General features: G+C 45.7%; 3 protein-coding genes and 1 pseudogene across 3 annotated transcripts; 2 read left to right on the top strand and 2 right to left on the bottom strand.

The window, feature by feature from the left end:
* The first annotated feature begins 24538 nt into the window (after positions 1 to 24538).
* LOC123148259 (PHAF1 protein At3g51130) lies at positions 24539 to 29705 on the top strand. Its single transcript, XM_044567645.1, has 14 exons — positions 24539 to 24842; positions 25060 to 25142; positions 25229 to 25303; positions 25650 to 25717; positions 25886 to 25991; positions 26099 to 26159; positions 26241 to 26410; positions 27356 to 27418; positions 27499 to 27546; positions 28311 to 28424; positions 28533 to 28632; positions 28705 to 28778; positions 29276 to 29380; positions 29500 to 29705. The coding sequence occupies exons 1-14, from the start codon at positions 24677 to 24679 to the stop codon at positions 29545 to 29547; spliced, it is 1281 nt and encodes a 426-aa protein (XP_044423580.1). The 5' UTR covers positions 24539 to 24676; the 3' UTR covers positions 29548 to 29705.
* Positions 29706 to 30146: 441 nt separating this feature from the next.
* On the top strand, positions 30147 to 33727 carry LOC123148261 (uncharacterized). The gene is made up of 5 exons (XM_044567646.1): positions 30147 to 30492; positions 31783 to 31952; positions 32429 to 32507; positions 33067 to 33121; positions 33211 to 33727. Exons 1-5 carry the CDS (start codon positions 30294 to 30296, stop codon positions 33329 to 33331), a joined length of 624 nt encoding a protein of 207 aa, XP_044423581.1. The 5' UTR covers positions 30147 to 30293; the 3' UTR covers positions 33332 to 33727.
* Positions 33728 to 33889: 162 nt separating this feature from the next.
* LOC123148260 (alpha-amylase type A isozyme-like) lies at positions 33890 to 36512 on the bottom strand (annotated as a pseudogene).
* A 22353-nt stretch (positions 36513 to 58865) lies between these two features.
* On the bottom strand, positions 58866 to 60850 carry LOC123148258 (alpha-amylase type A isozyme). Its single transcript, XM_044567644.1, has 4 exons — positions 60624 to 60850; positions 60406 to 60538; positions 59443 to 60257; positions 58866 to 59352 (listed from the first exon to the last, which is right to left on the bottom strand). The coding sequence occupies exons 1-4, from the start codon at positions 60708 to 60710 to the stop codon at positions 59074 to 59076; spliced, it is 1314 nt and encodes a 437-aa protein (XP_044423579.1). The 5' UTR covers positions 60711 to 60850; the 3' UTR covers positions 58866 to 59073.
* Between the last annotated feature and the right edge of the window lie 10924 nt (positions 60851 to 71774).

Raw genomic sequence — 71774 nt, 5'->3', positions numbered from 1 at the left:
ACTAGTAGAAAAGGGTCAAATGTGAAGCACATTAGTGCCGGTTTGAATTTGAGCCGGCACTAATGTGTCCATTAGTGCCGGTTCCAACGGCTAGGCGGGCGGACATCATTAGTACCGGTTCGTGGGCAACCTTTAGTACCGGTTCACGCCACGAACCGGTACTAATGAGGTTGTGTCAGGCTGTGGTTAGGCTGGGGCCCCCATGAACACCTTTAGTACCGATTCATGGCATGAACCGGTACTAGAGTTTCTTAGTAAGCTGATTCTTAGTCCCACCTCGCCAAGAGAGAGGCAGTAGGAGCGGTTTATAAGCCGTGACTGCACAGACGATGAAGGAGAGGCACAATGCTCAACTGCATGTTGCTTAGCTTCAAGCCTTTCGGAATAGCATAGATTGCACGGAGCTATGTGCAGTGCAGTCTACACTATTCCGAAAGGCTTGAAGCTAATTAACCAGCATTGCACCTCTTTTTTATTTTTAATAACTTATTTGAAATCCCGACTTCTTGTGTTCAGTATGCAGCATTCAAAGTGACATCGTCAATTTCCAACACGTTCTGACATCTTTTGATATTTTTCAGTCATTTACCGATTTGTTTAGAGAGCTAAATGACCGTGAAATTGAAAATCACTACAAAATGAACTCTGAAAATGTTGAAACTTGGCATGGTATCATCATTTCACCCGCATAGCATGTGCGAAAGAGTAGAGAGGGTCACGGCAAAAACAGGACGCACTTCGTGTACAAACTGGACAATCTCTTTCGGAGTATCAGGGTTTCGGACGAGAACTCATCTGTTACACAGGAACTTCAATGTTTTTTAAACTTATTTGAACTCCAGACTTTTTTGCATTCAGTATGTAGCATTCAAAGCGACATCATCAATTTCCAACACGTTCTGACATCATTTGCCGTTTTTCAGTCATTTACCGATTTGTTTAGAGAGCTAAATGACCGTGAAATTGAAAATCACCACAAATTGAACTCTGAAAATGTTGAAACTTGGCATGGTATCATCATTTCACCCGCATAGCATGTGCAAAAGAGTAGAGAGGGTCACGACAAAAACTGGACGCACTTCGTGTACAAACTGGACAATCTCTTTTGGAGTATCGGGGTTTCAGACGAGAACTCGTCTATTACACGGGCACTTCAATGTTTTTTAAACTTATTTGAACTCCAGAATTTTTTGCGTTCAGTATGCCGCATTCAAAGTGACGTCATCAATTTCCAACATGTTCTGGCATCATTTGATGTTTTTCAGTCATTTATCGATTTGTTTAGAGAGCTAAATGACCATGAAATTGAAAATCACTACAAAATGAACTCTAAAAATGTTGAAACTTGGCATGGTACCATCATTTCACTCGCATAGCATGTGCGAAAGAGTAGAGAGGGTCATGGCAAAAACTGGACGCACTTTGTGTATAAAGTGGACAATCTCTTTCGGAGTATCAGGGTTTCGGACGAGAACTCATCTGTTACACAGACACTTCAATGTTTTTTAAACTTATTTGAACTCCAGACATTTTTGCATTCAGCATGCAGCATTCAAAGCAACATCATCAATTTCCAACACGTTCTGACATCATTTGCTGTTTTTCAGTCATTTACCGATTTGTTTAGAGAGCTAAATGACCGTGAAATTGAAAATCACTACAAATTGAACTCTGGAAATGTTGAAACTTGGCATGGTATCATCATTTCACCCGCATAGCATGTGCGAAAGAGTACAGAGGGTCACGGCACAAACTGGATGCACTTCGTGTACAAACTGGACAATCGCTTTTGGAGTATCAGGGTTTCGGACGAGAACTCATCTGTTACACGGGCACTTCAATGTTTTTTAAACTTATTTGAACTCCAGACTTTTTTGCGTTCAGTATGCAGCATTCAAAGTGACTTCATCAATTTCCAACATGTTCTGACATCATTTGATGTTTTTCAGTCATTTACCGATTTGTTTAGAGAGCTAAATGACCGTGAAATTGAAAATCACTACAAAATGAACTCTGAAAATGTTGAAACTTGGCATGGTACCATCATTTCACTCGCATAGCATGTGCGAAAGAGTACAGAGGGTCACGGCAAAAACTGGACGCACTTCGTGTACAAGCTGGACAATCTCTTTCGGAGTATCAGGGTTTCGGACAAGAAATCATTTGTTACATGGGCACTTCAATGTTTTTTAAACTTATTTGAACTCCAGACTTTTTTGCGTTCAGTATGCAGCAAAAATTGGACGCACTTCGTGTACAAGCTGGACAATCTCTTTCGGAGTATCAGGGTTTCGGACAAGAACTCATTTGTTACATGGGCACTTCAATGTTTTTTAAACTTATTTGAACTCCAGACTTTTTTGCGTTCAGTATGCAGCATTCAAAGCGATGTCATCAATTTCCAACACGTTTTGACATCATTTGATGTTTTTTAGTCATTTACCGATTTGTTTAGAGAGCTAAATGACCGTGAAATTAAAAATCACTACAAAATAAACTCTGAAAATGTTGAAACTTGGCATGGTATCATCATTTCACCCGCCGCTCGTAGGCCGCCGCCCAACGCTCGTACACACACACATACACACACAAACACACATATTTTTTTACTTATTTTCTGTTTTCTGTTGTTTAGATTAATGTTAGATGAATTACGTAGATAAGAATGTTAATTAATGTCAGATGAATTAGATAGAAAAGTTGTTAAATATTAATTTCAATTGTTAGATGAATTAGCTAAATATTAATTAGGTATATATATGAGATTTGAACTAGTTGAATTAATATAACTAGTTTATTTTTAGTAAGAAAATTAATAGAACTAGTTTATTTTTAGTAAGAAAATTTAGGTATATAAGATTATTTGAACTAGTTGGATTAATATAACTAGTTTATTTTTAGTAAATGCTTAGCTGAACTAGTTCAATTAATAGTACTAGTTTATTTTTAGTAAGAAAATTTAGGTATATGAGATTTGATAATCTAATTAAAATATTGCTATATATAGCTAATTTATATATTTTAGTAAGAAAATTAATAGAACTAGTTTATTTTTAGTAAATTCTTAGTTGAATTAGTTGAATTAATAGAACTAGTTTATTTTTGGTAAGAAAATTTAGGTATATGAGATTTGATAATCTAATCAAAATATTACTATATAGAACTACCTACTTTATTATATAGAGATTTGATAATCTAATTAACATTTTACTATATAGAACTAGCTACCTTATTTTTAGTAAGAAAATTAATAGAACTAGTTTAGTTGAATTAGTTGAATTAATTAGTTGAACTAGTTAGTTGAATTAGTTGAATTAGTTGAGCTACTTTATTAAGGTATATTTTTTGTAAGTGTTTAGTTGAATTAGTTGAATTAATAGAACTAATAAGTGTTTAATGTTTCACCTATGAACATAGAAATGTCTTCTGACGACGAACACGATTTCATTATGTGCGAATACTGCGAAGACCAGCGCGGCCTGTGCGGCAGAAATTTTCTAGTTGATGATAGGCGCTTCAGCATCAAGCTGGATGAGAACTTCGAAGTGGATACAGTAAGTCACAACGACAAGTCTTTTTTCATAATTAAGCATGACTTATGCTTCATTTTCTTCAACTTTTAATTTTAATTTTTCACTATTCTACTAGTGTATCCCCTGTCATGCAAGAATTTTTGTCTTGGATAAGATAGGTTTCAGTCCTAACAAAACTATGGAGGTAAAAAAAGTTTACTTGAAGACCAAGCATGGTTATATCTTCAACGTCAAATTATACAATGCAGACACATACACCTATTTTAAATGCAAAACTTGGCAAGCACTATGCAAGGCTTATGCATTTGAGCCTGATATGGTTATCACCTTTGATATTCGTTCGGAAGATGATATTGAAGGTAATAGAGACATCTGGGTCGATGTGCAGACGCCTCCAGTTCTACCATTATGTGAGTTTCTCAACCATATTTATGTCTTCGATATTGTTTATTCAAAAATAGTTGACAAGTAATTTTTATTGACAGCTTATTTCCAATCAAGCAAACATGTCCGACGCTTGGTAGACAGGACCGTCCACTGTCCCGGGGCTGAACTAAACTGCGAGGAGACAAGTCATTATGTTTCATGGCTTGAGGATCTTGATGCTGTCAAGGCAAAAAAAAATCCTGCACTTAGAAATGTTAGTACTCAAAACGTGCGACCAATAGTGTTTGTAATGAACTACGGTCACATATATTTAGGAAAGATGGTAAGATTTCTACTATTTCTCCTCAGTGCATCTTTTGCATACATTATTTTTTGAAGTTAAACTTCATTGCTAAGTATGTTACTATACGATGTTCTTCAACAGGGACTCCCGATGAATGTTGTGCCTGATTGGATCGAGACTAAAGGTACCATGAATATTGTTAGCTTACGGCCAAGATATCCTACAATGCACTTCAGTGCATTCAGGATTTCTAATAGCGAGGAATGCTTAATAGTAAAAGACTGGAGCAAAATTGTGAATGATCGCAGAGAAGTACTAGGGGCAGCAATCAGAAGCGCAACCCACGATTAGGAGACAGGTTCATCTGCATGCTCCAATATGATGAATCAGGAAAGCTATACATGTTCTATGCTATTTTACCTGAGAGAGAGCAGCAGGAGTGATTAGCTAGTTCATGCTCTTAGTACTTGTCCTCTCATGTCCGTGTTCTTCGTCCTGAATTTAATCTCAAAGAGTGATTTGCTTTTGTGGTGTATGAACGCTTATAATATCATTACCATGTTGAACTCGATGATATCTTTGCTTTCGGTACAAGTGAATGTTTCTTCTTTAAGCTAGTGTTGGTGGTGATTAGATAGCGGTAATGACTATATGATGATTAAATAGTGGTAATGAGACGACTATGATGATTTTTAGCTAGCTAGTATATACTATTTGTTGGTGATGATATATATGATGCAAGAGTTTTTATATTAATATGATGATGATGATGATGATGAGTTATTATATCATTTATGAAAGAAACCGCAGATTAGTTTCAACTGGATGGATCCTAGCTAAGTGATCAAGTATATGCCATATCCATATTACCTCGATCACTTAATTAGGTGATCAAGTATAATATGGATATGGCATATACTTGATCACTTAGCTAGGATCCACATGCATCTAGTCGAAACTAATCTGTGGTACTTCCACCTAATGATTTAACAACTCATTATAATGTAAAACAATCACTAAATTAAATTGAAAACACAAAATTAAAGTAAAAATAAAACCAAAACACCCCCAAACATTTAGTACCGGTTGGTGTTACCAACCGGTACTAATGTCCTACGCGCACCCGGGCCTGGCTCGTGTCACGTGGTGGCACTTTAGCGCCGGTTCGTGATGAACCGGTACTAAAGGGGGGGGGGACCTTTAGTCCCCACTCTTTAGTGCCGGATGTGGAACCGGCACTAAAGTCCCTTACGAACCGGCACTAAAGCCCGATTTTGCACTAGTGTTATGACTAATGTTGAGTCCATGGATTATACGCACTCTCACCCTTCCACCATTGCTAGCCTCTCTAATACCGCACACTTTTCGTCGGTATCATATACCCACCATATGCCTTCCTCAAAACAGCCACCATACCTACCTATTATGGCATTTCCATAGCCATTCTGAGATATATTGTCATGCAACTTACCACCGTTCCGTTTACTATGACACGCTCCATCATTGTCATATTGCTTTGCATGATCATGTAGTTGACATTGTATTTGTGGCAAAGCCACCGTTCATAATTCTTTCATACATGTCACTCTTGATTCATTGCATATCCCGGTATACCGTCAGAGGCATTCACATAGAGTCATATTTTTTTCTAAGTATTGACTTGTAATTGTTGAGCTGTAAGTAAATAAAAGTGTGATGATCATCATTTTTAGAGCATTGTCCCAAGTGATGAAAGGATGATGGAGACTATGATTCCCCCACAAGTCGGGATGAGACTCCAGACTAAATAAAAAAGGAGAGGCCATAAAAAAAGAGAAAATGCCAAAAAAGAAGGGACCATGCTACTATCCTTTTACCACACTTGTGCTTCAAAGTAGCACCATGATCTTCATGATAGAGAGTCTCCTATGATATCACTTTCATATACTAGTGGGAATTTTTCATTATAGAACTTGTCTTGTATATTCCAATGATGGGTTTCCTCAAAATGCCCTAGGTCTTAGTGAGCAAGTGAGTTGGATGCACACCCACTTAGTTCCTTTTGTTGAGCTTTCATATACTTATAACTCTAGTGCATCCGTTGCATGGAAATCCCTACTCACTCACATTGATATCTATTAATGGGCATCTCCATAGCCCGTTGATACGCCTAGTTGATGTGAGACTATCTTTCCTTTTTGTCTTCTCCACAACCACCATTCTATTCCACATATAGTGTTATGTCCATGGCTCACGCTCATGTACTGCGTGAAGATTGAAAAAGTTTGAGAACACCAAAAGTATGAAACAATTGCTTGGCTTGCCATCGGGGTTGTGCATGATTTAAATACTTTGTGTGGTGAAGATAGAGCATAGCCAGACTATATGATTTTGTAGGGATAACTTTCTTTGGCCATGTTATTTTGAGAAGACATAATTGCTTAGTTAGTATGCTTGAAGTATTATTATTTTTATATCAATATTAAACTTTTGTCTTGAATCTTTTGGATCTGAATATTTTTTTGAGGAATTAGACAGTGGGAGAGGCTCCCACTGTGTTTGTATTACTCAAAAGAAGGATACAATGTACAAGGAGGATTTACATGGTGCCTGACCTCCACTTGTGGAGGTTGGGGCCGCTACATTTTTATGGATATGCAGTCAAGGGGGTTCTAAGCTATTTACAAAGGAGAGAATAAAGTCTCTCACATCTTCTCTGGTTCTATGATGGAGCAGGCTAAAATCATGTTTGAAACGTTCAAGCCAAGAGAGAATAGTTGGGGTGATACTTCTGAAATGTTTGTTATTCCTCTCTTTCCAAATGCTCCAAGCCGCGTGAAGGAAGACATCCATGAACATGGGATTGTTCCAATCATGAGCTGCCATGCTGATCCACCGAAGCCTTGAACCAGTTTGCTGCCAAGTTATCCCTAGAATGGACCAACAATGTTGGCTAAAAGGGCATTGGAAGATCATGTGTTCGACAGTCTCTTCAATTCGCTGGTCACAAAGAAGGCAGTTGTAATTGTCTCCAATGTTGTAGTGTCTCCTCTTGAGCATGTTACGTGTGTTTAAGCGGTCTGAGAGAAGAAGCCACCCAAACACCTTAATTTTCACCGTTGACCTGGCTGCCCAGAGCCAATTGTATGATTGATGTGCATGCACCTCTCTAAAGTAGAACTTGTAATATCTGATTGCCTTAAATTCCACTGAACCCCAACAATATGTCCAGTTATCGTGGGGGTCGGGTCAGTAATGTTGCCAACATGCCTCACCTTTTGCTATAGATCACGGACTTCTTGCATTGCTTGAACTGAGAGTGGGAGGTGAAATGTTTCATGCAGCGACGTGAATCCCAGGAAATCTTTGACCAAAATATCTTCATTTATTGCGAAGGAAAAGGCGCACTGGTATGTTTCTTCGAGAGTGGCGTCAAGCCACAGGTCTTTCCACATGAGCACTATGGCTCCATCATGCACAATTGCTTTTGAAATACCTCTATAGATCGGGGTGAGCTTGAGAACATCTCGCCACCAGAATGATCCGCATGGTTCCATGGCATGGGGGATTTTGTTTGTGTAGTATGTGGACCATACGAGCTCCGCCCAAGGCACACCGTGTCTGTTGTAGAATTTATGTAGGTATTTGAGAAGGAGGGCATCGCTTTGTATGCGTAGGTTTATTATGCCAAGACCCCCACACTGTTTTGGTCGACACACCATGCTCCATGCCGCAAGCGAGTTGCATTTGTCCCCATGTTCAGTCTTTTTTGTCCAGAGGCACTTCCTTCGCAATTTGTCAAGCAGCTCAAGTATCTTTGGTGGCAGTCTGAGAGTGCATAGAGCAAAGATAACTAGGGATGTGATCATGGTATTGAGTAGTGATAGCCTGGCTCCATATGACATCAAGGCCAGGGTGCTTGTCATCCGTCGTTCCATTGTGCAAACAAGCGGCATTAAATCTTGGACTAAGGGCTTGGTTGTCCCGAGAGGTAGCCCTAGGTAACTGAAAGGCATGGAACCTACTTTGCATCCAAAGATATTGGAGAGCTCATTGTAGCAGTCGGCCTCACAGTTGATTCGGATCTGAATATTCATACCACAATTAAGAGAATTACATTGGAATTATGCCAAGTAGCATTCCACATCAAAAAATCTGTTTTTATCATTTACCTACTCGAGGACGAGCAGGAATTAAGCTTGGGGATGCTTGATACGTCTCCAACGTATCTATAATTTTTTATTGTTCCATGCTATATTATATTCTGCTTTGGACATTATTGGGATTTATTATACACTTTTATATTATTTTGGGGACTAACCTATTAACTGGAGGCTCAGCCCAGAATTGTTGTTTTTTGCCTATTTCAGAGTTTCATAGAAAAAGAATATCAAACGGAGTCCAAACGGAATGAAACCTTCGGGAACGTGATTTTCGGAACGAACATGATCCAGAGGACTTGGACCCTATGTCAAGAAAGCTACCAGGAAGGCACGAGGTAGGGGGCGCGCCTACCCCCCCCCCCCCCCGGTGCGCCCTCCACCCTCATGGGGCCCATGTTTGTAACACCCTCGATGCGGCTATATCTCCCACGTGTCGAAGCACGACTTAGAGGCATAACCGCATTGAAAGCAATGTCGCAAGTGAGGTAATCTTCACACAAACCATTTAATACATAAGGGAAAGAGATACATAGTTGGCTTACAATCGCCACTTCACACAATACATGAATAAAGCATTACATCATCCAGATACAATCAAGGTCCAACTACGGAACCAAAATGAAAGAAGACTACCCCAAATGCTACACACATCCCCGATCGTCCCAACTGGGCTCCACTACTGATCGACTGAAACGAAACAACACAATGGAGAAGATCTTCATCGAGCTCCTCCTTGAGCTCGGTTGCGTCACCTGCACGGTATCATCGGCACCTGCAAGCTGGTTTAGGAAGTATCTGTGAGTCACGGGGACTCAGCAATCTCACACCCTCGTGATCAAGACTATTTAAGCTTATAGGTAAGGTAAAAGGTATGAGGTGGAGCTGCAGCAAGCGACTAACATATTTGGTGGCTAACATACGCAAATGAGAGCGAGAAGAGAAGGCAAAAGCACGGACGAGAATCTATGATCAAGAAGTGATCCTGGAACAACCTACGTCAAACATTACTCCAACACCGTGTTCACTTCTCGGACTCCGCCGAGAAGAGACCATCACGGTTATGCACGCGGTTGGTGCATTTTAATTAAGTTCAACTTTAGGTTTTCTACAACCGGACATTAACAAATTCCCATCTGCCCATAACCGCGAGCACGGCTTTCGAAAGTTCAATCCCTGCAGGGGTGTCCCAACTTAGCCCATCACAAGCTCTCACGGTCAATGAAGGATATTCCTTCTCCCAAGACAATCCGATCAGACTCGGCATCCCGGTTACAAGACATCCTCGACAATGGTAAAACAAGTCTAGCAACACCGCCCGAATGTGCCGACAAATCCCGATAGGAGCTGCACATATCTCATTCTCAGGGCACACTCAGATGAGACATCCTACGAGTAAAATCAACCCTCAAGTTGCCCCGAGGTGGCCCCGCAGTCTACTCGGTCGGACCAACACTCAGAGGAGCACTGGCCCAGGGGGTTTAAATAAAGATGACCCTTGAGTCTGCAGAACCCAAGGGAAAGAAAAGGCTAGGTGGCGAATGGTAAAACCAATGTTGGGCATTGCTGGAGGAGTTTTATTCAAGGTGAACTGTCAAGGGGTTCCCATTATAACCCAACCGTGTAAGGAACGCAAAATCCGGGAACATAACACCGATATGATGGAAACTAGGGCGGCAAGAGTGGAACAAAACACCAGGCATAAGGCCGAGCCTTCCATCCTTTACCAAGTGTATATATGCATTAATTAAATAAGAGATATTGTGATATCCCAACAAAAAACATGTTTCAACGAGGAACAAACTCCATCTTCACCTGCAACTAGCAACGCTATAAGAGGGGCTGAGCAAAGCAGTAACATAGCCAAACAACGGTTTGCTAGGACAAGGTGGGTTAGAGGCTTGGTTTAGCAACATGGGAGGCATGATATAGCAAGTGGTAGGTATCGTAGAATAGGCATAGCAAAAGAGCGAGCAACTAGCAAGCAAAGATAGAAGTGATTTCGAGGGTATGGTCATCTTGCCTGAAATCCCACAAGGAAGAAGAACGAGTCCATGAAGAAGACAAACGGACATAGTCGAACGGATCCTCACAAACGCAACGTTATCGGAACTAACCCGAAGAAGCAACACCGAAAAGAAGCAAACAACATAGTAAACAACCACCACATACACATGGACTCATCAATATGCATGTCCGGTTAAATATGCATGGCATGGCAAGGGGCACAAAGAAAACTACAAGTTAAGTGGAGCTCAATATGCAACGAGTTGCATATTGACGGAACACCACATCAATTATTTAGTTCTCTCTCATTTAGGTACTCAACAATATTAAATGTTGGTTAACATGGCAAGAGGTGAAGCATAACAAAACTATACCATCTAACAATTTAAATGAGGTCGGATATAACCAACCACAAATCCGGTAAATCCCCATATGCATTTAACAATTTGGTGCAACAACAATTTTAAACATTTTAAATGTTGTTATCATGATGCGAATGACATGTGCAAGTTTTATGCAGGTTTTAAGAAAATGTTAACAAGAGCATATCATGAAACATTTGTTACCGTGGCGGAAACGGAAAAGGGGTGCCATGGCAACGATAACGATAGCGGTGCCACGGCAACGTTCCGGTTCCGGTAACTCGATTGAGAAACCGATGCAAAGGAGAAGTGTGCGGATGCATGCAAAAGATGGTGGGGCACTCCCGGATACCGGGTGTCCCATGAGTCGATGATGGTGACAAGGCAAAAGAGGGGCAACGTGCACTGACAATTCGAGCATGGAGCAAGCACGAGCATCTCATACATCACACATGCATTCGTTCACGGCCGGTCGTCTCGGGGTTATACCTTCGAAGCGTGCGTTATCGGAGGGGTTCGAGTTTGATGCGGTGTAGGGGAAGTAGACGTTCTCGGGACGTTCGTAGTGGAAGTAGTCATTCTCGCATTCTCTAGGGTCGACGGTAGAGGTTCTCGTGATCTCGACGACGGTAGAGGTTCTCGCGATCTCGACGACGGTAGTGGTACATGTTCGTTTTTGGAGAGGTACTTGACGAATCCAAGGTTTCCGGGGGCAACGGTAGTGGAACTTGGCGAATCCGAGTTCTTCGGAGGTCGTCATCAAACTTGGCCAAATACACGATGTGGGTAGACGTTTACTCGACGGCCTTCGGCAACGATAGTTGTTGTACAAGTTTTTGTAGAAGTTCGGGGTCATCGTGGAGGTGCTTGGCGCAACGTAGGTCTCTGGGGTCATCGGGTACATGTTCATGAAGTAGTCGTACACGTCGACGGTAGTTGTACACATGACGTTGCGGTACTTGTCGGTTCGGTCTTGACGGAGTAGATGTACACGTTGTCGGGGTACTTGTCGCATCACTGGGCATATATGTACATGTTCGGAGTGGAACTTGGCATATCCATGTACGCGTTTTGCAATCCCATATCCAGGGTCGTCAAGTAGTCGTTCGGGCGTCGTGGAGGAACGTGACGTTCACGGGGTCCCGGTCTTGACCATGGAGAGGGGAGGCTGTGGTGGGTGCACTGGGCCTGCGTGTGCAAAGGTCAACGGAGCTGGGCCTTGCTGGCGGAACGCTGTGAGGGGGACGCCTCATGGACCACCAAAAGAAGCAGGGGAGGTCGCTGCGGTCAACGGGTACGGTGACTCCTCACTGGACTTGGCGCAGACGCGGACGAGGGCTTGAGGCGGCTGGCTCCGGGATGCAGGGCATGGAGGGAGGTGTTGATCCGGCCACTGGACGACGTCTCCGGTGAGAACCGAGTCGAGGCAGGGGGTCGGCGGCCATGAGTTGGTCTCCTGTTACAGAGAACACGAGAGATGAGAGGTGGAGGAGGGAAAGAGAAGGAGAAAGAGGCGCGGGGGAAGAGGCCTTGGAGGTCGAGGTCGGCGGGAACGGCGTGCAGGCTGATCCAGGCGGAGGCACGCGGGATCCCGCCGGCGGCGTGGCCTGAGACGACGGCGCCATGGGGATTGGTCCCCTGGACGCATCCTGCAACGCTGGAAGAAGCAACAACGGGGTTCGCGAAGAGGCGAGGTGGAGGAGGAGCTGGCGGCGCTTGGCGGCGGTGGAGCTCCAAGGCGGCGGCGTCTGCGATGGAGGGCTTGACGGGAGGAGGAAAGGGATCGGGAGAGAGAGAGATCGAGGAGAGATCGTACTCGGGGCTTCTCCCTGGCGGCGGTGGATGAGGACGAGAGGGAGAGGGTGAGTGGGATCGGGCAGAGAGAGGGTTAGGTTTAGGTGGGAGTTCAGTTGGGCCGGCTAGGTCAGGCCACAGTTGGACCCAAGCATGCTACGGGGATGGATGGGCCTTGCTGGACTTCCCCCCTCCATATTTTTATTACTCAAAAGAAGAAAGAAAAAAAAACACAGGAGATAAAAGAAATGAACAGAGGAGTAGCAAAGGAGTTTGGAAGGGAGAAAAATCTTTCCAGACTCACAAAAATGTGAATGATGACAATAAAATGGTAAGAGGATTTTTGGAGAAAAAGGTTCGCACATGTTGAAATTAATTCACCATGTTTGAATTTTGAAGCCCATTCGAAAAGACTCAAAATGGGCTGAGATTTTAGAGGAGCCTCGATAAAAGAGATGAGAAAAATACTGGCAAGGTTTGAAGGTCAAACTCGAAGATGAAAATACAAGGAAAATACCATTCACGTGTGTTATGGTTGATTCCATAAGGATGGAATATTTATTATAGCTCCCTAATAATATTGGGAGGATATATGTTATAAAGAGAAAAACACCATGTGCATTTCCCTCGATTTAAATGGATCGAAGATCCATACAAACTATTTATAAAGTTATAAGATTAATGATATGATGGCATGATGACATGATGCCATGCACATGATGAAATGATGAATGCAAAGAACCAAACAAGTCACACGACGGAACCCGGAAACCCTGGAAGGCATCTGAAGCTCCGATCTTGGGGTGTCACAACGTTGATCCACCGACGTACTTCTTCCTCCTATATATACCTACGTACCCCCAAACTACCAGATACGGAGCCAAAAACCTAATTCCACCGCCGCAACCTTCTATACCCGTGAGATCCCATCTTGGGGCCTTTTCCGAAGCTCCGCCGGAGGGGGCATCGATCACGGAGGGCTTATACATCAACACCATAGCCTCTCCGATGATGTGTGAGTAGTTTACCTCAGACCTTCGGGTCCATAGTTATTATCTAGATGGCTTCTTCTCGCTTTTTGGATCTCAATACAAAGTTCTCCACGATTCTCGTGGAGATCTATTGGATGTAATCTTCTTTTGCGGTGTGTTTGTTGAGATCGATGAATTGTGGGTTTATGATCAAGTTTATCTATGAACAATATTTGAATCTTCTCTGAATTCTTTTATATATGATTGGTTATCTTTGCAAGTCTCTTCGAATTATCAGTTTGGTTTGGCCTACTAGATTGATATTTCTTGCAATGGGAGAAGTGCTTAGTTTTGGGTTCAATCTTGCGGTGTCCTTTCCCAGTGACAGTAGGGGCAGCAAGGCACGAATTGTATTGTTGCCATCGAGGATAACAAGGTGGGGTTTATATCATATTGCATGAGTTTATCCCTCTACATCATGTCATCTTACTTAAAGCGTTACTCTGTTCCTTTGAACTTAATACTCTAGATGCATGCTGGATAGCGGTCGATGTGTGGAGTAATAGTAGTAGATGCAGGCAGGAGTCGGTCTACTTGTCTCGGACGTGATGCCTATATACATGATCATACCTAGATATTCTCATAACTATGCTCAATTCTATCAATTGCTCAACAGTAATTTGTTTACCCACCGTAATACTTATGCTCTTGAGAGAAGCCACTAGTGAAACCTATGGCCCCCGGGTCTATTTTACATCATATTAATCTCCCGTCAACAAGCTATTTTTTGCGCCGTTTTTATTTTGCTTTATTTACTTTGCATCTTTATCATAAAAATACTAAAAATATTATCTTGTCATATCTATCAGATCTCACTTTCGTAAGTGACCGTGAAGAGATTGACAGCTCCTTTATTGTGTTGGTTGCGAGGATTTTATTTGTTTGTGTAGGTGCGAGGGACTCGTGCGTGGCCTCCTACTGGATTGATACCTTGGTTCTCAAAAACTGAGGAAAATACTTACGCTACTTTGCTGCACCAGCCTTTCCTCTTCAAGGGAAAACCAACGCAGTGCTCAAGAGGTAGCACGGGTCATTGGATCCAAAACCGGACCCGATAGCTTAACGGTGACCCGTTATGGTGGATGCCACGTGTCGGGCACCCTTAACGAAAGCACTTCCATGACGCACCATTTATCATCATGGAAGTGGACACTTCCGCGATGATAATTTTGGTAATGTCATGGAACACTTCTACGACAGCACATGTATGACTATCTTGATTTTGTCATAAAATTGGCATGTATGTACATGCATGATAGAAAATATGACCTACTGTGACAAACACGTATCATCACGGAAGTGTAATTTTTTGTAGTGAATGGCTAATACACATATTTCTACCGATCACCATGGTTGGCCGGTGGCAAAGCAGTTACAGCTGAAATGGACAGCATTCGTGCAATATTACATTAGGTGAAGACAAGGGTTTAAGTTTTTTTTTGTTGAAGCCTCAAGCCAACTAAGCAAAATTGACCATGTAGCATAATTCAGGTGTATTATAGTTTCTTCCCGGTAGGATTTTAAAATTATGGATAGGGAGGGACGGAGGGAGAAAGAGAGAGAGGGAGAGGGAGAGCCGGAGAGGGAGGGAGGGAGCGAGACCGAGGATGGAGATATGATTTGTTTTAGTCTGTTATTATTTCTTAATAAGAAATTTATGCAAACAGTCATCTATCATGGTAGCTTTCCATTCGTAAATAAGGCATACTAGAAGAACGTCTGTGCATTGCAACGGGGCCACATTAACTTTAAGAGTTCAATATCAATTATGTTAATATTACATTTAATATTCTCATACATATTAAGTGACATTGACGACTTTTTTACCATCAAATTCTTACACACATACCCTCTCCCTCACTCTTCCTCACTCTCTCTCTCCCCCTCTCCCTCTCTCTCTAACACACACATATCCATCTTATTGGGTACGGGACCATAATCCATCTATTTCACACGCACACGCGCTAGTGCATAACAATATGGATTATGTGTATTATATTTGCCACCACAACTGAGGGAATTAATTTCATGTAATCGGCCAGCCACAGCTCCATGACAAACAATACATCTAAATTCTTAGCATTATTTTTATGTAACATTGGCGAGAGGTAAACGACGGTGATTGTTTCCTTTGTTTGGAGATTGATTACCATCCGTGAGTTAAGCTGGGTACTAAAAAAGAATCTGATTGTGATACGTGAATTGATTGTTGCCTTGTATGTTTGGTTTTGGTATTTGAAGATTGATTACCATCTATTAGTTGGGTTACCAAAGAAGAAATCAATCACCATATGTAGAAAAAGGAACTACATTGCACATGCTTACACCTCATCTACTCGTGAGAATATATAGAATTGGAGCAAACAAAATAAGTGCAGACGAGAGATAAAACATCAATGAGGATCCCTAATGTATTGACTAATATGTTGTCCTCCAGCTTGAGAAGCACCTACAAGAAATTGGGAGATGGGAGGGAGGACGAAAAAAACCCAAGGGAGGTGGGATGAAAATAAACCCGGAACGGAGACTACCAACTGAGACATTAGGAGTAGAGATCATTTAGTTGATAAGAATAAATAAAAAACGGTGTTAAAAGGAGAAACAGATTAGAATACATTGAAAAACCAAAAGGACGATGTAAAAGGGGATTCGCCCTGCCCCCCGGGCCTTGCCACCGAACCGGCTCAGCGGTCCAGTCCCCGCGCGGTCGTCTTCTCCTGTTCCCCGAGTCGCGTCGCTACAGAGCCGGGCTCCCGCCCGACCACCTCGCTAGCATCGAAGAGGAATGGATAAGGGTGACGCCCTGCCTTCCCTGCCCCCATGGCCTCACTCCTCCTCGACGCCCCCTCCCAAATCCACTTCTCCTCCTTGCTCGCTTGATTCCGTTGATCTGGATGAAGTCAGACGCCACGGCCACCATGACCGACCCCGTCCACACGGGCACTGCCCTCCCTGCGGGCTAGGAGCTTGTCGAGGAGCTCCGAACGCCTTCGCTACTTTGTCTGCGCCGACGAGATCAAGTCCAGCACCCCCGCATCAACGTTGCTGCCGTCTTCCTCAACCTTGGGCCACCGCGACATTGCCGTTCGATCTGCGCCGCCCCGAGGTCCCATGTCTTCCCCTAGGGCGCCATTGACACCGCCATGATCTCCTCTTGCCTTTCCCCTGTTTCCCATCTCGTTTGCTCTCATTAAGTATTTCACCGTGGCTGAGAACCACCGTCCGCCATGGCCATTGCAGGGGTAGCCACCGAGCTCCCCGGATTGACCCCGTGGCACATGCCCGCTCCTATGCACGCCCATGCCCAAGCCTGCCGCTCTTCTTCCGCGCCCGCGGGGCCACTCCCTCTCCATGCCCATGCCCGTGCTACACCGCACCGATCGCGCCCGCCGCTGCCGTCACGCTCTCCGCAGCCACCGCACCACTGTGCCCCGCGCGACACACACCCTGGCCGCGGCCACACTCTCGTTGGCTGCGCTCGCCCCGTCTGCTACCGCCTATCCCTTCGCTCACCCCGCTGTCGCGCCCCTGCCTCGCGCCGCCTCCAGTCGTGGCCATCTTCTGCCGGCCGCCCCCTCAGCCACGCCGGCCGCATCTCTGCCCTCCACCGTTGGCCGCTCGCCTCGCCTGCTGCGTGCTGCTTCCTGCTGCTATGTGCTGCTCTACTGCTGGTACGCTGCTGCGCCATGCCCTCAACATCGCCCTGGACAAATGTGGCGGAGGGATTGTTAATGGAGTACGAGAAGGAGGTGGCAGAGAAGGTGTGGAGAGGCGGGAGGTCTGGGGTGGTGTCACCTGGCTGTGGTGGAGGTGTTTATGCGAGAAGGAGCTGGAGTGGAAGGAGAGGTCACATTTGGAAAGAATCGCAAAAAAAATCATAACCCGGAGATCTCATTCCAAAAAAAATGCTAATATCGATGGAGGGGTGATTTCCTTCAATAGGTGGAAAACATAGGAAATATTGGTTGTTATCAAGGAAAGGTAAAAATTTAGAAAAGTTAGGATTTTTGAACTGATTTCTATGCAAATGGGGTTTTATTGTTTGGTAACGTGATATCAGTACATGCCCCTTTGTGACGTGTCTCATTAGGAAAGTTTGCAAATGTTAAGAAACTATTTATTGGGAGGAAAGTTGTGACATGTCTGTTATTTGTTTCCTAAAACAAATTTCACTAATAAGATAAATCGATTGATTTAGATAAGTTAGGAAACTTAGATTAGAATGTATTATTTGTTTCCTAAAAATCTGTTATTTGTTTCATAAGACAAATTGAACCAATAAAAGGAATCATTGATTTGCATAATTTAAGAAAGTTAGATATGTGATTTGTTATATGTTAGGAAAGTTATGGTTGTAATAAAGAGTGGAGAGAAAAATAAACCGATGGACCAGGATGGGAGGGGGTGGTGGGAGGAGAGACGAAAAAACCCAGCGAAAATAAACCGCGGAGACTATTCACCAACTCGTCCATTAGGAGTAGAGAAAATACACAATCATCTCTCGCAGTACATGAGGACCATTTAACACTCAAAATGTATCTCCCCTCGTCTACCTCCTACTTTTATTAGCCACCTTTACTGCAAGCAAAGCACTATTGATTTCACAAATTTTTCAAAGTTTCAGTAAGGTTCCCAAGTGAAGGTAAGGCAATATGACTGACTATTGAATTGATGAAAACGAGAAGAGAACTATAAGACAACTAACAAAATAACAAAAATAAGTGGAAATTGAAAGATTAAATTATTGATCTTGAATATTCAACTGGCTGGTCCATAAAAAGAGAACAAAAGAATCAGTTGATTTGATTTTCTTGTACAAGTACAAGATTTCAAAAAGAGGGTTCAACCATGGTTGCTTGAACAAAGATGGGAGAAGGACGACTAGGAAGAAATATGTCAATTGTCGTCTTGCAAAAGGAAGGTGGATAAGAAAAGACACAATGATTGTGAGGATGAGTGACACTGTTTTTTGAATTATCTAATTGTTTGATAACAATATATTTTTATCCCTTGGCAACGCATGGGCATTCAACTAGTCTCATAAAAGATGAAGAGATTTTTTGTCGTAAACTGTTGACTGAAAAGTACATCTCTAAAAATGAAATTATCTCTAATTTAAAGCAATGAGCTATGGTACATAAGCTAATCCCTGCTCCCGTCTGCAAAGGGTCATTCTTTTAATTTATTGATGAGTCATCAGCTTCTCATTCAAGCACCAACATAGAGAGCGTTATTTTCATTCTCAGTTTAACATGCATTTGGTCTAATTAAAGTTGGATGTGAGCATGACTGGATGTTTTCTATGCTGAATTACAATGTATAGTCGTTGCTTGAACATCAAATGTGATCTGCATTTATGTTTATGGTCTCAGAAAAGGCTTGTGAGATACCATTTTATAATATTGTATCATGGTTATTTTGACAAAAATGTTGATATCTGATATATATAAGCAGAGAAATTCTTTGAAGTTTTGTGCACATAGTGGTTTGACGAATAATGCACACACTCATCAGACCGTTGTTTGTTTCCCTACGAAACAGAAGCATTAGTGCACCTATAAGTAGGTCTACGACCATTTGACGACTTTGGTCCATGTGAAGAATTTTCCCTGGGTTTTCTTTTCTTTGGTGGTGTCATGATGACATTCACCTAAAGATTTTGAAGAAGACTCTTGAGCACCTAGATTTTCTTCACTCGGGGACCATTCCTGCAGTTAGTACCAACAAAACCAGCATACTTCACCATTCTGATTTTTGAATAGCTTATAGTTGGAGTCAAATGACTCATCAGAAGAATGTGTATTATCACAATTGTAGCCAAATAGAGTGAATGGATCAACTATAGGTCCTTTTGCGGCAACCCATGTGGTTTTGGGATACTGCTCAGGTTTCCAATAAGATCCATCAGCATTCAACTTCCTCTCAAGAGCAATACCCTCTTTTCTAGGGTTCTTGTTCATAATTTGTTTCTTGAGCACATCACAAAGGGTTTGATGCCCTTTGAGGCTTTTGTACATGCCTGTGACGAACAATTTCTTCAGACCTGCATTTTTGTTAGTAACACTTGTGGTCTCCTCAGATGAGGGGATTGAAACCACAAAGACATTTGAAGATATAGTAGCAATTGAAGCATTTGAACATTCAGCTGGAGAATTTGCATTATCACATTCAAGACATTTTAAGAATGGAGCAACAAATTCTTCCTGAGCAGTGTTGATCTGTTGAGCGAGCAATGAATCGTTGTCTTTCTGAAGATCATCACGAGACACTCTCAGTTTCTCGAGTTCTCGCTTCCTTTGAAGAAATTCATAGGACAACTTCTTGTGTTGGGCTGAAGGGCCACATGACGACTTTCAAGTTCATCATATTTTGACTGAAGACGCTCAAGATTTTCAGTTAGAATTTTAGAACATTCCATTTCATCGTTCAATAGACCATCACTTTATCTAACAAATTGTGAATCCTTTCCATAGTAGTTTGTTGTTTTGTAACAATTTAGCTAATTTGGAGTAGCTAGGAGTCATGTTTTCATCAGATTCATCTTCACTTGAGAAAGATGAAGAATGATTGAGTACCTTGGTGCCCTTGGCCATGAGGCACAATGCAGAAGAAGATGAATCATGATTGATAGTCATCGTTTTGAGAGGCTCCTTGAACTCGAGGACCCAGGGATCCTAACAGGTGTGCTGCCCTTCATAGACGTTAGAGATCCTGTCCCAAATGAGCTTCACATTGCAAAGATGCATAATGCGTCTAAACTCATATCTGGATAGACTGGAGCAGATGACAACCCTTGTCCGTATATCCAGATGAGTGTACTTGTGAATATCATCAGCATTGACCACCTTGTAGAGGTCAGCCAATCTTATCTGAGTGATGGTCCACAACTCATTGTTCATGGATAGGAGACACTTCCGCATCATAGGCTTCCACTTCAGATAGTCTGTGCCATCGAAGATCGATGGGGCATGCAGCCGATACCTTGATCATACCTATGGTTGACATAACTAAAACTCCAGGTGGTTAAACCAAAATCATACATGACAAGGGAGTACCTTGCTCTGATAGCAATTGGAAGCGCAGGTTAACTCCCAAAGGGGGGGTGAATGGTAGATTTTTAGAAATTCGTCAAACTTGGAGGAATTTGATGAAGATTCGAGTGAAGAAATAGAAACACGGGGAGACTAATTCCTCACAGAAATGAAAAACATGCATACAGGATACCTATAAGTGAAGAACATGCAATCATACAGTCATACAAGCATGAGAAAGATGAACTGAAGAAATAGAAAACAACATGATGAAAGATTTCAGTTCAAGTTCTTCAAAGAGTAGATCACAAATTCTTCAGCAGCGGAATAACATAAAGTAAGGGTTGAGGAATTTGAAACTAGGTTGTCTTGGTGAAGACACAAGGATTTGGTAGACCAGTTCCAATTGTTGTATCAACTATACATCTGGTTGAGGCAGCTGAGTCGCAACTCTGAGGACACATAGTCCTCACCATATTCCTCTTGAGCTAAGGCCACGCAGACCTCGCCCAATCATTCGTGGTAAGTCTTCAAGGTAGACTTCCAAAACCTTCACAAACTTGTTCACCGACTCACTAGAGTGGCTCTTGGTGTGTTCAGAACTTGACGCCTAACCGTCTAGAAAAATGACAGTCTTAAAAGGTAACAGGCGTTGGATCACACAGATCAATCTCTTAAGTGATGCTCAAACACTTTGACTCTAGCTAGGTTTTTCCTAACTAGGATCCTCTCAAAGTCGTGAGTTGATGGGTTGCTCTCAAATGACAAGTGTCAAGTTCTCTCGAAGCATCGAACCAACATCAACAAGTGGTTGTAGGGGAGGCTATTTATAGCCAGAGGCAACCCGACATGAATTGTCATAAATGCCCTTCTTTGATCTGATCGTTGTTAGGATAAGGATCCACTCGACAGCTGGGCCGCGACGCAGCAACGATTGGAATTTGAAGTCTCAAATTCGTCGGGGCACTCAATTTTCTCACTTTTAGGCAGAAAGCACTGGCGAAATCTTAACTCCTCAGCATGACCAAATTCAGCAGTGACCAGATGAACTTCGTCACTGTCGCTAGCAAATTTGTCAGTTGTACTGGAGATTTCCAAAGGCTTCACTCGAAGCAGCTAGAGTAGTATAGGTTTGAGCATCACTTTGGAAATGTGAAATATGTTTCATCTAGACCCCATTTAACAGTACGATTTTTCCTATGACTCAATAAAGAAGAAAGAAACTACGAAAACAAAAGTTTTCAAGCTTCAAAGTCTTCACATCAATTTCTTTAAAGGGTCCGTACCAATTTCATCACCAAATTCTTCACTTGAAGAAATACATTTTAGGGGTCGTCTTCCATGTGTTAACCAAAATCTCCAGGGACTATAACTCCTATGTATACTCACAAACACGTTAGTCCCTCAACCTATTTACTTTCAATACACCAAAACCACTAAGGGGGCACTTGATGCACTTACAACTAGGTCACATGACATTGTGAAGAAGGCTGGCCGCCAAATGGCCCAGCTCGAGCGGTCTATGGTGTCGCCCTGTGCTCTCATGAAACTTGGCGCCTCACCCTCTTGTCCTGCCATGCCATCTCCATCCTCTACGTCATCGACGCCGTCCATGGCTATAACGACGTATTTAGCGCCATTGCCCTCCCCCACAATGTCGACCTAGGAGCCTAAAGGTATGTTTACATGCTTTAGAGTGAGAGACTGCGAAAGGGGTGAGAAAGGAAAGGATGAATCCATCAATTCGTGAGGACGTCTTAAGGAGAACGACGAACATGAATAGCACGTGGTCTAATGTGATGCATGCCTCTGTTACTACAAGATTTGTTTTCATGAAAAGTCAATGACCCCTGGGATAGTGTGGATATGAAGAACCAGAAGTTTCTTTTGCTTCATTCAGCGTGAAGGAGATAATGGGTTGGTTGAGTTGACAAATAACTGCCCAAGTAAGAGATGGTCTGGCTGACCATGAATTGTTGTTGGTGGATTGGTTGATGTTTGGAACTGAAAACTGACGCGGCATGCATGGTGGAACTGAAAGGTGATGTGGCATGCATGGTGACGTGGATAGTGTGCATGTAAAGAGAATTGCTAGTAATGGGGATCAACTTTTTAAGAAGGAAAACGTTTCAATTCATCCGGCTGATTTCAGCCGAGCTTAAACTGCCTCCATTGGGTGACACGTGCCTATGGGCCCAACCATTGCCTTATCTCTATCCTCGTCCACCAATTCCTTCGTTCTGTTTTCTTCTGCCCCCGTGAGCTCCATCTCCATCAAACTGAAAACTTACGCACTGCCGCTCCTGTCACTACTAGGTAGCTGGCCGTCGCGCACTGCTACCAGCCCGTGGCATGGCTGCTGCAAGCCCTGCCGCTGCTGTTGCGACGGGGACATCTCCCTCAACTCTGGCTACAATGGAGATCATCACGTCGTCGGTGCTGCCATGAACGTCGGTCATACGTTGTCGGGGTCGCCGGTTGCTACATTGGAGCGTCGCCGGAGTCGCCGAGGTTGCGTTGGAGCTTCGCCGGAGTCGCCGAGGTTGCATTGAAGCTTCACCGGAGTCGCCGGTTGCTGCGTTGGAGCTTCGTCGGAGTCGCCGAGGTTGCATTGAAGCTTCGCCGGAGTCGCCGGTTGCTGCATTGGAGCTTCGCCGGAGTCGCCGGTTGCTGCGTTGGAGCATCGCCGGAGTCGCCGAGGTTGCATTGAAGCTTCGCCGGAGTTGCCGGTTGCTGCGTTGGAGCTTCGCCGGAGTCGCCAAGGTTGCATTGAAGCTTCGCCGGAGTCGTCGGTTGCTGCATTGGAGCTTTGCCGGAGTCGTCGGTTGCTGCATTGGAAGCTCTGTCAGTGCTGGATACGGTGGCTGGCAACGTCGACGACTGCTCCATACGGTGGCCAGTGAAGAGCAAAGCCAGTGCTGCGATGGAGAATCATAGAGGTCGCCTGTGGTGCCATGGAGCATCGTTGGTGCCGCCAGTGTGGTTCTCCGTGTTGTGATGCAGCATAGCCAGGGCCGTCGAGGTGCTACAGAGAGACAAGGTCGGGTGGTCCTGATGGTTGTCTGGCAAGAGGAGGAAGACAGATTGCGGAGCGTATTTGCTGATCGAACGGTCCTGTGCGCCAGATCGGACGACTCCCGAAGCGGATGATTTTCTGCAAAGATCATCCAGATGATTTGTAGCAGTGGCCTTTTAAGAATAGTATATCTCATCAAGTATAAAAGCAAGAAGTCAAAACAAAAGAAAATTAAAACATTGACATCGCACCCAAAAACTTGAAAAAAAAACCCCGTAAGATGGCACAAAAACTTTGATTGGCACACCATAAAAACGAAATCCTTTTATCATTTTCTTAACCCTTGAACTTGGCTTTGATTGTTGAACACAATCGGATTTTATACATGCTTGTAAACTTGTGAGCTGCTCCTTGGCATATAAGAGAAAAAGAAAGGACACAAAGTTTTTAATCCGAGCTCATATGCACACTGATTAGCAGTAAGATCCTAAAAAAATAGTAAACAATTTAAAAAAATTGATTTTTTTGTGATAAGCACTGATAAATTTATCACATGCTTGTCAATTTGGTGACAAAGTGACATTTCAATTTTGGAGCATCGATTTTCTTATTTTTTCCCGGACCTCCAGAAATGTTATTTCATCACGAATTTTGCACGCGGGTCAAATATTCATCAATGTTTATCGCGAAAATAATTCAAAAACATTTTAACTTTTTTTACTATTATTTTGAATTTTACTGTTCATCCAAATGCATGTGAGCTCGGAATTAAAAAAGCGCTTTCGAAAAAGAAAACCCTTGCGAGGAAGCAAACGTAACGTGATAAAACGTGAGCACAGGCAAGTAAGCAACCGGTGGCCTTGCCAAGTGTGAAGCCGGCGCCAACCTTACTGACAGGTGGGCCCCACGCCCGCGGTCCTCACACTGACAAGGCGGCCCCGCGCACCGTCCGTTGGCTTCTCGTTAAGCTAAACTACTAGTCGGCGAGAAGAAGGAATCGGAGTAGACGCAAGCCCACGCGAATCCCCGAACCCAATCGGAGCGACGAGAGGAACAAACCGGCCGACGAGGGGAAGGAAGGCCCGCCGCAGCGATGCAGACGCAGAGGTCGCCGGCGATGGTGGGGGGAGGGCCCGGGTCGGCGGTCGGGTCGCCGTCCCCGGCGACGGTGCCGGTGAGGCGGCGCTGCGAGGGCACGGCCATGGGGGCCGTCACCCTCGACCTCCGCCCCGGCCTCGGCGTCGGCCCCTTCACCCTCGGTGAGTTCCCCCCCCCCCCCCCCCCCCAACAACCCTAGCGAACCAACCGCCCGCCGTCGCCGCGTCGGTTGGGATCCGATTTCCGAACCCGTCGGTTGCTTCCTTTCGCTCCGCACGCGACAACAGAAGAGAAACCTGCGTTTTAAGCAACCGCTTAGCTGAAAGTTTCGATTTTTTTGCCAATTCTGACACAAGAGCTCGGGGATGGTCGGTGCAGGGATGCCGATTTCTGATGCATTTGCGCAGATTGAACACCAGCCAAACATTTACGATGTTGTCCACGTGAAGTACTTCGACGAGGTTTGTGATGGGCAGCCCTTGTTTGGTGTTACCAGAGCCACCAAATTAACCTTTACTGATTGGTGTGGTTCATTCTGTGATTCCAGGAGCCTCTAAAGTTGGACTTCGTCATAAGCTTTCCGGATCACGGGTTTCACTTACGCTTCGATCCTTGGTCCCAGGTTTGTTTCAGTCAATTGCTTGGATTTTCCTTGATACTCTGGTTGCATTGTAGACATCGTTGATCTCACTTGTACTGAATCCATGTATACAGTAGCATTTGTTTGTTGGTATTGAATACTGTACTGAAATGTTTATATAACCAAATTATAGTGGTTCTATGCTTCGTTGAAAATAGGAAGTGTAATGCAGACCCATCAGTAGTTTAGTGCCGTAGTTATTTGAATTCTGCAGCAAAATTTGCTTAAAGAATATGGTATAAAAACCTGTACATACTTTGCACTTGAGATTTGTGAAAAAAATTCACTATCGATCAGAAATTCTTATTCTTTTATTTTTCTCCTGCAGAGGCTTCGTCTCATCGAGATTTTTGATGTTAAGAGACTGCAATTGCGTTACGCGACGTCTTTAATTGGGTGAGGAGCTTCTACGCATTCCCTCTTTTCTGTTTAGTCTATTTTCAAGAACTCTTGGGTCGAGTAAAGCTTATATGTGGCATGGTCACTCATTTTTTGCCCTAACCGTTCAGCAAAAGGTTAGGTGCTGTGTTACTGACGATTTCCTTCTCCCTTCTATTCTTTCAGCGGTCCATCGACGCTAGCCACTTTTGTATCTGTTTATGCTCTATTCGGACCGACTTTCCCTGGGATATATGATAAAGAGAGGGGCATGTATACCCTCTTCTATCCAGTATGTCATGACAAATAGCCCTTGCTTTGTTTTATTTCTTTCAAGATTTTGTTCCATGTTCCATTTCCTGGCCTGTTTGGGTTTATCTTACTCACAAGATTTTGCAGGGTTTATCATTCGCATTCCCTATCCCCAGTCAATATACAAATTTCTTCAACAATGGGGAAGGTATGTTGCCAAATAGTCACATTCATTTCTGCATAACTATCATTCGCAGCATTTCTTCTCAGCTTCTTATTGCACTTGCAGTGGCAGATTTGCCCCTGGAATTTCCCGATGGAACAACTCCGGTTACGTGTCGTGTTTCTATATATGATAGCTCAACAGATAGCAAAGTTGGTGTTGGATCATTGATGGATAAGGCAGTTATTCCTGCCTTACCTGCGGGCAGCCTATATATGGAGGAAGTACATGCAAAGGTACATTGCCTATTTATTGATGATATTTCCAGTCTATTAATCCTGTGAAAACTGCAGAAATTTTCCTGTTTCATGATTCACTAATCCATACGATCTGGTTTTACAACTGCACACCACCACCACCACCACCACAACAACAACAACAACAAAGCCTTAAGTCCCAAACAAGTTGGGGTAGGCTAGAGCTGAAACCTATAAGATCTCGCAACCAACTCATGGTTCTGGCACATGGATAGCTAGCTTCCACGCACCCCTGTCCATGGCTAGTTCTTTGGTGATACTCCACTCCTTCAGATCTCTCTTTACGGACTCCTGCCATGTCAAGTTCGGTCTACCCCGACCTCTCTTGACATTATCAGCACGCTTTAGCTGTCGGGTATGGAGCTTCTGGAGGCCTGCACTGAATATGCCCAAACCATCTCAGACGATGTTGGACAAGCTTCTCTTCAATCGGTGCTACCCCAACCCTATCACATATATCATCATACCGGACCCTGTCCTTCCTTGCGTGGCCACATATCCATCTCAACATGCGCATCTCCGCTACACCTAACTGTTGAACATGTCGCCTTTTAGTCGGCCACACTCAGCGCCATACAACATTGCAGGTCAAATCACCGTCCTATAGAACCTGCCTTTTAGCTTTTGTGGCACTCTTGTCACAGAGAACGCCAGAAGCTTGGCGCCACTTCATCCATCTGGCTTTGATTCGATGGTTCACATCTTCATCGATATCCCCATCCTTCTGCAGCAAAATGTTTTTGAGCAAGTATATACACCAAAAGAAAGTAAATGCAGAATTGTAGGCTGAACAGCTGGTAGTGTATGTGTCATGCATCATTGTTACTGTCTTCTGTGCGCAGGATAAAATACATATGTGACTGAATAAGTCTCGACATAACATCACTGGAGCAAACCTTTTTTAAAGCTTTATCTTGTTTTCAGCTTGGTGAAGAGCTTTGGCTCACTACTGGGGGGCAGCATATTCCTTTCGGAGCATCGCCACAGGTGTCAATCATTGTACTGTCTGCTCTCTTTTTCTGAAGCATGCTTTAATGGTTTCTTACGTGATGCGGTATCTTTGGCAGGATATCTGGACCGAATTGGGTCGTCCATGTGGTATCCACCAAAAGCAGGTGTGCCTGTATTTTTTTTTACTGAAGCACTGCAATATGGATTTTCATAGAGATTCTGGCAAGCTAATCTTTCAATTGTTATGAATAAAATGTGCTAGATTACTAGAATGCATATTTTCCAGTTTATTCTTTGGAAACATGTATCTCTACCTCCATATTTTATCCTATATGAGCTGGTGACGATAACCAGGATGTCACTTCTCGTTCATATTCTGGGCATGCTTGAGAAGCCAGAGTTATCTGTTATTTCAAAGACCAGTAAACAATAAATGATTCCATGCACTCAAGCAATTCAACATATGGTCAAAAAGATCCGTGGACATCTCAGTATCATACTGAACTAGGTGTTTGGTGCTGTTGCAACTTGTCAGTGTTGGTAGAATACAATGTGGAAATTTGATCGAATAACCCCCAAAATATGCTTGGAACATGTGAAATGTCATAGTTCGACAAGGGCTTTTCTTGCACTTGCAGATTGCTTTGAGGTTTGAGTATTACTTGCAAAACAATGTTGCGTCAGATGAGTTTAAAGATAAAGCAGCCAAAGCCTGAAAAGCTGTTTCACCTTTCGCTTTCTGATTTTTTGATTTATATTTTATATCCAGAGCCATTATTTTACCTCTTGGTACATGTCAACTCTTCTGTAATATATGCTCTCCCTTTTTTGTTATTGAAAGAATAATATAAGGAAAGACCAAAATCCTAAGCACTCTCAATACTGCATTCTCATCTTTAACGCTTAGCACATCGTGCTCTCATGTTAGGTGGACCAAATGGTTATACACTCCGCATCCGACCTCCGCCCTCGGACTACTCTTTGTGGAGACTACTTCTACAACTACTTCTCGCGTGGTATAGATATCTTATTTGATGGTCAGGTATGGAGTTTTTTGTATAGCAGGTGTGCCTGCACACTTCAAAGTTTACAACATTTCTTTTGCGAGGTTCAACCAGCATGTTGACCAGTAGATTTTGTTTCATTGCAGACTCACAAGATAAAGAAGTTTGTTTTACATACAAACTTCCCTGGTCATTCTGATTTCAATTCGTACATGAAATGCAACTTTGTTATCTACGATGCTGAAGGTACGAACTGCTCGCTACAGTCAGTTTGCTGCTGATGAGGTCAGTACTAATTAACTATTGGCTTTGTTTCAGCTGAAGGGGCACAGCAGCCGGGTAACACTTCCAAGAATTGCATAACACCTCGAACAAAATGGGAACAAGTCAAGGTATGGTGTTCACCATGAGTTTATGCTGCAATGATTCCCATATAGATTTATAAGTTAACCTATAACTATCAGCTTTGCTTTGAGTTGCCATTTCATTACTAAACCTTTTGTGCTCCCTTTATGATAATTTGTTTTTCCTAGATTTACTTATGATATATCTCGATCTTTTAATGGTTGAATAGCTGCCTTCGTGAAAAGTTGGTGAATGACAGACCTTTTGAACTTGCATGCAAATAAATGAGTTACTGATGCTTCTTTGACCCCAGTAAAGAAAATGTTTCTTTGATTGGCATACAAATAAAAGTAAAATCAGATCGTGGGTAATGTGCTCCCATGCTAAAACGTCATCAGTTCTTTTACTTCTTAAAAGCAGCTCAGCATGCCATGTAGCAATTGTTTGAGCTGTACTTCTGTTTCTCGCTCATGGCCATTTTTTTCTTTTGATTTCCCATGCTTATTTGCTAACTGACTAATGTGTGTTGATTCTACTGTATTAGGAGATCCTTGGCGACTGCGGTCGAGCAGCAATCCAGACACAGGGCTCGATGAATAACCCATTTGGATCAACTTTCGTCTATGGATACCAAAATATTGCTTTTGAGGTAGGCTACCTATCACTCAGCTTCAGAAACCTTCTTTTCCTGCACGAACTGTGTCATCAGTTTGTTTGCTATCACTCTGATCTGACACTTGCAATCCTTCCGTTCTCATTGACCAACAGGTGATGAAGAATGGATATATTGCCACCGTTACTCTCTTCCAGTCATGAGTAGCGTAGCTGAACCTGATGTACGTGGCATGTAAAATTATGTGAAGCATGCCTCGTTACGTGTAAATTAACCTGTATATTCCACTCATTGTACAGGAACTGGGTTCCTTCCGTGGTCTCTGTAAATATTATCCCATCACTATCGTTTTATCAACTAATTAATCATGTGCGCCCATGTTATTGCCGTGGTTTTGTTTACCCTGTACACAACCTTCTTTGGCTGTCAGGAGACCTTGAATGATAATTCCGTGCAAAATTAAACTCCTTGCATTCTGAGTTGGCCAAAAAAAAATTCAGTAGTAGGGCGTGCACTTGTTTTTAGGTCGTTGATTTTGACTAATCCAAAAGTGTAACTTTTGTTCGAATACGAATCCAGTGATTAGCTTCTGATGGTACATAATACATGTGCTCAGTACACCTGACCGGAGCGAGCTGGGTTTGAAGAAAAAATACCAACATTTAAGACGCCAAATACATATATTTAACATAAAGTTTAGTCAAACAGACTTGTTGGGATAAAAAGCAATATGCGAAGTACTATTTGAAACGGAGGGAGTGCTCCAAGTTCTTGATAAGACTAATTCTGGCGACTGCACAAAACGAAATCGAAAACCAAGCAAAAGAAGCTCCTACTGAATAAACGCCAGAGGCGGCGGCACCACGAAAGCGAAGCCCCCTCCCCGTCTACAGTCTCTCCACGCGGGGCACAGATCACCACTCGCCGCCGCACCTCCACGCCGGCGGATATGGAGCGCGCCGGCGCCGCGCCGGGGGTCCCTGCGGCAGGGGAGGGCGCGGCGGCGGCGGCCGCAGCGCCGACCCCGGTGGCAGGGGCAGGGGTGGTGAAGGGGAGGTCCTGCAAGGGCTGCCTCTTCTACTCGTCGGTGCTCAGGTCCAAAGGGCGCGGCCCCGTCTGCGTCGGCGTCACCCGCGGCATCCCCCAAGGTCGAAGATCGTGCCCGCGCCACCTTCCTCCTCTCTTCTCTTACCCTCGATTGCCTGCTGCTTGCTTTAGGGTCTCTAGCGGGCTAGGGTTCCCCTGTTCCTAGTTAAGCCATTAGCCATGTAATCTGTGCCCCCTGAGCTTTCTCTGGGCTCCCTGTTCTGCACAAGATTTCGTTTTTTGCGGTGATGGCACACACGCACCAACCACGGGGATGCATAGCGATTAGGGCTCCTGCGTTGTTTGCAAACAGGGGTACCCATTCCCACACACTAGGAAGAAAGCACCTTGATTGCAACTCATGTCTTCAGGGCAATTCGACAAAATTGCAATGTTAACATCATAGGTTTATTTGGAAACTAAGCTGTATTGTGGCACTGGGTTTCCCCATTCCGTTAGTTGGTTAACAGAGGCAAACAGAGTTCGCAACCGTACAATGGGAAAACATGAAAGGGGAAATGGCTCGGCATGCCTGAGGAAAACCCACTGCCCGCCCCTGCTCCTGGAAAAAGACAATTGGACGAAAACAAATCCTAGCACCATCCCGACAAACATTCAAAGTTATTACATCCCATACTGACGCGTAATATCAGTGCCACAAAAGAATTCTACCAATCAATCTAGTAGGCTATCGACCATACAGATCCCAGGAAGCTTGCTGTAGAAGTTTTCTCTACTACTGCCATTTAGTGTTAATACCTGGACCTGTGGGAAGGATAAGCGCCTGGGTTTGTTTGTTGACTCTTCAGAGCAGTACAAGAAGGTCACTGCATTTATGTCATTACGTGTCAGATTCTGGATCTTCTGTTGAGTTTATATGTGCCACCAATGTTCTGGGAACCACACAAGGACAATTGAGTGTATGAGTTTAGGTCCCCAGATGACTAGAAGCAGATACTTTATTCAATTTCATTGAAACACAGTATTAGGTCAGGGCATCAATTCCATTTATATCCAGAATGTTGTTGATCAACCTAGGTTCACCAATAAACTCTTGTATTTATTAGTACTCTGTACTGATGATCAGTTGAATATGCTAAATCAGTAAAAAATACGATCCATTCTACAACTTTGAGATTATCTCTCGTGACAATCTCTGCAGAACAGCAGAAGTACCGCTTCATATCATGAATGTTTATCTCTGTATCATCTACACTGGATTTATTGTCTCACCAGTCACCATAGCAGTAATAATAGCTGACTTATTTTTATCTGATTTTTGTAATTCTTAACTTTTGGGTTGACTTGTTTTATCTTATCTTGGTTTTTGTTGAACTTGCTACGGATACCAGTTCCTGATCGTATGGTTGGAGAAATTGAGCTGGGAGCTATCCAAGAAGGTCGCAACCTTTCCAACTTCAAATATGCATGTGCTGGATATTCCATATACCTAGATGACAAGGATACCTCTACAGTGAAGGGAGAGAAGCATGCAGAGCTCCCTATCTGTGTTGGAGTTGAGGTATTTCTTCTTCTTCTTAAGCATTTATTGCTCTGAAATATGCTTAACATGTCAGCTCACACATAAGCAGTATGCCAGTGTGACTTAATGTGCATGGGAATTATGCTGTCTGTTTATGGTGTACACTGCATAGGTCGTCTTAGTATAGCAGGCATAGTCTATGACAGTTGATTATTTTATAAAAGAAGCAATTTAGCGTGCAAGCCTAGTTCTGTATTATGTACTGGAAAAGTGGCTGGTGTGTTCATGGCAATCCATATACCTTTTATTTGTTTACAATGATGAATTGATGCCACTTCCCTTCTTTTCTCAATCACAGTAGGAATGCTGGCCATGCCATAACAGTAAACATATATTCTTGATATTTTCCCTAATATGTTCACCATTATTATTGAAACTGCTTGGCGAGTATCTTACTGTAAGTGTATGTCAAAGGATAAATTATGTGTAAGCAAGAAGTGTTTTTTTTTCTGCAGCTATTGACAGACAGAGCTCCAACTAAACAAGCTCCAGCTCACGTAACTAAACAAGCTCCAGGTCACATGAAAAAAGAAGGTAAGGGAAATATTTATTTTATTGCCTGACAAATATGTAACTGTAAAAATAATACTACAATAGCAACTCCAAAGCCTACCACGGTGTGCTAGATCACTGCAAGAGGTGCTTAGCATGTCACACTTTTCTTCAGTAGCCTCTGTACTGCAGATTCTCTGTAGAATGTAATGGGCGGTCTCACCTGTTACTTATAGTCTGTTAATGAAGAATTGAGTGGACATGCTAATGTTGCATCGTTGGTTATTGCGTGATTAAAGCCGCCAAATCTTATTCTTAAAGTCAATTTTGCCACAGTAGACAAGCAATACAGAAAATGTTCCCTCAAACAGAATATCAGAAAAGGTACTTTAATTAACTCACGGTGGTTGGAGGAACTGGATCCTAAAGTAGTCTGCATTCTGAGTCGAACAATCTTGGAGCTCGCCTATATCTCAGTGTGCCAGAAACTAAATTTATTTTTACGTTGGTTAATAAGACTTGGTCTTCACGAGAAAGATGTGATGATTAACTTATTGGATCTAGAAATTAAACTCATCTTCTTATCTTGATAACATTGCAGCTACTCAAGCACATGGACACAAACCTGCGCTGACACAAGCCGATTTCATAACCAAGTACGTTGCTCTTTTGGTTTAAACTCTAATCAAGTCCATGGTTTTGCATCGAATTTTAACAAACGGTGAATTTTCAACTGGACCTGCAGATTTCAGAGGAATGCTGGACTTGTGGCCAGTGGTGTGGTCAGGAACATGAATAAAATTGGGACTTACGTCAAAGACACGGTGGATGACATCCTGTACCCATACCGCAAGCGTCCCAAGTAAAACCTAGCTCTTGTTCTCCTTCAATCCTGGAGTAGAATAGAGAAAAATGTGGGAGCATGTAATCTATTACTTCCGGAGACACTGGCGCAGGAGTAGCCTCGCTTGGTTTCTGAGGCTGTGGCTGGGATTTCACTGTCTGTCAGTTCATGCCTAACGCTAGCAGGCTGTTGTATGCCTGCCTGTTTTGGATTCTTGCCATGTTCCTTTGGTAGAGCCTCTCCGCTCCCCAGCTTGCAATGCGATCTTCATTCTGCTGGTTCCTCCAGCAATGTATAGGATGCAATGTAACAAAGCTATAAAGGAGCTCATCTTTTGCCTATTTGAGGCTATCCTTTGGAGAATAATAAATTAATAATAGGCCGTCATTTGGCTTCCTTTGCTGGGTTTATTTGGATTCATGGCAGTGTCTTGGTATCACAGAGGAAATCCTATTTTCAGTAATTAGAAAAACTGTCATGCCGGCTGTTCATTTGATTGGGCTGAAACTGTCTTTTCCTTTTCATTTATATATATATATGCTGAAGCATCCAAATGGCGCAATCGCCTCTTATACCTCTTCATATCCTCAATAATTTATTTACTACAGTCGTGTGAGCTATTCGTAGAGCTCATCAATTTTGGGTACAAGTATAAAAAAGTTAAATCATAGCAATATCTGCGCGAGACTTCAGCTCCGCTGCAGTGTCGCCGCGGCGCCGGTCTTCTCCCAGACGGCGTAGTTGTTGCCGTGCGCCGAGGTCACGAATCCGGCCGGGATCACGGCCCCAACGTCATACCTGGACCCGATCTTCACCACCACCTTGCCGTCGATCTTGGCGACGTAGGCGTCCCCTTCGTGCATCAGGATCTTCAGAGCGCTGGTCGCTGTGATGCCGTTGTGCTTCCTGATCGCCACCAGTGCCGCGATCTCATCCTGAAACCCCAGGTTGAAGAAATGGTCGTAGAACTACAAATCATTGAAGCAACAATTCTAAGTTTCCTGAATGAATAAATGAATGGTGGTGACTTAGGCCCAGTTCTTTTGACCTATTCTTTTAGAACCTTTTTTTTGACCGGAACTGGCAGGAGCTCTGCCTATTTCATTATAGGAGGGGGAAAACTGTACAAAGTTTCTAAGCAGATTCTTTTAGAACCTTGAGAATCGATTTTTCACTCAGCTTCTTCTAGAACCTTGTATTCATATTTTTTTTACAATCCTAAAAATATAGGCTCAAGATTCTAGGAGAAACTGAATGGAGGGTCGATTTTTAAGATTATAGGAGAATCTGCCAAAAGAGGTGTGCCTTAGTGAGAGTGAAGGTGAGCCCGGAGCGTGTTGCTTACGATGCATGGGATGGCGGGATGGGTGAGGATGTACGCGTAGCCCTGCATGACCTTGTCGTAGGGGAATGGCCATTTGGCCTGGGTGGAGCCGGTGTCGTGGTTGTCGACGAAGGTGACGGCCTTGGCCGGCCACCACCCCATCACGCCGGGGGCCTTCCCCTGCGGGTCGATCAGCCGCCACAGCTCCCCCTCGACGGCGGCATTCAGTATCCCTTTGGTTGTGAAGTCGAACACCATGCCCGCAGACGCAGCGCCGCCCACCTTGTCCACCCAGTTCACCAGATTCTGCCGATGCGCGTCCTGGTCGTAGTTGGGCTTGCCGTCGCCGCCGGGGACCATGTCGCCCCAAAGCTCGGCCACGGCGAGGCTCGGGGACGTGCCGTCGATGTACACCTTGGCCATCTCCGGCGAGTAGCCCTTGGCGAAGTCTAGGCGCCACGCGTCGAAGCCGAGGTCGCTCTTGAGCCAGAGGAGCCACTCCTTGAGCTCCCTTTGGACGCGTTCATTGAGGTGGTCGATGTCAGGCGCGTGGTCGAAGTCAGCGCCGGTGTCGAGGTTGGCGGTGCCGTCGGAGTAGGTGGTGTCGTCGCGGCAGATCATGTGGGGACCCCAGTCGAGGCGGCCGTCGGAGGTGCCGCCCTCATAGATGCAGTAGATGCCGCGGCTGCTGTCCTTGTAGTCGGCGCAGCGGTGGTTGATGACGATGTCGGCGATCGCCTGCACGCCCTTGCCGTGGAGCGCGCCGATCAACGACTTGAGGTCCGCCTCGTTGCCGTACTTGGATGCGTCGATGTCGTACAGCCGACCAGGCATGTAACCTGTAGCCGACCCGAGTCAATCGCTTTAGTTCGTATACTGTATACTTCTTGATCGTATTTGCACATTTTGTTCATCGAAAAATAGAGTAGGAAAACAAATGCTTCTTTAGTGTAGTACTAAATATCTAGATGAAGGGAGTAGAAAAATAGAGTAGTATTTTCTCTTTCTAGATGTGTAAATCATCTTACGAAAATCAAATAATCCTAAAATGCTTAAATGTGGCGCATTAACTTCTCCCTCGTTTCTTGTTTCTTGACATATCAACCAATAAAAAATATGGGATATGCATGCTTTTAATGACTTGAGATTATCAAACAGGACATGCAGTGATTAAGGCTGGTCATAGTGAGAGTAATTTAGAGAGTAACATAGATGCAACATAAGCAAAAAAATGATGTGACAAGTAATTAATGAGGAGAAAGGCTAATAGAAAAGGATGTCATTTGATGCATAGGATAGGAATTTTTCCATTGAGTCTTAGCTAATATTTTTTCTCTCGAAAATGTGAAAGATTAATTTTTATCCTACATATGAATAGGAATCCATTCCTACAAAACAAAGGGCCTTAAAGAAATTTTTCCTATGCAAATCTTATCTTATAGAAATCCTATAACATTTCTACAAAACCAAAAGAGGCGTACATGTTGAGGCACGAATGATTTAGTAGGAAGAGGGAGGGGGAGACCGGAGGAGGACCTTCGCTGGCGACAGAGTGCGACGGCGGCGGGAGCCACGTGGGTGACTCCGGCCGCGGCGATGTCGTCGACCTTGCCCATCATCATGTTGTACCACCCGCCGCTCTGCTTCCACGACTCCCAGTTGAACCCCTGCAGCATGGTTTCGCGCCATGTGCAAACATCCATTAAGCTCCCACGGTTGATGAAGGTCCTGAGCTCAAATTCTTCTCCTCAGAGAATCAAAGCAAACCCCCACACATACGCACGCGTACCTGAAACAGGACCTGGTGGCCGGATGCCAGCCCGGCGAACAGAAGCAGCGGCAGCGAGAAACAGCACAGGTGGGTGTTCTTCTTCCCCATGGCTCTATCTCACAAGGCACTCTGTTTCTTCCCCGAATGACTGGCGGGTTGATGGCTACAAGCGTACCACGTGCTTGGTATTTATAGGCAGGGGACTCGATGGTACTCCAGAATTTAGCACGAGCTGCGTGCGCACTGTGGAAAGGCTCGTGCTAAACAGACGAGACGGCCCACAGCCGGGCGAGCTCAAGACCGACCGGATCCGCCCCAAATCCGGCCGGCGGGTGCGCAAACCATGTGGCCGTGATTGGGTAGCTTGGCGGTGCCAAGGGGAAGGGGCTAGGCGAGCGCGCGTCCGAACTGCAAGGCTGCAATGGCAGCGGCGGCGGCGGCAGCGAGGGAAAGAATAGGGAAGAGTGGAGGGGGTGCGGCCGCAGGGAGGAAGGGGGGGCGGATAGAAAAAGGCCCGCCCTGTGCCACCGACAGGCGGGCCAGGGAAGGACACGCGCAGACGGCCCGCGCGTCCACGTGGTGTCCGTTTCACCCCAAAAGCGGCGCAAACTTGGGCCGCGGATGGGTCGAAAGCGAACACAAAACGGACAAAAGTCTGTTTGCTCCCGCGCGCTGGGCCGTCTCGTTTGTCCGTTTTACCTCAAACGGACAGGGACGGACAGAATAGGGTCGCGTGGTGGAGTTGGCCTTACGGCTTCGTTTCCCGCCGTTCATTCCTCTGACACACTAGAAGCGTCTCCGGTCAGATGTTTCCATGGCTCTTCTGCCAAGCACGCCGCAGTTCTCGGTTCCAGCTTCAGATTTGCTCCGCGTCAGAATATTTACGTGCAAATCAACAAGTCAATCTTCGGGCATTGGTAAGTCAATCGCCGAGAGGCGTATTCTGCCTTGAAGACATGCCAATCTTTTGCACGGATTCTTCCATGCTTATTTTTCTTCAGAAAACCGGTTACTCCGAAAGCAAAAGGCAATGCTGCTTTTCGATCTCAACTTGGATCATCGATCGTTTTCCATGGAGGCTGTGCCAGTGCCACCCTGCTTGACTTGACCATCATCAATTACTCCCTTTTTCCATAATAGAGTCCGGTGCCCGTGCGTGCAAACAGACGAGACGTTCCTGTCCGTTTGAGGTAAAACGGACAAATGAGACGGCCCAGCGCGCGGGAGCAAACAGACTTTTGTCCGTTTTGTGTTCGCTTTTGACCCATCCGCGGCCCAAGTTTGCGCCGCTTTTGGGGTGAAACGGACACCACGTGGACGCGCGGGCCGTCTGCGCGTGTCCTTCCCTGGCCCGCCTGTCGGTGGCACAGGGCGGGCCTTTTTCTATCCGCCCCCCCCCTTCCTCCCTGCGGCCGCACCCCCTCCACTCTTCCCTATTCTTTCCCTCGCTGCCACCGCAGCCGCTGCCATTGCAGCCTTGCAGTTCGGACGCGCGCTCGCCTAGCCCCTTCCCCTTGGCACCGCCAAGCTACCCAACCACGGCCACATGGTTTGCGCACCCGCCGGCCGGATTTGGGGCGGATCCGGTCGGTCTTGAGCTCGCCCGGCTGTGGGAGGCCGGGCCGCGCCATGGACTGGCCGGACACCTCGCCGGAAGGCCCTGGCAGGGCAGCAAGGCCACATGCAGACAGTGGCTCCTCCTCTAGCCGCTTGGATCTGCACCGTCAGTGGTCCGCCGGCAGATACACGAATGGCGGTCGGCCGGGCTCGGTGCTTGCCCCAAAGCTCACCGGCGCACTGTTACCACTCATTAAGTGCGACCACTGACCAAGGATGGTCGTGCGCCGCGTGTCTACAACGCCGGAACATCCCGGATGGGTGTTCATCAAGTGCTTAAACGATGGGGTATGTGCTCTTTTTAGCTTCGGTTTGTGCTCTAGTTTTGACTAGTTGTGCTAACTACAAATTTTATTGTGTAGCATGGATGCAAATTTTGGTATTGGAAAGAAGAGTACATCGATATATTGATAGCGCGAAATTTAGTACATGTTCGTGCACTTTTAGCTAGTATAGAGGCTGTAGATGAGACAAGTGCACTTGTTGCTAGATTAGAGGCTAGACACGAGATTAGGTGTGAGGAAGCAACATCTACATCTGGCTTGAAGAAGAAAGGAGGATGCCAGATCGAGCCTCCTCCACAGATCAACAATGAGTGCATCAAGAAGGCCTTAACCCAACTCAAGGGGGCAGTTATGGAAGTTGTGTATCTTCTAAAATGTATTCTTGTTGTTATTTTTTTTGTCTTGCGTTACTAGTCAAAATGTGATGATGTATTTTTTATGTACCGAAAATGAATGATGAAAAGAAGTTAAAGACTTGCAAAGAAAAATGTACATGGATAGGATGTGGCCAGGATGCGCCCGCGTCCAGGCACGGCCACCGTATCCCAGAACAGACCCGGACACGACTCCATTGCCCTATCCAAACGGACAGAATCCGAACAAAACGGACGTCCGTTTAGGGGTCGCGCGATGGAATTGGCCCAAGTACTAACTGCTACGCCTGCACAGCATGATGGTGAGTCCTATAGGAGTACTGTTGTAGAGGAGTGGTGTGGCAGTGTGGCGTGACCGCGAGAGCGAATGTGATAGTGACACTGTCAGCAGGAGACGCAAGAGGTTGTCCACGTCTATGTCGTGGTGTCGGAGACTCGGAGTATCGATCGGAAGTACCAGGTCGACGATGTTACTTTGCGCAGAGTACTTCTCTGCAATTTATTGGCACAGTAGCATTTTGCATCAGGCAGGTGATTAGTTCTCTGAATGTCAGAAAAAAAACCCAGTCGCTCCTTCAGGGCGTCGAAATTCGTCGGTTCGACTCATTTTTTGGCTTGGCGATCCCAGACCGAACCCAACGTACTGGGAGGGGGGGGGGAGGGGCACCTGGGGCTCCGACGAAAGGAAAAGGGGCGCGCGGGCCACCACTGTCAGGCGAGAAATGCTTTTTTTCCCGCCCAGATTCGCCCCGCGCGATGTAGAACGTCACTTCCCCTTTCGCCGCCATGCCTATCCCGGCGCCCCCGCCTGCCCATAGCCGCTGCTCCGCCGATAGAAAGACCATTTCCCCGTCGGAAAGAGAGGGTTTCGCCGCGGTAGCCTCCATCCCGCACCTGGGTGAGCTTTCCAGGGCTCCGACCACGCAGGCGGAGGATACCGGCAGCTGCGCACCCACCATGCCCGCCAGGTGTTCGGCGATTTGCCTGTTCGGCAATTGACTCCGACGACGAGGAGGCGTTTGCGGCTATAATGGAGGAGGAAGCCGAGGCCGACACCCAGGACGAAGAGCACCTCATGATCCTCGCTACTCTGGCTGGCCTGTTCGCAAACAATGCAAAGCCGCGGCGAGGTGGCTCGGCGTCGTGCCGCCGTAAGAGCAAGCAGAGGCATCGACTGGAGGGCTATTTGCTTGCTCTACGCCAACTACTTTGTCGACGCTCCACTACATGGCGAGAAAGTATTTTGGCGCCGTTATCGGACGACCCGAAAGTTCTTCCTCAGGATTGTGAATGCCATCCGGAAGTTCGGCAGCTACTTCATTTGCAAGAAGGATTGCACCGGTACAGTTGGATTCTCCTCACTCCAGAAGTGCACGACGACTATGAGGATGCTTGCATACAAAGCTCCTGGTAATATACTGGAAGACTGGATGCATGACCGAGTCCACCACCATTGAGTGTTTGTACAAGTTCTGCAGGGCAGTGGTGCAGTGTTTGGACCACAATACTTGCGATCACCAAATGCTGAAGAGACTGCTGGAATCCTAGCACAAAATGCAGCAAGAGGATTTCCTGGGATACTTGAAAGCATCGATTACATGCATTGGGCATGGAAAAACTATCCATTTGCTTGGCAGGGGATGCACAAAGTGAAGGAAATATGCCCTAGAGGCAATAATAAAGTTATTATTTTATTTCCTTATATCATGATAAATGTTTATTGTTCATGCTAGAATTGTATTATCCGGAAACATAATACTTGTGTGAATATATAGACAAACTAAACGTCACTAGTATGCCTCTACTTGACTAGCTCGTTAATCAAAGATGGTTATATTTCCTAACCATAGACATGTGTTGTCATTTGATTAACGGGATCACATTATTAGGAGAATGATGTGATTGACATGACCCATTCCATTAGCTTAGCACCCAATCATTTAGTATGTTGCTATTGCTTTCTTCATGACTTATACATGTTCCTATGACTATGAGATTATGCAACTCCCGTTTGCCAGAGGAACACTTTGTGTGCTACCAAACGTCACAACGTAACTGGGTGATTATAAAGGAGCTCTACAGGTGTCTCCAAAGGTACATGTTGGGTTGGCGTATTTCGAGATTAGGATTTGTCACTCTGATTGTCGGAGAGGTATCTCTGGGCCCTCTCGGTAATGCACATCACATAAGCCTTGCAAGCATTGCAACTAATGAGTTAGTTGTGAGATGATGTATTACGAAATGAGTAAAGAGACTTGCCGGTAACGATATTGAACTAGGTATTGAGATACCGATGATCGAATCTCGGGCAAGTAACATACCGATGACAAAGGGAACAAAGTATGTTGTTATGCGGTCTGACCGATAAAAGATCTTCGTACAATATGTGGGAGCCAATATGAGCATCCAGGTTTTGCTATTGGTTATTGACCGGAGACATGTCTCGGTCATGTCTACATTGTTCTCGAACCCGTAGGATCCGCACGCTTAACGTTACGATGACAGTTTCATTATGAGTTTATATATTTTGATGTACCGAAGTTAGTTCGGAGTCTCGGATGTGATCACGGACATAACGAGGAGTCTCGAAATGGTCGAGACATAAAGATTGATATATTGTAAGCCTATGTTTGGACATCGGAAGTGTTCCGGGTGAAATCGGCATTTTACTGGAGTACCGGGAGGTTACCGGAACCCCCCGGTAACCTAATGGGCCTTAATGGGCCTAGTGGAGGAAGAGGAGAGGAGGCCTAGGGGCTGCCGCGCGCCCCTCCCCCCCAAGTATGAATTGGAGTCCTTTCTTCCCTCTCTTCCTTCTTCCCCAAGTCCTAATCCAACTAGGGAAAGGGGGGGAGTCCTACTCCCGGTAGGAGTAGGACTCCTCCTGCGCGCCTCCTCCTAGGGCCGGCCGCACCCCCCCTTGGCTCCTTTATATACGGGGGCAGGGGGCACCCCTAGACACACAAGTTGATCTCTAAGATCGTTCTGTTAGCCGTGTGCGGTGCCCCCTTCCACCATAGTCCTCGATAATATTGTAGTGGTGCTTAGGTGAAGCCCTGCGACAGTAGAACATCAAGATCGTCACCACGCCGTCGTGCTGACGGAACTCTTCCCCGACACTTTGCTGGATCGGAGTCTGGGGATCGTCATCGACCTGAACGTGTGTTAGAACTCAGAGGTGCCGTAGTTTCGGTGCTTGATTGGTCGGGCCGTGAAGACGTACGACTACATCAACCGCGTTGTCATAACGCTTCCGCTGTCGGTCTACGAGGGTACGTAGATCACACTCTCCCCTCTCCTTGCTATGCATGACCATGATCTTGCGTGTGCGTAGGAAAATTTTGAAATTACTACGTTCCCCACCAGTGGCATCCGAGCCTAGGTTTTATGCGTTGATGTTGTACGCACGAGTAGAACACAAGTGAGTTGTGGGCGATATAAGTCATACTGCTTACCAGCATGTCATACTTTGGTTCGGCGGTATTGTTGGATGAAGCGGCCCGGACCGACATTACGCGTACGCTTACGCGAGACCGGTTCTTCCGACGTGCTTTGCACAAAGGTGGCTAGCGGGTGTCAGTTTCTCCAACTTTAGTTGAACCAAGTGTGGCTACGCCCGGTCCTTGCGAAGGTTAAAACAGCACCAACTTGACAAATTATCGTTGTGGTTTTGATGCATAGGTAAGAACGGTTCTTGCTAAGCCCGTAGCAGCCACGTAAAACTTGCAACAATAAAGTAGAGGACGTCTAACTTGTTTTTGCAGTGTATGTTGTGATGTGATATGGTCAAGACATGATGCTAAATTTTATTGTATGAGATGATCATGTTTTGTAACTGAGTTATCGGCAACTGGCAGGAGCCATATGGTTGTCGCTTTATTGTATGCAATGCAATTGCGCTGTAATGCTTTACTTTATCACTAAGTGGTAGTGATAGTCGTGGAAGCATAAGATTGGCAAGACGACAACGATGCTACGATGATGATCAAGGTGTCGTGCCGGTGACGATGGTGATCATGACGATGCTTCGAAGATGGAGATCACAAGCACAAGATGATGATGGCCATATCATATCACTTATATTGATTGCATGTGATGTTTATCTTTTATACATCTTATCTTGCTTTGATTGACGGTAGCATTTTAAGATGATCTCTCACTAATTATCAAGAAGTGTTCTCCCTGAGGATGCACCGTTGCGAAAGTTCTTCGTGCTGAGACACCACGTGATGATCGGGTGTGATAGGCTCTACGTAACTACGTTCAAATACAACGGGTGCAAAACAGTTGCACACGCGGAATACTCAGGTTATACTTGACGAGCCAAGCATATACAGATATGGCCTCGGAACACGGAGACCGAAAGGTCGAGCGTGAATCATATGGTAGATATGACCAACATAGTGATGTTCACCAATGAAACTACTCCATCTCACGTGATGATCGGACATGGTTTAGTTGATTTGGATCACGTGATCACTTAGAGGATTAGAGGGATGTCTATCTAAGTGGGAGTTCTTTAGTAATATGATTAATTGAACTTAAATTTATCATGAACTTAGCACCTGATAGTATCTTGCTTGTTTATGTTTGATTGTAGATAGATGGCCCGTGCTGTTGTTCCGTTGAATTTCAATGCGTTCCTTGAGAAAGCAAAGTTGAAAGATGATGGTAGCAATTACACGGACTGGGTCCATAACTTGAGGATTATCCTCATTGCTGCACAGAAGAATTACATCCTGGAAGCACCGTTGGGTGCCAGGCCTGCTGCTGGAGCAACACCAGATGTTATGAACGTCTGGCAGAGCAAAGCTGATGACTACTCGATAGTTCAGTGTGCCATGCTTTACGGCTTAGAATCGGGACTTCAACAACGTTTTGAACGTCATGGAGCATATGAGATGTTCCAGGAGTTGAAGTTAATATTTCAAGCAAATGCCCGGATTGAGAGATATGAAGTCTCCAATAAGTTCTATAGCTGCAAGATGGAGGAGAACAGTTCTGTCAGTGAGCATATACTCAAAATGTCTGGGTATAATAATCACTTGATTCAATTGGGAGTTAATCTTTCCAGATGATTGCGTCATTGACAGAATTCTCCAATCACTGCCACCTAGCTACAAGAGCTTCGTGATGAACTATAATATGCAAGGGATGAATAAGACTATTCCCGAGCTCTTCGCAATGCTGAAAGCTGCGGAGGTAGAAATCAAGAAGGAGCATCAAGTGTTGATGGTCAACAAGACCACTAGTTTCAAGAAAAAGGGCAAAGGGAAGAAGAAGGGGAACTTCAAAAAGAACAGCAAGCAAGTTGCTGCTCAAGAGAAGAAACCCAAATCTGGACCTAAGCCTGAAACTGAGTGCTTCTACTGCAAGCAGACTGGTCACTGGAAGCGGAACTGCCCCAAGTATTTGGCGGATAAGAAGGATGGCAAGGTGAACAAAGGTATATGCGATATACATGTTATTGATGTGTACCTTACTAATGCTCGCAGTAGCACCTGGGTATTTGATACTGGTTCTGTTGCTAACATTTGCAACTCGAAACAGGGACTACGGATTAAGCGAAGATTGGCTAAGGACGAGGTGACGATGTGCGTGGGAAATGGTTCCAAAGTCGATGTGATCACGGTCGGCACACTAACTCTACATCTACCTTCGGGATTAGTATTAGACCTAAATAATTGTTATATTGGTGCCAGCGTTGAGCATGAACATTATATCTGGATCTTGTTTGATGCGAGACGGTTATTCATTTAAATCAGAGAATAATGGTTGTTCTATTTATATGAGTAAAATCTTTTATGGTCATGCACCCATGAAGAATGGTCTATTCTTATTAAATCTCGATAGTAGTAACACACACATTCATAATGTTGTAGCCAAAAGATGCAGCATTGATAATGATAGTGCAACTTATTTGTGGCACTGCCGTTTAGGTCATATCGGTGTAAAGCGCATGAAGAAACTCCATACTGATGGACTTTTGGAACCACTTGATTATGAATCACTTGGTACTTGCGAACCGTGCCTTATGGGTAAGATGACAAAAACACCGTTCTCCGGTACTATGGAGAGAGCAACGGATTTGTTGGAAATCATACATACAGATGTATGTGGTCCGATGAATGTTGAGGCTCGTGGCGGATATCGTTATTTTCTCACCTTCACAGATGACTTAAGCAGATATGGGTATATCTACTTAATGAAACATAAGTCTGAAACATTTGAAAAGTTCAAAGAATTTCAAAGTGAAGTTGAAAATCATCATAGCAAGAAAATAAAATTCCTACGATTTGATCGTGGAGGAGAATATTTGAGTTACGAGTTTGGTGTAGAAACAATGCGGAATAGTTTCGCAACTCACGCCACCCGGAACACCACAGCGTAATGGTGTGTCCGAATATCGTAATCGTACTTTACTTGATATGGTGCGATCTATGATGTCTCTTACTGATTTACCGCTATCGTTTTGGGGTTATGCTTTAGAGACGGCCGCATTCACGTTAAATAGGGCACCATCAAAATCTGTTGAGACGACGCCTTATGAACTGTGGTTTGGCAAGAAACCAAAGTTGTCGTTTCTGAAAGTTTGGGGCTGCGATGCTTATGTGAAAAAACTTCAACCTGATAAGCTCGAACCCAAATCGGAGAAATGTGTCTTCATAGGATATCCAAAGGAAACTATTGGATACACCTTCTATCACAGATCCGAAGGCAAGACTTTTGTTGCTAAATTCGGAAACTTTCTAGAGAAGGAGTTTCTCTCGAAAGAAGTGAGTGGGATGAAAGTAGAACTTGATGAGGTAACTGTACCTGCTCCCTTATTGGAAAGTAGTACATCATAGAAACCAGTTTCTGTGACACCTACACCAATTAGTGAGGAAGATAATGATGATGATCATGAAACTTCAGAACAAGATACTACTGAACCTCGTAGATCAAGCAGAGTAAGATCCGCACCAGAGTGGTATGGTAATCCTGTTCTGGAAGTCATGCTACTAGATCATGATGAACCTACGAACTATGGAGAAGCGATGGTGAGCCCAGATTCCGCAAAATGGCTTGAAGCCATGAAATCTGAGATGGGATCCATGTATGAGAACAAAGTGTGGACTTTGGTTGACTTGCCAAAAGATCGGCAAGCAATTGAAAATAAATGGATCTTCAAGAAGAAGACTGACACTGACGGTAATGTTACTGTCTACAAAGCTCGACTTGTCGCAAAAGGTTTTTGACAAGTTCAAGGGATTGACTACGATGAGACCTTCTCACCCGTAGCGATGCTTAAGTCTGTCCGAATCATGTTAGCAATTGCCGCATTTTATGATTATGAAATTTGGCAGATGGATGTCAAAACTGCATTCCTGAATGGATTTCTGGAAGAAGAGTTGTATATGATGCAGCCGGAAGGTTTTGTCGATCCAATGGGAGCTAACAAAGTGTGCAAGCTCCAGCGATCCATTTATGGACTGGTGCAAGCCTCTCAGAGTTGGAATAAACGCTTTGATAGTGTGATCAAAGCATTTGGTTTTGTACAGACTTTTGGAGAAGCCTGTATTTACAAGAAAGTGAGTGGGAGCTCTGTAGCATTTCTGATATTATATGTAGATGACATATTACTAATCTGAAATGATATAGAATTTCTGGATAGCATAAAGGGATACTTGAATAAGAGTTTTTCAATGGAAGACCTCGGTGAAGCTGCTTACATATTGGGCATTAAGATCTATAGAGATAGATCAAGACGCTTAATTGGACTTTCACAAAGCACATACCTTGACAAAGTTTTGAAGAAGTTCAAAATGGATCAAGTAAAGAAAGGATTCTTGCCTGTGTTACAAGGTGTGAAATTGAGTAAGACTCAATGCCAGACCAATGCAGAAGATAGAGAGAAAATGAAAGATGTTCCCTATGCTTCAGCCATAGGCTCTATCATGTATGCAATGCTGTGTACCAGACCTGATGTGTGTCTTGCTATAAGTCCAGCAGGGAGGTACCAAAGTAATCCAGGAGTGGATCACTGGACAACGGTCAAGAACATCCTGAAATACCTAAAAGGGACTAAGGATATGTTTCTCATATATGGAGGTGACAAAGAGCTCATCGTAAATGGTTATGTTGATGCAAGCTTTGACACTGATCCGGATGATTCTAAATCGCAAACCGGATATGTGTTTACATTAAACGGTGGAGTTGTCAGTTGGTGCAGTTCTAAACAAAGCGTTATGGCGGGATCTACATGTGAAGCGGAGTACATAGCTGCTTCGGAAGCAGCAAACGAAGGAGTCTGGATGAAGGAGTTCATATCCGATCTAGGTGTCATACCTAGTGCATCGGGTCCAATGAAAATCTTTTGTGACAATACTGGTGCAATTGTATTGGCAAAGGAATCCAGATTTCACAAAAGAACCAAGCACATCAAGAGACGCTTCAATTCCATCCATGATCTAGTCCAGGTGGGAGACATAGAGATTTGCAAGATACATACAGATCTGAATGTAGCAGACCCATTTGAAGGAAATATGCCCTAGAGGCAATAATAAAGTTATTATTTATTTCCTTATATCATGATAAATGTTTATTATTCATGCTAGAATTGTATTAACCGGAAATATAATACATGTGTGAATACATAGACAAACAGAGTGTCACTAGTATGCCTCTACTTGACTAGCTCGTTAATCAAAGATGGTTATGTTTCCTAACCATAAACAAAGAGTTGTTATTTGATTAACGGGATCACATCATTAGGTGAATGATCTGATTGACATGACCCATTCCATTAGCTTAGCACCCGATCGTTTAGTATGTTGCCATTGCTTTCTTCATGACTTATACATGTTCCTATAACTATGAGATTATGCAACTCCCGTTTACCGGAGGAACACTTTGGGTGCTACCAAACGTCACAACGTAACTGGGTGATTATAAAGGAGTACTACAGGTGTCTCCAAAGGTACATGTTGGGTTGGCGTATTTCGAGATTAGGTTTTGTCACTCCGATTGTCGGAGAGGTATCTCTGGGCCCTCTCGGTAATGCACATCACTTAAGCCTTGCAAGCATTGCAACTAATGAGTTAGTTGCGGGATGATGTATTACAGAACGAGTAAAGAGACTTGCCGGCAACGAGATTGAACTACGTATTGGAATACCAACGATTGAATCTCAGGCAAGTAACATACCGATGACAAAGGGAATGACGTATGTTGTTATGCGGTCTGACCGATAAAGATCTTCGTAGAATATGTAGGAGCCAATATGGGCATCCAGGTCCCGCTATTGGTTATTGACTGGAGACGTGTCTCGGTCATGTCTACATTGTTCTCGAACCCGTAGGGTCCGCACGCTTAAGGTTACGATGACAGTTATATTATGAGTTTATGCATTTTGATGTACCGAAGATTGTTCGGAGTCCCGGATGTGATCACGGACATGACGAGGAGTCTCGAAATGGTCGAGACATAAATATTGATATATTGGAAGCCTATGTTTGGATATCGGAAGTGTTCCGGGTGAAATCGGGATTTTACCGGAGTACCGGGAGGTTACCGGAACCCCCCGGGAGTTATATGGGCCATGATGGGCCTTAGTGGAAAAGAGAAGAGGCAGCCCCTCATGGGCCGCACACCCCTCCCCTCCCTTGGTCTGAATAGGACAAGGAGAGGGGGCCGACCCCTCTCTCTCTTTTCCTCCCTCCGCGAATCCTATTCCAACTAGGATTGGGGGGGGGGGGGGAATCCTACTCCCAGAGGGAGTAGGACTCTCCTGGCGCGCCCTCCTTGGCCGGCCAGCCTCCCCCCTTTAGTCCTTTATATACGGAGGCAGGGGCACCCCAGAAACACACAAGTTGATCCACGTGATCTTTTCCTTAGCCATGTGCGGCGCCCCAGCCACCATAGTCCTCGATAATATTGTAGCGGAGTTTAGGCGAAGCCCTGCTGCAGTAGTACATCAAGATCGTCACCACGCCATCGTGCTGACGGAACTCTTCCCCGACACTTTGCTGGATCGGAGTCTGGGGATCGTCATCGAGCTGAACGTGTGCTAAAACTCGGAGGTGCCGTAGTTTCGGTGCTTGATCGGTCGGGCCGTGAAGACGTACGACTACATCAACCAAACGCTTCCGTTGTCGATCTACTAGGTATGTAGATCAAACTCCCCCCTCTCGTTGCTATGCATCACATGATCTTGCGTGTGCGTAGGAATTTTTTTGAAATTATTACGTTCCCCAACAGTGGCATCCGAGCCTAGGTTTTATATGTTGATGTTATATGCACGAGTAGAACACAAGTGAGTTGTGGGCGATATAAGTCATACTGCTTACTAGCATGTCATACTTTGGTTCGGCGGTATTGTTGGATGAAGCGGCCCAGACCGACATTACGCGTACGCTTACGCGAGACCAGTTCTCCCGACGTGCTTTGCACAGAGGTGGCTTGTGGGTGACAGTTTCTCCAACTTTAGTTGAACTGAGTGTGGCTACACCCGGTCCTTGCGAAGGTTAAAACAACACCAACTTGACAAACTATCGTTGTGGTTTTGATGCGTAGGTAAGATTGGTTCTTGCTTAAGCCCGTAGCAGCCACATAAAACTTGCAACAACAAAGTAGAGGACGTCTAACTTGTTTTTGCAGGGCATGTTGTGATGTGATATGGTCAAGACATGATGCTGATTTTATTGTATGAGATGATCATGTTTTGTAACCGAGTTATCGGCAACTGGCAGGAGCCATATGGTTGTCGCTTTATTGTATGCAATGCAATCGCGATGTAATGCTTTACTTTATCACTAAACGGTAGCGATAGTCGTGGAAGCACAAGCTTGGCGAGACGACAACGACGCTACGATGGAGATCAAGGTGTCACACGGTTGACGATGGTGATCACGACGATGCTTCGGAGATGGAGATCACAAGCACAAGATGATGATGGCCATATCATATCACTTATATTGATTGCATGTGATGTTTATCTTTTATGCATCTTATCTTGCTTTGATTGACGGTAGCATTATAAGATGATCTCTCACTAATTATCAAGAAGTGTTCTCCCTGAGTATGCACCGTTGCGAAAGTTCTTCGTGCTGAGACACCACGTGATGATCGGGTGTGATAGGTTCTACGTTCAAATACAACGGGTGCAAAACAGTTGCACACGCGGAATACTCAGGTTATACTTGACGAGCCAAGCATATACAGATATGGCCTCGGAACACGGAGACCGAAAGGTCGAGCGTGAATCATATAGTAGATATGATCAACATAATGATGTTCACCAATGAAACTACTCCATCTCACGTGATGATCGGACATGGTTTAGTTGATTTGGATCACGTAATCACTTAGAGGATTAGAGGGATGTCTATCTAAGTGGGAGTTCTTAAGTAATATGATTAATTGAACTTAAATTTATCATGAACTTAGTCCTGGTAGTATTTTGCAAATTATGTTGTAGATCAATAGCTCCCGTTGTTGCTTTCATATGTTTATTTTGATATGTTCCTAGAGAAAATTGTGTTGAAAGATGTTAGTAGCAATGATGCGGATTGGATCCGTGATCTGAGGTTTATCCTCATTGCTGCACAGAAGAATTATGTCCTTGATGCACCGCTAGGTGACGACCTATTGCAGGAGCAGATGCAGACGTTATGAACGTTTGGCTAGCTCAATATGATGACTACTTGATAGTTTAGTGCACCATGCTTAACAGCTTAGAATCAGGACTTCAAAGACGTTTTGAACATCATGGAGCATATGAGATGTTCCAGGAGTTGAAGTTAATATTTCAAGCAAATACACGAGTTGAGAGATATGAAGTCTCCAACAAGTTCTATAGCTAAAAGATGGAGGAGAATCGCTCAACTAGTGAGCATGTGCTCAGATTGTCTGGGTACTACAATCGCTTGAATCAAGTGGGAGTTAATCTTCTAGATAAAATAGTGATTGACAGAATTCTCTAGTCACCATCACCAAGTTAGTAGAACTTCGTGATGAACTATAATATGCAAGGGATGACAAAAGTAATTCCCAAGCTCTTCGTGATGCTGAAATCGACGAAGGTAGAAATCAAGAAAAACATCAAGTGTTGATGGTAGACAAGACCACTAGTTTCAAGAAAAGGGCAAAGGGAAGAAGGGGAACTTCAAGAAGAACGGCAAGCAAGTTGCTGCTCAAGTGAAGAAGCCCAAGTCTGATCCTGAGCCTGAGACTAAGTGCTTCTACTGCAAAGGGACTGGTCACTGGAAGCAGAACTACCCCAAGTGATTGGCAGATAAAAAGGATGGCAAAGTGAACATAAGTATATTTGATATACATGTTATTGATGTGTACTTTACTAGTGTTTATAGCAACCCCTCAGTATTTGATACTAGTTCAGTTGCTAAGATTAGTAACTCGAAATGGGAGTTGCAGAATAAACAGAGACTAGTTAAGGGTGACGTGACGATGTGTGTTGGAAGTGGTTCCAAGATTGATATGATCATCATCGCACACTCCCTATAATTTCGGGATTAGTGTTGAACCTAAATAAGTGTTATTTGGTGTTTGCGTTCAGCATGAATATGATTTGATCATGTTTATTGTAATACGATTATTCATTTAAGTAAGAGAATAAATTGTTGTTCTGTTTACATGAATAAAACCTTATATGGTTACACACCCAATGAAAATAGTTCGTTGGATCTCGATAGTAGTGATACACATAATCATAATATTGAAACCAAAAGATGCAAAGTTAATAATGATAGTGCAACTTATTTGTGACACTGCCGTTTAGGTCATATTGGTGTAAAGCGCATGAAGAAACTCCATGCTGATGGGCTTTTGAATCACTTGATTATGAATCAGTTGATGCTTGCAAACCATGCCTCATGGGCAAGATGACTAAAACTCCGTTCTTCAGAACAATGGAGCGAGCAACAGATTTGTTGGAAATCATACATACTGATGTATGAGGTCCGATGAATATTGAGGCTCGCGACAAGTATCATTATTTTCTGATCTTCACAGATGATTTGAGCAGATATGAGTATATCTACTTGATGAAACATAAGTCTGAAACATTTGAAAAGTTCAAAGAATTTCAGAGTGAAGTGAAAAATCATCATAACAAGAAAATAAAGTTTCTATGATCTGATCATAGAGAAGAGTATTTGAGTTACGAGTTTGGCCTTCAGTTAAAAACAATGTGAAATAGTTTCACTACTCACGCCACCTGGAACACCACAATGTAATGGTGTGTCCGAACGTCATAACCGTACTTTATTAGATATGGTGCGATCTATGATGTCTCTTACCGATCTACCACTATCGTTTTGGGGTTATGCAGTAGAGACATCTGCATTCACGTTAAATAGGGCACCATCTAAATCCATTGAGACGACACCATATGAACTATGGTTTGGCAAGAAACCTAAGTTGTCGTTTCTTAAAGTTTGAGGTTGCAATGCTTATGTGAAAAAGTTTCAACCTGATAAGCTCAAACCCAAATCAGAGAAATGTGTCTTCATAGGATATCCAAAGGAAACTATTGGATACACCTTCTATCACAGATCCGAAGGCAAGACTTTTGTTGCTAAATTCGGAAACTTTCTAGAGAAGGAGTTTCTCTCGAAAGAAGTGAGTGGGAGGAAAGTAGAAAACTTGATAAGGTAATTGTACCTTCTCCCTTATTGGAAAGTAGTTCATCACAGAAATCTGTTCTTGTGACTACTACACCAATTAGTGAGGAAGCTAATGATGATGATCATGTAACTTCAGATCAAGTTACTACCGAATCTCGTAGGTAAACCAGAGTAAGATCCGCACCAGAGTGGTACGGTAATCCTGTTCTGAAAGTCATGTTACTAGACCATGACGAACCTACGAACTATGAGGAAGCGATGATGAGCCCAGATTCCGATAAATGGCTTGAGGCCATGAAATCTGAGATATGATCCATGTATGAGAACAAAGTATGGACTTTGGTTGACTTGCCCGATGATCGGCAAGCAATTGAGAATAAATGGATCTTCAAGAGGAAGACGGACGTTGATAGTAGTGTTACTATCTACAAAGCTAGAATTGTCGCAAAAGGTTTTCGGCAAGTTCAAAGTGTTGACTACGATGAGAGTTTCTCACTCGTATCTATGCTTGAGTCTGTCCGAATCATGTTAGTAATTGCCGCAGTTTATGAAATATGGCAAATGGATGAACAAAACTGCATTCCTTAATGGATTTATTAAAGAAGAGTTGTATATGATGCAACCAGAAGGTTTTGTTAATCCTAAAGGTGCTAACAAAATATGCAAGCTCCAATGATCCATCTATGGACTGGTGCAACCATCTCGGAGTTGGAATATACGTTTTGATAAGTTGATCAAAGCATATAGTTTTATACAGACTTGCGGTGAAGCCTGTATTTACAAGAAAGTGAGTGGGAGCACTACAACATTTCTGATAAGTATATGTATGACATATTGTTGATCGGAAATAATGTAGAATTATTCTGTAAAGCATAAAGGAGTGTTTGAAAGGAGTTTTTCAAAGAAAGACTTTGGTGAAGCTGCTTACATATTGAGCTTCAAGATCTATAGAGATAGATCAAGACGCTTGATAAGTTTTTTTCAGTGAGTACATACCTTGACAAGATTTTGAAGTAGTTCAAAATGGAGCAGTCAAAGAAAGAGTTCTTGCCTGTATTACAAGGTGTGAAGTTGAGTAAGACTTAAAGCCCGACCACGCCAGAAGATAGAAAGAGAATGAAAGTCATTCCCTATGCCTTGGCCATAGGTTCTATAAAGTATGTCATGCTGTATACCAGATCTATTGTATACCCTGCACTGATTTGGCAAGGGAGTACAATAGTGATCTAGGAGTAGATCACTGGACAGCGGTCAAAATTATCCTTAGTGGAATAAGGAAATATTTCTCAATTATGGAGGTGACAAACAGGTTCGTCGTAAAAGTTACGTCGATGCAAGTTTTGACAAAGATCTGGATGACTCTAAGTCTCGATCTAGATACATATTGAAAGTGGGAGCAATAAGCTAAAGTAGCTCCGTGCAGAGCATTGTTGACGTAGAAATTCGCAAAATACTTACGAATCTGAATGTGACAGACCCGTTGACTAAAATTATCTCACAAGCAAAACATGATCACACCTTAGTACTCTTTGGGTGTTAATCACATAGCGATGTGAACTAGATTACTGACACTAGTAAACCCTTTGGGTGTTGATCACATATCGATGTGAACTATGGGTGTTAATCACATGGTGATGTGAACTATTGCTGTTAAATCACATGGCGATGTGAACTAGATTATTGACTCTAGTGCAAGTGGGAGACTGAAGGAAATATGCCCTAGAGGCAATAATAAAGTTATTATTTATTTCCTTATATCATGATAAATGTTTATTATTCATGCTAGAATTGTATTAACCGGAAACATAATACATGTGTGAATACATAGACAAACAGAGTGTCACTAGTATACCTCTACTTGACTAGCTCGTTAATCAAAGATGGTTATGTTTCCTAACCATAAACAAAGAGTTGTTATTTGATTAACGGGATCACATCATTAGGTGAATGATCTGATTGACATGACCCATTCCATTAGCTTAGCACCCGATCGTTTAGTATGTTGTTATTGCTTTCTTCATGACTTATACATGTTCCTATAACTATGAGATTATGCAACTCCTGTTTACCGGAGGAACACTTTGGGTGCTACCAAACGTCACAACGTAACTGGATGATTATAAAGGAGTACTACAGGTGTCTCCAAAGGTACATGTTGGGTTGGCGTATTTCGAGATTAGGTTTTGTCACTCCGCTTGTTGGAGAGGTATCTCTGGGCCCTCTCGGTAATGCACATCACTTAAGCCTTGCAAGCATTGCAACTAATGAGTTAGTTGCGGGATGATGTATTACAGAACGAGTAAAGAGACTTGCCGGCAACGAGATTGAACTAGGTATTGGAATACCGATGATCGAATCTCGGGCAAGTAACATACCGATGACAAAGGGAACGACGTATGTTGCTATGCGGTCTGACCGATAAAGATCTTCGTAGAATATGTAGGAGCCAATATGGGCATCCAGGTCCCGCTATTGGTTATTGACCGGAGACGTGTCTCGGTCATGTCTACATTGTTCTCGAACTCGTAGGGTCCGCACGCTTAAGGTTACGATGACATTTATATTATGAGTTTATGCATTTTGATGACCGAAGATTATTCGGAGTCCCGGATGTGATCACGGACATGACGAGGAGTCTCAAAATGGTTGAGACATAAAGATTGATATATTGGAAGCCTATGTTTGGATATCGGAAGTGTTCCGGGTGAAATCGGGATTTTACCGGAGTACCGGGAGGTTACCGGAACCCCCCGGGAGCTATATGGGCCATGATGGGCCTTAGTGGAAAAGAGAAGAGGCAGCCCCTCATGGGCCGCGCGCCCCTCCCCTCCCTTGGTCCGAATAGGACAAGGATAGGGGGCCGGCCCCTCTCTCTCTTTTCCCCCCTCCGCGAATCCTATTCCAACTAGGATTGGGGGGGGGGGATCCTACTCCGAGAGGGAGTAGGACTCTCCTGGCGCGCCCTCCTTGGCCGGCCAGCCTCCCCCCTTTAGTCCTTTATATACGGAGGCAGGGGCACCCCAGAAACACACAAGTTGATCCACGTGATCTTTTCCTTAGCCGTGTGCGGCGCCCCAGCCACCATAGTCCTCGATAATATTGTAGCGGAGTTTAGGCGAAGCCCTGATGCAGTAGTACATCAAGATCGTCACCACGCCATCGTGCTGACGGAACTCTTCCCCGACACTTTGCTGGATCGGAGTCCGGGGATCGTCATCGAGCTGAACGTGTGCTAAAACTCGGAGGTGCCGTAGTTTCGGTGCTTGATCGGTCGGGCCGTGAAGACGTACGACTACATCAACCAAATGCTTCCGTTGTCGATCTACTAGGTATGTAGATCACGCTCCCCCCTCTCGTTGCTATGCATCACATGATCTTGCGTGTGCGTAGGAATTTTTTTGAAATTACTACGTTCCCCAACACCATTGACTAAGCCTCTTCCACGAGCAAAACATGATCAGCACCAATGCTCCATGGGTGTTAGAATCATTAGTGTGTAATCTAGATTATTGACTCTAGTGCAAGTGGGAGACTGAAGGAAATATGCCCTAGAGGCAGTAATAAAGTTATTATTTTATTTCCTTATATCATGATAAATGTTTATTATTCATGCTAGAATTGTATTATCCGGAAACATAATACTTGTGTGAATACATAGACAAACTAAATGTCACTAGTATGCCTCTACTTGACTAGCTCGTTAATCAAAGATGGTTATGTTTCCTAACCATAGACATGTGTTGTCATTTGATTAACGGGATCACATTATTAGGAGAATGATGTGATTGACAGGACCCATTCCATTAGCTTAGCACCCGATCGTTTAGTATGTTGCTATTGCTTTCTTCATGACTTATACATGTTCCTATGACTATGAGATTATGCAACTCCCGTTTGCCGGAGGAACACTTTGTGTGCTACCAAATGTCACAACGTAACTGGGTGATTATAAAGGAGCTCTACAGGTGTCTCCAAAGGTACATGTTGGGTTGGCGTATTTCGAGATTAGGATTTGTCACTCCGATTGTCGGACAGGTATCTCTGGGCCCTCTCGGTAATGCACATCACATAAGCCTTGCAAGCATTGCAACTAATGAGTTAGTTGTGAGATGATGTATTACAAAACGAGTAAAGAGACTTGCCGGTAACGAGATTGAACTAGGTATTGAGATACCGACGATCGAATCTCGGGCAAGTAACATACCGATGACAAAGGAAACAAAGTATGTTGTTATGCGGTCTGACCGATAAAAGATCTTCGTACAATATGTGGGAGCCAATATGAGCATCCAGGTTCTGCTATTGGTTATTGACCGGAGACATGTCTCGGTCATGTCTACATTGTTCTCGAACCCGTAGGGTCCGCACGCTTAACGTTACGATGACAGTTTCATTATGAGTTTATATATTTTGATGTACCGAAGTTAGTTCGGCGTCCCGGATGTGATCACGGACATAACGAGGAGTCTCGAAATGGTCGAGACATAAAGATTTATATATTGGAAGCCTACGTTTGGACATCGGAAGTGTTCCGGGTGAAATCGGCATTTTACTGGAGTACCGGGAGGTTACCGGAACCCCCGGTAACCTAATGGGCCTTAATGGGCCTAGTGGAGGAAGAGGAGAGGAGGCCTAGGGGCTGCCGCGCGCCCCTCCCCCCCAAGTCCGAATTGGAGAAGGAGGGGGGGCGGCGCCCCCCTTTCCTTTCTTCCCTCTCTTCCTTCTTCCCCAAGTCCTAATCCAACTAGGGAAAGGGGGGGAGTCCTACTCCCGGTAGGAGTAGGACTCCTCCTGCGCGCCTCCTCCTAGGGCCGGCCGCACCCCCTTGGCTCCTTTATATACGGGGGCAGGGGGCACCCCTAGACACACAAGTTGATCTCTAAGATCGTTCTCTTAGCCGTGTGCGGTGCCCCCTTCCACCATAGTCCTTGATAATATTGTAGTGGTGCTTAGGCGAAGCCCTGCGACAGTAGAACATCAAGATCGTCACCACGCCGTCGTGCTGACGGAACTCTTCCCCGACACTTTGCTGGATCGGAGTCCGGGGATCGTCATCGAGCTGAACGTGTGCTAGAACTCGGAGGTGCCGTAGTTTCGGTGCTTGATCGGTCGGGCCGTGAAGACGTACGACTACATCAACCGCGTTGTCATAATGCTTCCACTGTCGGTCTATGATGGTACGTAGATCACACTCTCCCCTCTCGTTGCTATGCATCACCATGATCTTGCGTGTGCGTAGGAAAATTTTGAAATTACTACGTTCCCCAACACAAAGGCGCCAAAGGAGCTTGCAGTGTGGTACTTAGGCACTGGCCACACAGGACCTCTGGATTTGGCACTACTTTTTTGGTATGCCAGGACCTCACAATGACATCAACGTACTGCAGTGCTTGAATGTCTTTGCCAAGCTTGTTGAAGGTCATGCTCCTCCGGTGAACTTCGAGGTCAATGGGCGCCACTACAACAAGGGATACTACCTACCAGATGGCATCTATCCGAGATAGTCCACATTTGTGAAGACTGTCTCAAACCCTGTGCCAGGAGGCAAGAACTCCTACTTTGCCAAGTGTAAGGAGGCTTGCAGGAAGGATGTCGAGCGGGCATTTGGTGTGCTTCAATCTCGATTTGCTGTTGTCTGGTACCCCGCTCTGACCTGGTTGAAATCTCAAATATGGGAAGTGATGACTTGTTGTGTCATCTTGCATAACATGATCATCGAGAGCGAGCTAGAAGAGCCAGTGTTTGACACCGAACCATATTACAGGCAGGGTCCTCTTGCCCAAGTTGATCACCAGGTGCCGACATCATGGGCTGCCTTTCTCAATATGCGTCAGGAGATCCAAGACCCACAAGTGCATCAAGAACTGCAGCACGATCTGATGGAGCACCTATGAAGCCTTAAGGGCAACGCCTAGTTCGATGTGTGATGAACTATGAGTTTGCTTCGTTGAACTATGAGTTTTAATTTGTGTTTGAACTATGAGTTTTCTTCGTTGAACTATTTGATTTCTATTGATTTATGTGATGAACTATGTGATAAAAATTAGTTCTTGTTGAATTTGGGCCTAATTTGCGTCGAAATCAGCGGCTGAGGGGAGGGGGCAATAATGCTAAACATACAAAGAGTTACACGCAATTACATACTGACTAGGATTTTTTTCATCTACTAATCAATCATAAACTTGCCCTTCTTCCTCGATTTTCAGGGGGTGGGCCGCCTCGCCACCTACTGACCAATCAAATTAACCCTCTTTGTAAAAGTTTGTAACTCATTTGTACGTGTAGCATTACTCGGGAAGGGGGGGGGGGGGGGGGGGGGGGGGGGGGGGCGAACTTGGGGGGTCGGCTAGGAAACCCTCACGTCGATTTTATCACCGGTTGGCCCCCAAGCTGTGCTATTTCAAGCCCTTGGGGGGCGAACAGGTGAAGATGCTCTAATGTGGAAGGGAGATGCGTTCGAGATTTGCCAGGTCACACACAGAGTACTTGTTTTGAAATAGCAGATCAGCAGAAAACATGCCATCATTCCATCTGATAATCACCCTCCCAGATGCACCAACATTGATGGTACAAACTCGAATTTATTAAATCTCTTCGTATCCTCATTACTTTATTTAGTACAGTCGTGTGAGCAATTCGTATAGCTCATCAATTTTGGGTACAAGTATACATAGTTAATCATAGTATCTGCGTGAATATAGCAGAAGTGAATCATGTACTCCTACTTCAGAAAATTCATGCTCGATCGAATGGTGGATCAGTGGAGACTTCAGCTCCGCTGCAGTCTCCCCGCGGCGCCGGGCTTCTCCCAGACGGCGTAGTCGTTGCCGTGCGCCGAGGTCACGAACCCGGCCGGGATCACCGCCCCGACGTTGTACCTGGACCCGATCTTCACCACCACCTTGCCGTCGATCTCGGCGACGTAGGCGTCCCCTTCGTGCATGAGGATCTTCAGAGCGCTCGTCGGCGTGATGCCGTTGCGCTTCCTGATCGCCACCAGCGCCGCGATCTCGTCCTTGAACCCCCAGGTGAAGAAATGGTCGTAGAACTACAAATCATCGAGACAAACAGTTGAAGAAATACGTGCAAGAGTGACAGTTGAGTGAGAGTGAACTCTAGAGCTGGCTCATCTGCTTACGATGCATGGGATGCCGGGGTGGGTGAGGATGTACGCGTAGCCCTGCATGACCTTGTCGGAGGGGAATGGCCACATGGCCTGCGTGGAGCCGGTGTCGTGGTTGTCGACGAAGGTGACGGCCTTGGCCGGCCACCACCCCATCACGCCGGGGGCCTTCCCCTGCGGGTCGATCAGCCGCCACAGCTCGCCCTCCACGGCCGCGTTCAGTATCCCCTTGGTCGTGAAATCGAACACCATGCCTGCCGACGCCGCGCCGCCCACCTTGTCCACCCAGTTCACCAGATTCTGCCGGTGCGCGTCCTGGTCGTAGTTGGGCTTGCCGTCGCCGCCGGTGGCCATGTTGTCCCACACCTCCGCCACGGCGAGGCTCGGGGACGTGCCGTCGATGTACACCTTGGCCATCTCCGGCGAGTAGCCCTTGGCGAAGTCAAAGCGCCACGCGTCGAAGCCGAGGTCGCTCTTGAGCCAGAGGAGCCACTCCTTGAGCTCGCGCTGGACGCGGTCGTTGAGGTGGTCGATGTCGGGCGCGGCGGCGAAGTCGGCGCCGGTGTCGAGGTTGGCGGTGCCGTCGGAGTAGGTGGTGTCGTCGCGGCAGATCATGTGGGGGCCCCAGTCGAGGCGGCCGTCGGAGGTGCCGCCCTCGAAGATGCAGTAGATGCCGCGGCTGTCCTTGTAGTCGGCGCAGCGGTGGTTGATGACGATGTCGGCGATCGCCTGGACGCCCTTGCCGTGGAGCGCGGCGATGAGCGACTTGAGCTCCGCCGCGTTGCCGTACTTGGACGCGTCGATGTCGTAGAGCCGGCCAGGCATGTAGCCTGCACCCAAGTCGACCGTTTTAGTGTCTCGTCACTAGTGTAAATATCTCTTTTCAATCGCAATCGAACTTAGCATGTTCTCCACTCCACGCTTCTATTGCTTCTAGATGTTGAGGTACGGATGAATTTGGTCGGGAGAGAGAGGGACCTTGGGTGGAGACGGAGTGCGACGGCGGAGGCAGCCAGACGTGGGTGACTCCGGCGGCGGCGATGTCGTCGACCTTGCCCATCATCATGTTGTACCACCCGCCGCTCTGCTTCCACGACTCCCAGTTGAACCCCTGCAACATCCATTAAGCTCCCACACTTAATTAAGCACTCGAGCTCAGATTATTTCCACAGTTAGAAAACCATGAGCATGCGTACCTGAAAGAGAACTTGATGGCCGGACGCAAATCCGGCGAGAAGCAGCAGCAGCAGAGAGAAGCAGCACAGGTTGCCGTTCTTCCCCATCGCGTACGCTACGCTAGTGTCGATCCCACAGCACAGTAGACTCTTCTTCTTCTCCGGATGGATGGATGATTGGCTGACTGGCTGATCGACTGATGGCCACAAGTGTCCCGCGTGCTTGGTATTTATAGGCAGTGGATGGCATGGCAGTATTTAACGCGAGCTACGTACCGTAGAGTGTGTTGCTTGGAGGCACTGCATGGATACCAGACTCTGTTACGAAAAAAGGTGCAGCCGATGACGGTCAAGTCAATCCGGGGTGGCACAAACTCCATGGAAAAAGATGGCACCATCCAAGTTGGGATCGAAACCCAGCGTTGCCCTTGCCTTTTTGGATAACCGATTTTCCAATGGGAAATAAGCATGGGCGCGAAGAAAGATGGGGAGGAAATGAATTGAACAACATGGAGCACAAGATTTTTCATGTTCCCATGGCAGTAAACTCAGTGCAAAATAAGTACTCCCTCCGTTTCGAATTATTCGTCGCAGAAATAGATGTATCTAGTTGTATTTTAGTTCTAGATACATTCATTTCTGCGACGAGTAATTTGGAACGGAGGGAGTATATCTATACGACTGTACATAACAGATCTGAGACTGATAGACTGCTATTAATGTGGCAGAGCAAGAGAAATATCGCATGAGAGGACACTCCTTTTTGGGCCGAGGAACCAACGGTGGAGAACGTAGCCGTAGATGAATGATGTGCGGATATCTCAGTCGCTGTCAGTGTTCCGTGGCTTCGAGAGCGAGTGTGACAGCACCAGTACGAGTACCGCTCCGCAGCACACGATCGAGTAAGAATTGCTTAAGGCCGTGCATTATCGTCAGCAAACACGAGTGGTTGTTTACACCAGCGTCGTGCCGTCGGGTATTACATGTACCACGTCGAAGGTGTTATACTACTATACACTTCTGGAGCGGAATGGATTTATTGTAAGTACGTACAAGTATTTTTCATCCGGACAGGTGATTAGTTGCCTGCATGTTCTTGAGTTAATGCAGTTTATAGGCGTGCCTCCAGAGATACCAAGACGGCAAAGGCAGCGGCCGAGTGGAGCTCGAAATCTACATGCGTATGTTGCCGGTATTTGCAGTTGGAAAGACAATCAACCTTGGCGACTCAACAGAGGTGCCAAAAGTATGTTGGCCCGATAAACATTGATGGTGTGGATAGGAAAGTGAAGTACTACGAGGTCTGGATAACGCTATACGCCCACGGAGTGTAGGGTATGTTTGCTTCGTGTCTAGAAGCCACAGTGCCAAAATAATAAAATCCGATGTCAGTTATTTATGCATGGCAAATTGAATGTTTTTTTAATTACAAAATATCTTGTACTAGCAAGGATAAGGAAAAATACGCGCTCCCCGTGTTGCTCCCACGGGCGGCCAGGGAGCGAACCCTGGCCGTCGCCGCTCAGTCTCGGTCGTCCACTCCTCCCCTAGCCGCCGCCGGCGGACGTCGTCGGGCGAAGCCCGCGCGGCTTGGCGGCGGCGGGGTCTTCCCCACCCCCGGCTCGGGTGGGGGTGATGTCGGTGTCAAAACCGGCGGATCTCGGATAGAGGGTTCTGAACTGTGCGTCTTAGGTCGATGGTAACAAGAGACAGGGGACAAAATGTTTACCCAGGTTCGGGCCCTCTCTACGGAGATAATACCCTACTTCCTACTTGATTGATCTTGATGAATATGAGGATTATAAGAGTTGATCTACCACGAGATCGTAATGGCTAAACCCTAAAAGTCTAACCTGTCTGACTACGATTATTCAGATGTATGTCCGGACCTAGCCCTCCGGTTTATATAGACACCAGAGGGATCTAGGGTTACATAAGGTCGGTTACAGAGAAATGAATCTTCATATTTGGACGCCAAGCTTGCCTTCCACGCCAAGGAGAGTCCCATCCGAATACGGGTAGAGTCTTCGGTCTTTGTATCTTCACAGCACATCAGTCCGGCTCATGTCTAATAGGTCGGACGCGCGAGGACCCCTTAGTCCAGGACTCCCTCAGTAGCCCCTGAACCAGACTTCAACGACAAGGTGTCCGGCGCGCAGATTGTCTTCGGCATTGCAAGGCGGGTTACCCTCTCCGAATACTCCATGAAAGTCTTCGGACGCAATGAACGTGTCCGGATCTGCAACACAAGTACCACACACAACCACAAAGAATATAATATTGAACGAGTCCAATCTGCTGACAACTTTTTTGTAATGTGACATCACGTCTGCTTGGTCATCATTTCGAACCATTTTTCGTCTGCCATTCCACATTTCGAGACGCGGTTTTCATAGGCATGTCTTGTCGAAGCAGAGATCGTGTCCCCTTATTGCAGGATTCATCAATACGGACGTGGGTAATCTAACCGTGCCGTTTACACGGCCCTTGGGAACAGGCAAGTTTTAAGGCGAGTGGGGAGGCGCTTGATATTCACTGCATTTATAAGGAGATAAAGATTCCCTTTTCTTCACCCACGCCTTCTCTCTTTCTCTGCCCTTCCATTCTCGAGCTCCAGCGCCCAAGTCCTCATTCTTTCCGCCCCAAGGAAGCACTCAACCATGTCCGGATCTGGAGGGCAAGGCAAGTGGATGGCCTCCTCCGTTAGCGAGGAGGACACCACCAGGCTTCGGGAGACCGGATATCTAGCGAAAGAAATCGCCCACCGGCTTCCAGCCAAGGGGAAAATCATCCCCACCACGAAGCCCAATGAGAGGGTGGCGTTCATCCCTCATTTCGTCCTCGGGTTAGGGTTTCCTCTCCACCCTTTCGTCTGCGGGCTTATGTTCTATTATGGGCTAGACTTCCATAACCTAGCCCCGAATTCTTTTCTCAACATCTCGGCATTCATTGTTGTGTGTGAGGCCTTCCTCCGCATCCAAACCTACTTCGGACAGTGGCTCAAGATTTTCAACGTGAAGCCGAAGGTGGTGGACGGCCAGCACGCGGAGTGCGGAGGTGTCATGGTGAGCAAGCTGCCCAATGTCACATGGCCCAAGAGTACTTTTGTGGAGACCATCAAAGATTGGCAGAAACTGTGGTTTTATATCACAGAGCCCCGCGACGCCACTTGGGCCGCGGCTTCTGAATTCAAGTCCGGAGCTCCAATGCGGCTCACCTCCTGGATGGAGAAGGGCCCAAATTGGTCTTCATTGGACGAGCTGATAGCGCTGCAAACGCGCATTCAAAGCATGGTGGATAAAAACATCAAGCTCGTCGACGTAATCCAGGTGATGCTGGTTCGCCGGATCCTCCCATGCCAAAGCTGCCCTTTATGGGAATTCGATCCGAAGAAGCACCGAACCTTGGAAAGGCTCTTCGGAACCACTCATGAAGATGCCTGGAAGTTGCTCTTTAAGGGCATCAAGACACCGCCAGCCATAGATTCGGACCGCTGGCACAATATTACCCATTCAGCCAATGCGGTAAGCCTTTCACGTCTCCAGGCGCATCCTCTACTTGCTTGTTTCAAGGAGGATAGCTAAACTTTACTTTTTTAGGTATGGGCTGAGAGGGAGCGGATTCAATATTCGGTCCGCTGCCCAAGGAACCAGTCATCCTGCTCCTGGCGAAGATGCTAGTGCTGGCGCCCTATAAGGCGCCGGAGAAAAAGGCCAAGAAGGCCAGGGGGGTCCGGAGTGGCCCCCACCGCAAGGGAGCTTCGGACATGTCGTTCGAAGACAAGACTCACTCCTCCGCCGCCGAAGATGATGGCGAGGAGGAGGAAGAAAGCACCTCTCCCCCTGATGGGGGGAGGAAGAAGAGGGCGGCCTCCTCAAATCTGGAGGGGGAGGGGCCCAAGAGGGGGAAGGGTCCCCTTGCAGATAACTCCGCCTGGGACGTCGACAGCAGCCTGGAGCGACGCCCCCGAAACAAGCATCTGACCGCATCATAAGTACTAAAAGCCCGCATATGTCCATGCATCCGGCCTCTCTTGCTTCATAATATTAATATGTTATTTTATGCCATTGCAGTCCGGCCCATGACAGCTCCCTGCGATCCCCATCAAGAGGTTTGTTGGATTCGAAGGCGATGGCCAGCGAGTCACCGCCGCCGCTCACTCTCCCATGGCCAAGGGCAATGACGAGGTGTTGTCCCAAAGGACCTTCCCAGGCCAGGGAGAGGTTCAGGAGGCCGCCAGGGTGACGCTAGAGGGCGAAACTTCGGCTGCCGGACACATGGGGGAGCAGACCCCAATGGCGACTGGGGATGTGGGCTTTGCTCAGTTCGGCCTCCCGCCGAATACAAGTCTGGAGACCTATACGGCTCCGGAATCCGGCGAGCAACCTCCTTCGAAAGAAGGGGGTGTGCCTATTCTGCCGGTGACCTCTATCCAACCAGAGGCACTGGATAATCTACTGGAAGTGCTACGAGCCGCTTCCATTGTGGATGAACACCGTATCATTATGGGTACGGTGATTGAGAGGGTTCAATCCGTCAAGAGCGGACTAACCGAAGCCTGCAGCAGCCTGCTGACAGGTTTTGAGGTAAGCGACGCAAGAGAAAATCCCAATATAGACAGTAGCCCCTGAGACACTGTCCGGTGTTCGGAAAGAAGAGCCGGACAGAGTATCAATTTATTTTCGCAGGAAACTAACTAAATATGTCTTATATGAATAAGCAGGCGTCGTTGCTGGCCGCGACCTCACACACTGCCGAAGTCTCCGGACTAAAGCAGAGACTGGAGCGGGCTGACGAGGAGCTCGGCCAAGCGAGGAAGCAGCTAGAAGACAAGCAAGGTACGTACTGGCTGGCTAAATATCCGGAAAGAATAAATAATGCGTATTGACCGTAGTGCCATGATATGTGTAGGGGCGGCGACCGAGGTCGAGGTCCTTAAACAGGCCCTGGCCCAGGCTAAGGAGAAAGCTGCCAAGGAAAAAGCCGCCCGTGAGAATGTGACGCCCTCGATTTGAGCGTACACTAATCATACACGCAAATGTGTACGATCAAGATCAAGGACTCACGGGAAGATATCACAACACAACTCTAGACACAAATTAAAATAATACAAGCTTTATAATACAAGCCAGGGGCCTCGAGGGCTCGAATATATAAGCTCGAAAACACAAGAGTCAGCGGAAGCAACAATATCTGAGTACAGACATAAGTTAAACAAGTTTGCCTTAAAAAGGCTAGCACAAAAGTAGCAACGATCGAAAAGGCAAGGCCTCCTGCCTGGGACCTCCTAACTACTCCTCGAAGTCGAACTCCATGTAGAAACATCCTCGGGATCCTCTGGCTCCGGGACTCCATCATATGATAGCAGTAACCGAGAAAAGAGGAAAAGAAGTAGGAAAGCAACCGCGTGTACTCATCCAAAGTACTCACAGGCAAGGAGCTACACTACATATGCATTGGTATCAAACGAAAGGGGTAGTATATGTGGACTGAACTGCAGAATGCCAGAATAAGAGGGGGATAGCTAGTCCTGTCTAAGGCAACGCTTCTGGCAGCCTCCATCTTGCAGCATGTAGAAGAGAGTAGATGGTAAGTTCACCAAGTATCATCGCATAGCATAATCCTACCCGGCGATCCTCTCCTCGTCGCCCTGTTAGAGAGCTATCACCGAGTTGTATCTGACACTTGAAAGGGTGTGTTTTATTAAGTATCCGGTTCTAGTTGTCATAAGGTCAAGGTACAACTCTCGGTCGTCCTTTTACCGAGGGACACGGTATTCGAATAGATAAACTTTCCTGCAGGGGTGCACCACATTTTCTAACATGCTCGATCCCTCTGGCCGGACACACTTTCCTGGGTCATGCTCGGCCTCGGAAGATCAACACGTCACAGCCCCACCTAGGCACAACAGAGAGGTCAACACGCTGGTCTAACTCCTATGGCACAGGGGTCTGGGCCCATTGCCCATTGCACACCTGCACGTTGCGAGGGCGGCCGGAAGCAGACCTAGCCTCCCTAATACAAGAGCAGGCGTTCCAGTCCAATCTGGCACGTGCCGCTCAGTCGCTGATGCCAAGAAGGCTTCGACTGATACCACAACGTCAAGTGCCCATAACTGTTCCCGTGTAGTTGGTTAGTGTGTATAGGCCAGTGGCCAGACTCAGATCAAATACCAAGATCTCGTTAAGCATGTTATTTTGAAGTAACCATGGATGCTGACCAGGGCCAGGCCCACCTCTCTCGTAGGTGGCCTCAACCTGCCCTGTCGCTCTGCCACAATGTACATCAGGGGGTTGTCGGGAACCCAGGCCCATCACTACCTGGATGGAACCACCTGCCCTTTCAACCCCCATCGGAATCATTTGCGGGTACTCTACGAGCCGACCCGACTTTCGTCACCATATGTATCACATATTATGTATATAAGTATATACCCATGATCACCTCCCAAGTGATCACGGCCCGATAGTATAGCATACTAGACGGACAAGAATGTAGGGCCACTGATGGAATACTAGCATCCTGTACTAAGCATTTATGATTGCAGGTAAAGGTAACAACAGTAGTAGGAAAGATAGGCTATGCATCAGGATAGGATTATCGGAAAGCAGTAACATGCTACACTACTCTAATGCAAGCAGTAGAGAGTAGAATATGCGATATCTGGTGATCAGGGGGGGGGGGGCTTTCCTGGTTGCTCTAGCAAGTAGGGGGTCGTCAACAACGTAGTCGGTCGGGGCACCAATAGCGGTGTCAGTCTCGTAGTCTACCGGAGAGAAGAGGGGGGAAGAAACAGTGAATACAATGCAAACAGATGCATATCGATGCATGACATGACAAGTAACAGTGCTAGGTGTGCCCTAACGCAGTAGGAGGTGATATCGGCGAAAGGGGAAAACAACCGGGAAAGTATCCCGGTGTTTCACGTTTTCGGACAGACGAACCAGAGGGGGAAAGTTGCGTGTTCGCTATGCTAGGGATGTGTGGCGGACGAACAGGCTGCGTATCCAGATTCGTCTCGTCGTTCTGAGCAACTTTCATGTACAAAGTTTTTCCATCCGAGCTACGGTTTATTTTATATTAATTTTAAAAGATTTAAATCATTTTTATGATTTATTTAATTATTTTAAATCAACATTATCCAGAATAGTGTTTACTAACGTCATCATGACATCAGCATAATATCAGCAATCAACTGTGATCAATGACCGGTCAAACTGACAGATGGAGCCCTTTCATCTATGACTGTTAGCTAATTAACAGTAGTTAGACTAATTAGCAGGTTAATTAATCATGGTTAATTAGTTTAACTAAACGGTTAGGTTAATTAAATAGAATTAATTAATGAAGTTAATTACTTAACTAACTAATTAATTTAATTACTATTAATATATTTTTATTATTGTTTTTATAAACTCCTTTTGGTTATAAAATAGGGGTGTGGGCCCCTGCGGTCAGTGACATAGGGGAGGCAGCGGGGCGGGTTAGCGCGCGCGCCTGCCTGACATGGCGCTTGCCCAGGCCAGCCACAAGGCGGGGCTAGCGTGGCGCAGCGGGGCTCCGGCGACCACCGCAGCGAGCTGTAGCAGCCGCGGGGAGGGGAAGCAGCGGCGAGCGCGCACGCCGGCGTGGCCGCGGGGTGGCGCGGCGGACGGAGGCGGGTGCTGCAGTGGCGGGCGCGGAAGGAGCGGCGCGGCGCTTGTGGCAGCGGGTGCGGCGACGGTCGGCGCGAGCTGGACGGCGACCGCAGGGCCAACGGTGAGCGGGCGCGGCGGAGCCAGGGCGAGGGCTGCGGGACGAGGCCGGAGCTCGACCGGAGCGAGCTCATGGCGGCGGCAGTGAGCAGAGGCAGTAGCAGGGTAGACATTGCACCTGTGCGAGGAGCAGGGGAGCGAGGCGTGGTCGGGGGCGCGAGAGGCAGGGGCCGCGCGCGATAACAATGGTCGCGGGGCAGGGGCTCGCGCGCGGGTTGCAGCGAGGGATGGCGAAGCCGCGAGGCGGCCGGCGTGGAGTAGGCGATACGGGGCTCGAGCTAGGGCGATGGTGAGCGCGGCCAGACGTGGCGTCGGCCGCACGGTGCGCGGCACGGGAGGAGCGCGTGTGCGAGGGAGGAAGAAAGGGGGAGGTGAGGTGCTCACGACGGGGCGCATGGACTAAGGCAGCGGGCTCGGGGTGGCCGATTGGGTAGCGGGACGTCGAGGCAGCAGGGCGACAGTGGTGGTGCTCCGGTGAGGGGCGTCGAGGACGGCGATGTGCGTCGGGGCGATGGGGTCGGGAGCGGCTCCGGGCTCGGGGCGGTCCAGTGGGGAGGAGGGTTGAGGAGGCGGGCGCCGGCGACGGTGGGACAGAACTGGGCGGCATCGGGGTTCGGCGTCGGAGGTTGGCGATGGGCGGCGGGGCCGTGCCCGACTAGGATCAGGGGCGTCAAGGGAGGAGACGAGGGGAAAGGGGAATCATGGGGGGTGAGTGGGGGTTACGAGTTAGGGTTTCGGGGCAAGGGGTTATGGGGAGTGTGGAGTGGCCGGCTGGTTGGCCCTTTGCCCAGTTGGGCGGGTGGCCTGCTAGGACGGAGCCCAGTGGGGGGGGGGTTTCATTTTCTTTTTCTTTTTCTTTTTTTGTTTTGTTCTTTTCCTTTTATTTATTCTTTTCTGTTTTCTTTTAACCTTTAATATATTTTAGTTTAAATAAAATACAACAATAGTTCCTAAATTAGTTTTACTAAATATTCCAGTGCCACAAACAACTTAGCACATTTTAGAAAGTAGTTTGTATTTGTTTATTAATTTACAAGCATTTAATTAATAGTTTTACCACTATTGTATTTATTATTATGCATTTGACTACTTTATAAGAGTGTGATTTCTCCATCAATATTTATTATGAATTATTTGCTACATTTAGAACATTTTAGTTTTGACATTTGAAAACTTTTCATTGTATGTCTTTAATTCAATTTTGAATTGAATCGGTTTTGAAGTAACCCGAGATTAACTACAGTGACAGAGGTGATGTGGCATCATTAGCAGGGAATTACTGTAGTCTAATTATCTGGACATCACAATTCTCCTCTACTACAAGAAATCTCGTCCCGAGATTTTAAGAGGTGGAGTAAGGGGGAAAGATCTGGTTAGGAAATTCTAACGAATCTTCTCGATCTTGGTTGCTCTTCTCGAAGAATTCGATCCATTACATTGATTTCTTCATTCCTCTGTTTCAGGCCATCATGATGAAGTCATCATCGTTTCTTCGGGAACTCCATCGTACATACGAAAAATAAAGGGGTGGGTATTTCAAGAGAACGGACCTCTGCAAGGTTGACTATCTGGTCAATAACATCAGGGAAGGTGGCGGAAAGTAACTCTCGAATTGAAACTTAAGAAATTATCGAGAGCAAAGTAAGGAGGTATCATGGGAAGTTTCGAGCGGGTAGGCAATCGTTCGATGCCTGAAACAGGGCGTGAAAGGGGTTCAAAGCAACGGAAATAAGTATTGTGTTTAATACCATAATTGATGATCACAGGGAAGGTGGCTCGTGAATTACATACGAAGCCAAGCGTGAGGAATAATTTTAGAAACAGGGTTGCACAAGAGAGTCAGCTTTCGATCCTGTGGAACTGGGGGTTATGGGCCCACAATGTGGGTTAAAAGTAGAAAGAGTGGTGACATATTGCATGGTCATGATAGCAAGGCAGGTCAGAGCATAGCATGTCAGAGGGTAGCCTGTCGATTATGTCAGCAACAACGTCAGTACCAAGGGCGAGGGACGAAGAGAACCATTTTCCTGCTCATTGAACGAGGCGGACCAATAGGCAAAGTTCTCGTCCATCGGTGGCTACCGGTATGTCATCAACAATAGTAACAGGGTCTTGCTGACAGAATTGTACACCGAGGTGTTTACATAAGTAGGAGAATATTACTGCTCAGATCATATAGATCACAAGAAAGGTTAAACCAAACAATGGAAAGAAAAATATGATTATCAGATTAAACAGAACAATGGAAAGGAAAATGTGTTTAAACACATATTTCAAGGGTATATCCTTCCCAAGAACAAGCAGAGCATGATATCCATGACATGATATAATGTAGAAAACTCTTTAGGTAAGGGGAGAGAAATTTCATGACATTACCCATATAGCGGTGTTTGGATAATTGAGCAGGAAACATCTAACATTGGGCTTCAAATGTTCTTGTTGAAAATCGGAGTACCATAGACATGCTTCGAGATAGCATTGACATGGTCACTGGGTAAAGATCAGACTTTGGATATACAAAGGATCCATCAGGAACAACTTATAGAATAAGTCTTACAATTTCCTCATGGAAGAATGGCTAACCTTGCTAAAAAGGAAACTATAACAATAGGCACTCTGGGCAGGTGTGTTAGGATGACATCACCTTATTGGGTTAAAGACCAATGTTATAACTCTTGGGAATATGTTCCAACCATCGTATCTGACCGAGATTCAGGTTCGATTGGTGTCAGGATACCCCAGACTCAGGATGCCTGAGAAGAAAAGGTGCAACTCAAATTGACGAGATGACATTGTAAGATTCTCAGGAAATGAACTATGGAAGCAAGTTCCGAAACAAGAGTTCATCATCAAACCCAAAAGAGGATGAAGAGGTAGCTGATGAACTTAGCGACAATTCATCGAGATTTCCAAGAAGATGGATTTCCACAATTATATTGTCGATGTGGAACCACACCTATGGGATCACAAGAATCCCTACTACGGTTGTCGGGGCGCATGGTTGCGAGTAGAGCAGGACTAGTAGACAGCACTAGGATCGTTTACCCAGGTTCGGGCCGCAAGGATGCGTAAAACCCTAGTCCTGCTTTGGTGGGTGTATTTTTGAGAGTTCTTGGGCTCTCGAACTAGCTGTGGTTAGTGTGTGGTTCCAAAGAGCCGAATCCCTCTCCTCGTCACCTTGGGCCTCCTTTTATAGGAAAGAGGGGTTGCCACAGTGGACACAGGAGGTGGAAAGGTCTACAGTGGCACGAGGTTATCCCTCGTATTACAGGACAAGGTGCATTTAATGCACTGCTTAGGTGCCCTCTTGCTTTATTGGGGACGTGGGTGAGGCCCGTCCCGTCCGTTGCCGCTCCTCCTCGCTTCGATACGCGCCTCGGCCAGGGATGCGTGCGGTGCCATGTAGGCAGGCAGGCAG

The sequence above is a fragment of the Triticum aestivum genome, chromosome 7A (genome assembly GCF_018294505.1).
Source record: "Triticum aestivum cultivar Chinese Spring chromosome 7A, IWGSC CS RefSeq v2.1, whole genome shotgun sequence".
Lineage (NCBI taxonomy): Eukaryota > Viridiplantae > Streptophyta > Magnoliopsida > Poales > Poaceae > Triticum > Triticum aestivum.
The sequence above is the reverse complement of the archived record's forward strand: the minus strand, read 5'-3'. Positions and strand labels throughout refer to the sequence as shown.

Excerpts from the sequence above, each read along its gene's own strand:
- LOC123148259 (XM_044567645.1), top strand. The coding sequence starts at position 24,677 with ATGCAGACGCAGAGGTCGCCGGCGATGGTGGGGGGAGGGCCCGGGTCG. Across the intron at positions 25,143-25,228 it reads ACGTGAAGTACTTCGACGAG|GAGCCTCTAAAGTTGGACTT; the intron begins GTTTGTGATGGG and ends CTGTGATTCCAG. Across the intron at positions 27,547-28,310 it reads GTGGTATCCACCAAAAGCAG|GTGGACCAAATGGTTATACA; the intron begins GTGTGCCTGTAT and ends CTCTCATGTTAG.
- LOC123148261 (XM_044567646.1), top strand. The coding sequence starts at position 30,294 with ATGGAGCGCGCCGGCGCCGCGCCGGGGGTCCCTGCGGCAGGGGAGGGC. Across the intron at positions 30,493-31,782 it reads CACCCGCGGCATCCCCCAAG|TTCCTGATCGTATGGTTGGA; the intron begins GTCGAAGATCGT and ends TACGGATACCAG. Across the intron at positions 32,508-33,066 it reads AGGTCACATGAAAAAAGAAG|CTACTCAAGCACATGGACAC; the intron begins GTAAGGGAAATA and ends ATAACATTGCAG.
- LOC123148258 (XM_044567644.1), bottom strand. The coding sequence starts at position 60,710 with ATGGGGAAGAACGGCAACCTGTGCTGCTTCTCTCTGCTGCTGCTGCTT. Across the intron at positions 60,539-60,623 it reads GCCATCAAGTTCTCTTTCAG|GGGTTCAACTGGGAGTCGTG; the intron begins GTACGCATGCTC and ends TGGATGTTGCAG. Across the intron at positions 59,353-59,442 it reads ACCCCGGCATCCCATGCATC|TTCTACGACCATTTCTTCAC; the intron begins GTAAGCAGATGA and ends GATGATTTGTAG.